General features: G+C 38.8%; 2 protein-coding genes across 3 annotated transcripts; both read left to right on the top strand.

Moving 5' to 3' along the window:
- The first annotated feature begins 17,015 nt into the window (after positions 1 to 17,015).
- Positions 17,016 to 22,524, top strand: LOC135218303 (uncharacterized). The gene is made up of 3 exons (XM_064254524.1): positions 17,016 to 17,167; positions 19,438 to 19,725; positions 21,618 to 22,524. Exons 1-3 carry the CDS (start codon positions 17,084 to 17,086, stop codon positions 22,329 to 22,331), a joined length of 1,086 nt encoding a protein of 361 aa, XP_064110594.1. The 5' UTR covers positions 17,016 to 17,083; the 3' UTR covers positions 22,332 to 22,524.
- A 2,576-nt stretch (positions 22,525 to 25,100) lies between these two features.
- LOC135218328 (uncharacterized) lies at positions 25,101 to 58,317 on the top strand. Of its 2 annotated transcripts, none has more exons than XM_064254556.1 (3): positions 25,101 to 25,255; positions 39,611 to 39,964; positions 50,724 to 58,317. In XM_064254556.1, the coding sequence occupies exons 2-3, from the start codon at positions 39,838 to 39,840 to the stop codon at positions 51,884 to 51,886; spliced, it is 1,290 nt and encodes a 429-aa protein (XP_064110626.1). In that variant the 5' UTR covers positions 25,101 to 25,255; positions 39,611 to 39,837; the 3' UTR covers positions 51,887 to 58,317. The 2 variants fall into 2 exon arrangements, with proteins under 2 accessions (XP_064110626.1, XP_064110625.1); XM_064254555.1 differs by having other exon boundaries at positions 25,105 to 25,255; positions 50,721 to 58,317.
- The last annotated feature ends 13,772 nt before the right edge of the window (positions 58,318 to 72,089 follow it).

The raw sequence follows: 72,089 nt of genomic DNA, 5'->3' as shown, positions 1-72,089 counted from the left end.
TCTAATAGAAGGCTAGGCCCACAGCCAATAGCTGTGGAAACTGCTGCCTTGCAGTCTTACTTTTTAGTAAAAGGCTAGGCTCATCACCAGTCGCTGTGGAAACTGCTGCCTTGCAGTCTTACTTTTAAGTCAAAGGCTAGGCCCACCGCCAATAACTGTGGTTGATAGAAGGAAAAGGAGAAGGTGCATCAGGCAACCGACCTCTTAATAGTGGGAAAGAAGAAGAAGACCTGAATTCTGTAACTACTTAAGGCCCTAAGCTGCAATCTATTTGTATGCCATTGTTTTATCATTGTTATATTTGTTCTTATTATTAATAAAACTTCAATATTCTAATTGTCATTACTATCGTTATCGCTACTATCTTCAGCAACCGTCTGGGTTAGCCAATTACTATTTTCATCTTTTTTATTTCGTATCCAAATTATGTATTGTATGTTCCCTGTATATGGCCCAGAGCTGAAATAAAGAATATTAGTATTATTATTAACAATAATGATAGTAGCATGAATCTTGAAATGGGGAATAAATCCAGTTATGTATGGGTAGAAATATATTTTATTATCGCATCCTTTTCGACTGTCGTCACGTAACCGGAGTTACTGTCACAGTAACGTTTGTTTCCTGGGAGTAGCACCGTAACGGAGACTTTCTTGCTTGCATTCTCTATAATGTTCCACGGGCATCTCTCCCTCGCCAGTACTTTGCTTGCTTCGCTTTTTACCAAAACAAGTGTTTATAACAAGTCATTTGCCGACTCTTATAATATCTACTGAAGTTCATTCTTACTTAATCTGTTTCATTGAACATTTTCTCCGAGTCTTTGCATGTTGCCTAATTGCAAAATCACATTATGCTTTATCATTTCGTTATTGATTAAATACCACTTGATGTGAAAGTCATACCAACCAAGGATATTCATACTCTATTACGTCATTTTTTTTTTATTGGAACGCTCTCGTCTCTGTCCCATCACGTGGTGAAGATGCGATAGCGCCTGCACTAGTGCAATTACCCCAGTAAATTGCTCTGATGTCATCTCTGCAAACTGCTATATACATACATGCAATCATACTTATACGGGCACGCAAACACATATATTTGTATATATATACGTAAATAATACATACATACGTATATTATATATATATAATATATATTGAATTTTTATCTTTATTTTTCTATTTATTTTGTTTTCTGTTTTTCAGTTGTCCTTTGAGTTGTTCCTTTTGATATTTTGAATTTGTAATCGTTGTGCAACGTTCATTTTTAAGTTCGTAGTCTTCTTGTAATTCGTATTATCTATTTTTTACAGCCCTCGAAAATGTAATGAAGACATTACGAAATGTAGAGAATATAATGACCCTTTTTAGTAAGTCTTTTTGTCCTCCTCCTCCTCATTGATATGTATTATTTTAGCTGTTATCTAAATAATTAGACTTGACTGATTATGAAATTTAGGTCTTGAATAAAAAGCCGGGTGGGGAGAGTGGCGGGTGGGGGAGGGGACAGTACAGGGCTGCCTGAGGATGATGACTCTGACATTCTTATGGAATTTGAGAAATCCTGTGACATAATTCCGGAAACTCCACGTCACAATGACTCGTACTGGTATCTGACCTCGATCACGAGTTCCAAAGGAATCAATTCAGAAAAGAAAAGAAAAGAAAAGCCAGTCTGTTGTCTTTGGCACCGTAAGAGGGTCATTGCAATGATCTACACGATTCCATCCCTGATCCTCAATGGGATGGCTGTGAATTTCGAAGGCAAGGACGAGGCTTCGTGACAGCTCGTGTCACCGAGGCGCGCAGATGGAGGCTGACATTCGCTTGTCCACCAACATTCAAATTTCGCTTTCTCTTCACCTGTGTTGCGTCCGGTGTTGAGGGAGACAGGGTCCTGGATTTGTCATGTGTAAGGATGAAAGCTTCTCTCTCTCTTCTCTCTCTCTACTCCATATATGAGAGAATATATATATATATATATATATATATATATATATATATATATATATATATATTATATATATATATATATAATCAAGTATAAAAGGCCCATTAAAACACTTTGGTTTAAATCTAAGAACTATATTTCGGTGGTATGACCACCATCCTTATCAAGCAGTGAATTACTTGGTCAGACCACCGAAATATAGTCCTTAGCTTTAAAACAAAATGTTTTAATGGGCCTTTTGTACTTGAGACGTATCATGTTTTACAAGAATAATTTATTTACATTATAAATAACATATATACGTGTGTATATGTATGTATATAAAATATATATCACAGCTTACAGTTTAGCTTTGCCTCCATTCAAATGTAGGTTAGAATTGTTTTTGCTCCAATCACTTTGTACTAGTAGCTTGTCATTTTACGTTATCATCGTTCAAAAGTCCTCTCGCGTCTCATATTAATAGGTGTTCGTTAGGTAATACTTAATCTGCAGACAAACTGAACCATCTCATCTATGAAGTCTTTACTCCGTGAACTCTTTTTGTGTCTTCCTCTTTCGTAAAACGACTTACGTAATCTCTTTAACTTGAAATCTCATTGTCAGTCATCAACGCACGATATAATTTTTCTATGACTGTTAATGCAATTCACGTTTTAGGAGAGGGTGGACAGTAAGATGGAAAGAGAATATGAACGGAGGTACTGTAAAAGTTCTTCCATTTGTTTGTTTGTATGGTGTTTTTACGTTGCATGGAACCAATGGTCATTCAGCAACGGGATCAACGGCTTTACGTGACTTCCGAACCACGTCGAGAGTGAACTTCTGTCACCAAAATACACATCTCTAACACCTAAATGGGATGCCCGAAAATCGAACTCGCGGCCAACGAGGTGGTAGGCCAACACCATACCGACCACGCCACGGAGGCGCCTTTTTCCATTTGTTTTCCACAGATGACGCTCAAATATCGACTCGTCGCTATCATCCACTCGCATTTTATTATCATAGATACTAACTACGTCTCAGTGTTCTCGGAAAGATCAAATTAGTCATAAAAACTCATATCTTGAGAATTTTTGCCATTGGTTCGCCTTTTCTGTGTAATATAATATATAGTTCTCTAGATGTTCAATACTGTTCTACCCTTTTCGTCGACGTTATACTGAGAATCTTTTTCGTACCTGAGCTGTTACTTCGGTGCTTGTGTGTTTGAGTTGACTGTTGCCTGTGGCAAAGGGGCCATAGACAACATTTTCATGTGGTACTGTTTTGGAGGCAGTCGAAGTATCTGAACCACATTCCCTGGCTCTTTTCATCCACTCTTTCAATTTCACCTTCACACAGTATGCGTTTGTTTCTTTAGTTTGTAAACTTACTAAGAACACCTTCTTAATCTCTGAGACCAAGGCACGTCCTCTCATGAGACGATACCCTTGCGTATGTGGGCAAACACTCTTCCTATTTCCATATAAGAAACAAAAAGTAATATCTTACTATAATGGGCGTTATGTCTGTCCGTCATTCAATCACTGCTAAACGGCTGGTCCGATGGGCATGAAATTTGGCAGGATTATAGTGGGGACCCCCAAGATGGTTGATAGTGGGGTCTCATCCTACCTCCCCCTGCTCCGAAGGGGGTGGGGGTGAGAAGGGATTCCCTGAAATGGAGTTGGTTCTGCCTGTGAAACTGGGCTGGCTATGCCTGTAGACTTAGTTATTTTACGAATTTATCATACATGATTTCTGTATACATATGTTTGCTAGTAGGTAAAAATAGAGTTAGAAAAATGAAAGCAAACCACTACTGACCATACTAGAAATAAATTCTAACTTGACTCGGGGGCCATTGACATACGTATATACCCGCACCAAAGGTCTATAGACCTTACCCTCGCCTACAAAGCCATGTACCACCACATACTAATTGTATTTGCTGTGGCCGGCGCTCTTTGTGTACATTTCGGCCCGCTCGCCCGGAAGCATATTCCTGAAGTGTAACCAAGTACCGAAAACCTTGCCTGAAAAAGAGCAGAACTCCATACCTTAAAAACTAACCAGAGAATCTTCTTGAAAATAATCTCATTATGTTTCCCACACCCAAATTCCGCTATACTACTGAGGAGGTTTAACCCCAATTCAACCTCCTTAACATACTGCTTTCATCTAACCTACCGGAACCTAGCCTAACAGCCTAACCTAGGGACATTGCAAAAAAACTGGGCTGGTGCACTACTATAGTAGATTCACATCAACCGTGCATCTGATGTCTAGGCCAGTCTCTTACGACGCTCCTGATTAACTGTTGATAAGCCAATCACAGGGCTGGAAATTCTCAGTCTCTCGAGATAATTCACATAGATAGGATGTATGTTCCACCTCCCCTGAGGGATATGTCTTTCAAAAGGATCCCTCAGGAGAAGTGGAACATTCATCCTACTTATGTGAGTGAACTCTCTCTCGAGACTGAGAGTTTCCAGCCCTGTGATTGGCATATCAACAGCCAATCAGGAGCGTGTTGCTGTGAATCTACTATAGTGTAGTACATCTCAGGAATCTGCCGCCCACAGCAAGATTGAAAAATTTAAATTATATGATAACAGCGTTGATATTACTGTCATTTGCATTTTTAAAGATCCCAATAGATTGACGCTTTATAAGAATCAGATAGACACAATAAGTATTTAAAACTCGAGATTCTCAAAATCCCCCATCAAACACAATAACACAAACATACAGATTATGCCTCTTTAATAAATTAATATCTTCAGCGATAGTCTATTATTCACATTCCACTAGTATCAGTTAACTTAACTTTATATGTGTGTGGAGAGAGAGAGAGAGAGAGAGAGAGAGAGAGAGAGAGAGAGAACTGGGTCTCTTTGGCGTACTCAAATCGTCATGACTATTTTCTTATATATTTACAAATTTATATTTGTATGAGAGAGAGAGAGAGAGAGAGAGAGAGAGAGAGAGAGAGAGAGAGAGAGAGAGAGAGAGAGAGAGAGAGAGAGAATTTAAATCATCATATATATTTTATTATTTAAATTTTACTACCACTAACAAACTTTGTAAATATGTGTGTTGTGTGTGTCTGCAGAGAGCGAGCGAGCGAGAGAGAGAGAGAGAGAGAGAGAGAGAGAGAGAGAATTTCACTGTAAAGTTCATCACATTCAGTGCATTATACTATTATAATGATTAGTACTACTGTTGTCTTCGTTTTTAATCAACATTAAACCAAAAGAGCTATGTTTATCAGTATCCCTTCACACATCTACTAACGGCTCTAACCTTAATCCAGTCGTCTTCTTAATTATATTATTATAATGATTAGTACTACTGTTATAATGATTAGTACTACTGTTGTCTTCGTTTTTAATCAACATTAAACCAAAAGAACTATGTTTATCAGTATCCCTTCACACATCTACTAACGGCTCTAACTTAATCCAGTCGTCTTCTTAATTATATTATTATAAGTTAGTACTATTATAAGATTAGTACTACTGTTATAATGATTAGTACTACTGTACTTACTGTTGTCTTCGTTTTTAATCAACATTAAACCAAAAGAACTATGTTTATCAGTATCCCTTCACACATCTACTAACGGCTCTAACCTTAATCCAGTCGTCTTAATTAGTACCTAAAAAAAAACCACACTCCCCGTAGAAACCTCCAATCTACGGCACACGTAGAGGGAGGTTGAAACCAAGACCCCAAAAAAAGAAGCAGCAGCAGTTTTATATTTCAAAACAAACCAGAGGACTTATGTCACGGGTGTCAGGAAGGAGATAAGACTATATTTTTCCTCGTCTTTTTACGTAATTTTTCTAGATGTCTCGGAGATAGAATTCTCTGGTCTCGTTTCAGCTTTTTTGAAACATGATACGCGTGTTCCGGAGGCCGCTTCATATTTATCTGTAGCGCGGCTGTAGGTCCAGAGAACGGAATTTATTAATTATTGTTCTGAAGAAAGTAATGGCGACAAAGGAAGATAAAGCGAGATGTCAGGCTAGTTATAAATCTTTGATAAACAAAGTTTCAGCGCTTAAGTATACCTTTACTATTCCTTGTGTTAAAAGGTATTTCACAAAATGATCCTGCTCAGTGCCAAACTAGGATCTATCAAGCACAGAAATAACTGCTAGCACTCAGAATTCGTAGTTTTGCTCGTAGCCTGTGAGGTAACTAATGATTCGGTCATACCTAAACGTTGAAAGGTAGTCGTAAAATCAGGATGTAATAATATCCTCTTCTAAAGAAAGCAGTAACATGACCAATGTATGAGATGCTTTCAAAATTTTGGAGATATGAATAAGTGGAATAGGTGCTGATCCACCGTGCAAGGTTCAATTATGGACTGACAACGGTTCGATTACTTTTTGCAGAGTTTTTGTTTCGTTTTAAAGGATTCAAATGTATATATATATTATTATATATAATTTAATATATTATTATATATATATTATAATATATAATTATATATATCATATATATATATATCTAGGGACGTGAATTTTAATCAAGTAGTTGTTATTTTTCATCCCGAATAATTTAGTTTTAGAAACCAGACAAGATGAAGGTAATCAAATTATTGTTTGCTGATCCAACATGTGGATTTTGTAGCAATTAATTTGTACACTATGGGCATTGCATACGTCAGTAAATTTATATAAGCTCACATATGATATGCAGATAATTATATAATATCTAACAATTTGGTTTTGTGGTTAATAAATGTCACACAACACCAGGATGAATTCTATCCGGAGGTGAAACATGATCTTTTATTATACGAACAGGCCACGCAGTCTACCACACTCGTGTATGAGACTTCCCCCCCCCACCCCCCTCCCCTCCCTATACTAACTGTGCGTTGTTCGCTATCTATCTGTGTTGCGGAAATGGAAAAACGTATTTTATCCACGTTTTTACACTTATTTGCCCGGAGTAATAGTGTGTGTGTGTGTGTGTGTGTAGGCCTCATGCGGTACACTGTAAGGTTCTTTGCAGCGTGCCCTCGGCCCCTAGCTGCAGCCACTTTCGTTACTTTTTCTGTACCTCCTTTCATATTCTCTTTCTTCATCTTACTTTTAACCCTCTCCTAACGCTTGATTCATAGTGCAACTGCGAGGTTACACCTTTCAAACCTTTTACTGTCAATTTCCATTTCAGCGCTGAATGACCTTATAGGTATCAGTGCTTGGCCTTTGGCCTAGATTCTATATTTAACTCAATTCAATTCAAATAACGGAAGGGTTGAATAAGATCTGGCAATCAAATGAAACTGCGCTTAAATGTAATGTAATATACATTAGTCAAATAATACGATCAGCATTGCTATATGGTCATGGCTCATGGTATGACAATGAAGCTGTATTCAAGAAATTTTATCGATTTCAGAATTAAAAGCTCTAAGAAAATATCACAGGCCATATGGAAAGATAGGTAGAGAAACGATACCACATGGGAAATTAACGATAATGATGATGGGAGACAGATGACATGAACTTCAGTTAGCACCAGCACTGGGAGAACAAGGCGTAACCTGATCTCCAGCTTACCAGAGACGTGTGCTAAATTCTACGGTCAAATAGTACGTTTTTTCGCCAACGAAAACTAAAATAAATACGCTATATTTCATCAAAAATAATTGTTCTGTATTGTTTAACATGCACATTATTTATTTTTTAAATTTTCATTCTAATAAATAAATCATAAATATCCTCTCTTAAAATTCCTGTATCTTTAACACAATGCGAAGCACCTTTTTCAGACTATTTTTAGGCTTTTCCATATAGCTTTCCTAACCCCCAATAAGAACAACAGCAAGGACAACAACAACAAAGTATTTGCAAGCTTACTCCCCGAGTAAGCGAAAAGAAGTAATGCCAGCTAGGCTCCCGTGTGCACTAGAAGAGCTGAATTGCTGGAATTTCAACAGTTCAAACATGGCGTGATTGCTCTTTTTTTTTCGTGAGCAGGCTGACATAGGACTCACTTCGCAATTCATTTGTTAGATGTTTGTTTGTTTTCAAGAGATCTTACTTGCTTTCCTTTGTGATATTTCTTTCCTAGTTCATTCTTCTCACTTTCTGGACCGGGGCTGCTTTCCCCTTTGAGGCCCCTAGGGTAGCAACATTCAGCTGTTCTGTTCCACTGAGTGTTGTGGCTTGGATGTGATAATAATGCATGCTTTTAAATGACTTTTATGGTATTCTTTCTCATAGGATCCACTTGTATTAGGGAGAATGTGCTTTCTGTAGAAGACAACACGCACACAATCACCCACCCACGAAACCTAGAAAGTGATGAATAGATGAACTGGAAAGTTACTGGAAAGGAAGAACCTCTACATCCAGGAACCGAGTATTTGCATGATATGGTGAAGGGCAAAGTATGAAGGGAGGTCTGACAAACTGCTGGTGAGCCTTCTGAGTAGGTGTATGGAGAGCCTGGTGTTGTGAAACACGCCCAACACTAAACTACTGGCACTGGATCATCTTCGTTTACCTTCTGGTCAACCTCTTTGAGCATCAACACAACATCTGGGTCTACATTCCATGACCCATCACCTGCTCGTCGCTTTACTTAGTCACAAGGTACTCATCGCCAATTGGCAGTGGGGTAGAGGCCCAAGTTAGAAACAACTCGTCTCGATATCTAATCGGAAATCTTTGGGACGACATTACCTCTTGCAAAATACCAAACATCTTTCTTGCTTCTCTTAAGACCCAAAACAGCACTTCCAGCCAAAGCCTCAGGTGGTCTAGCACTCAATCCATTTAGTTCAAGAAGGTATGTGACCAACTCAAAAGCTGGTACCTGAGTTTCGTCCAGCATAAGAACTTGTAACCTTTTATGACCTTACTCCTCCCCAAAACAGTGTTTAAAAATTCTCCCATAATTCGGGGAGCAGAATTAACCCAAATCCCAACCGTGTTAAACAGTAAGTCCACCCTTCATAATTTACAAGATGATGATACCACAGCTTCTTGGCTGCTCTAATTTACGGATATGCCAACTTCAAACCTATAATAACTATGTCACCTTGCATTCTGCGCCATTCCCTTAAGGTCTCACCACACATCAACAGCATCATCCCCAATATGACACTCTACAAACTTGTTCAGGACTTAATTTTTAATTGGTTGCTCAACAGCCATTAAGAGTAAGACCCCATCCTTAATTTGCTTGTCCCTGGGGAGCAAAATACCTTCAATCCATCTATCTACTTCCTTCTCAAACTCCCCTCTCTTCTTTTCATCCCATCCTTTAACAAAACTGTTCCTATTCATTAACTCTACTTTATTTCCCTCTTTGAAGAACCACTCTACTGGCCATTGACTCCCATAGAATCTTGTCTTTAATTGTAATAGCACTGGAATTACCAATGCATTTGCCATAGCACCACACTCCGAGTTATCACTTGTCACTGAACATCTTGCCTTACCAAACAGAACTTTGCCTTCAGCCACTGTAACACCTCCAAACTCAATGATTGCATTCATGCCCAAAATTAAATCAATTTTCAATTAGATTCTCAGCCACTAAAGCTGTTAGAGTAATTGCAATATCATCAATATTCAATTTTACATACATTTCACCTTTCTACAAGATCTTTGTCCCATCAAATGCAATTATGACCCTTCCTCCACTTACCTTATCCACTATACATATGAGCCAAGAACTGCCATAGAACAACTTGTGTCCAACAAGCCCACCACAGAATACCCATTCACCTCCAATTTAACAAATGGCACCCTCGAATGGGGCGCCCTTACACCTCTGAGGGATAACTGTTGGTGCACCATTTCCCCTTTTCTCATTTACCTAATCACATTATGCTGAAATATAATCCACCTTATTACACTGGAAGCACACAACTGGTTATCAGTCCTCCTTACAATAACGCAACATATGTGGGCCTCCACACGATAACACTGGCCCCTGAATTCAACAAAACCTCATCTACCGGACACTGGCCCCTTCAACAACCTATTGCTTTACTCTCAACAGACTTGGGCCTAGACGTAGTCACAGCAGCAACATCATTGAAAGTTGGTATTCTCGCTCTATTAATAATTTCACTCATTGCCATTACCTGTATTACTGGTAGCTGCTGCAATGATGCTCTGACTTGACTAGGCCATTCACTACTGATAGCCTTACTAGCTATGCGTTCTAAATCATCGCCCTTAAACCAAGCTACCTCTGCCAACCCTCTTAGTCCATTTGCAAAAACATCTGCCTACTCCCCCGAGCGCCTTGAATTGTAGTTTTATTTCCCAAATGCTACAAAAGCTCCACCTGAAAAGGCTTCTTTCAATAAGTCTTCAATCTTGTCACTATCACTTTGGTCATCTTTCATTTCCAAACAAAGCCAATGCATCGCCTTCCAAAAACAATGGAACAAATGAAGCCGCAGCATTCACTTTCTGAAGCCTAGCAACCAATTTTACCTTTTTAACCAAGCAATTACATTTCCTTAGCCCTTATTAAGGGTTTAATCATAGGTATCAGCTGAAATTTTACATACGTAGGTATCTTGACCAAAAGTGTCTATATACTAGGCTAGCTTGTAGTTCAAAATAACATGAAAAATGCAAACCAAAAACACTTAATGAGACAACAGTACATGGCACTAATTCCAAAACAAACTTACAGCCAGTGATGCCGTTTTTTCTTCACAACTTGGCTTTTAGCAGTGATGCCATATGCAGTTCATCTGATCTTTTAGTTATTTATGATTTACTGGTTAGAATACGGAAAATTGAGCTAATTGTTAGAATGCGTATATCCCGATGTAGAATTATTTTCCGTGACGTCCCTAGCTTAACAGAAAGTATTTTTGACAAAAAAAAATAAAGGATTTCAATAAAATTAATTTGTATAAATAAGCAGGATATGCTTTATAGCTTTACTCTCATAATAAAACATAAAAAGGTAAAGTGAAGCATTTTATTCCTCAGTGCCGTGGCGTGTGATCACAGAAAAGCCATGGAGGGTTGCCAGATGTCACCAGAAAGCCACATTAATAGACGAAATTCCTCAAAACGGCAACCCTGCTTACAACCCTACGAGAACCACCTACAAAACAGCAGACTACTATGAGATTCAGGGTCTCTGTAACACGGTTTTTTGGACTTTGCTCCTTGTCAAAGCATCGGATGTAGCTGAAAGTTGACATATGTATATTTTACAACCACACACAAATTTTGTCAGCATTATCAATAACCTAAACCCGATAGTTTTAATTTTTATAGAGCAAAAATGATCTAGCCGACGCCATGGCCAATGATTACGAGCCAAGAGTCGAAAAACATTCATTACGTAAGCAAGGTAAACACACCTTTTGACGAAATGTTGCCCCGCCCATCCATCAGACAGAAACTCCATCGGCTCTGAAACCCAAAGACTTTATGAATGGCGGAACGATACATAGATGTGGGTGGGGTATTAGTGCTAGCGTAGTAATACTACTGTAGCACTTCTTACAACTACTCGAGAAATTTGTTTTTATAGACAGATGTTAAATTTTCTAATCCAACAGTGCCCATGGTAGCCTTCAGTGTTATCCTGAATTATAACGAGGCGAAAGTGGGTGGAGTCTCATGAAGTCATCATTCAGACGATAATTATTGGTGAAGGTTTAAAGCCAAATACGGTACCGGCTATTTTTTTTTCAGTAAATAGGTAGATAGCCAATAAATAAAAATTGCTTGACATTGGATATAGCAGTTATCAAATCAAGCTTGTCTACTATGTTTTTGAAAATTACCAACTATTCCCTACATCTTGTCAATCTGATTGTGACCTATAAAGTAGACTGTAATTTCTTAGGAAACATATTTTGGGAGTTAGACTAATAATCGAAGTGTTTTTGTATTTATTAACATATTTTGTTGGTTTGTTCATTATGACAATTATCAGTGGAGAGGTTCCAGAATTCATAAAGGTGTACGTACTGCTTTGCTTGTATTTAAATTTGTATGTCATTGTTGCCAGAGGTTTAGCCTCCGTTACGTATAGCCAACATCGAGAGAGAGGGAAGATATGCTGTCACAAGTTACGTAACGAGTGCGTTCGAAACCTTTTCTCTGAGTAAGTTGGCCCGTCTTCAAAAAAGGTCACTTTTACATTATAAGTACAAAATGTATTCAACCTACGTAATGCAGAATACAGTAAAAATTTATGTGTAGATATAATATGTATTCTGAATAAGCGTTATATTTATGAAATGCATAGATAAAAAGTTATTGCCAAAAAACCGTGTTACAGAAGCCCTGAATCTCATAGTAGGACACTAAAACACTAAACACAACGCAACTACCAAAACCGACATGACTCTCCTTCCGACCACGACGTTCTTCCAGTTCAGGCTTTAGTACTTACCAACCCGGCCTTATTTATACCTTTACAAACTCCCACCTAATGTTCTAGACATCAAAATTTTAACACAGAATTTTCACAGAATTTTGAGTTCGGCGAACCGGCTAAAGCTACTTGAGGCAGTAATAGAAAACTTTAAGAAACAGGTTGATGAACTTTATCGTGTCATATTATTAATATAATAATATATAATATATATATATATAATATATCTATATATATATATATATATATATATATATATATATATATATAAACAATGAACTAAATACAACATTCATGGGGTGGGTTGATCAATATGCTCGAGCCCAATTCGTGTAATATTTAGGAAGTAGTTGTACCTTAGAGAGCTGCTGTAGAAACTGAGTGAATTTAGCAAAGTTTTGCATCATGAATTCAATAACAATGATTTTCGAGACTACGTCGAAAATGTATTACTAAATTCTAGCAACCCTGCGAAAGCCGAGGTTCCTCAAAGTATACAGAAAGCTAAAAATGTTATCAATGCTTTTGCTGTTAGTTTAGCTGAGGTAGAAAGAGGGTTTTCAAGAGTGAATGTCATGTATTCAGATAAAAGGAGTCGCCTCACAGTTGAAAATGTAGCCAGTCTTGGGATAATTAATCTGCTTGGCCTCCCGTCTAGCTCGTGGAATGCTACTCCTTCGGTCAAGAAGAAGCCCCTCTGCTGATAACAAAAGGGTGAAGAAAAAGAAAGATTATGACATTAATGACAGTCAAGTCACTATTTGGGAATATATAAAGTATACAAAATTTACGCTAAAAGATTCTAGTAAAGATTTGGTTTATTATCTTTTCTTTAATAAAAATCTGGCTCTTTATTTTGCTACATACTAAATAAACTGTGTAAGTTAGTAGACTCGTTATAAGCTTTAAGCAGCGCTAGGAAACTTTCAAAGAACGCAAGTGAATAAAAGCTGAAAATCCGCAAACGTGACAGTAAACAAAATGCTCTTGATGTAAATTGCGACAGCGTACGTCCCTTAGCACCTCGTGATTCCATTCCGTGCTTTGCCAGCGAAGAACGGGTTTACATGGATTAGCTAATAACGACTCCCCGGTCTCATAGGCGATGACGTGACATACCAGAGGTATCCATCCACTGGCACCTCTCACTCGCTCTCAAAAGAACGCTGCACATATAACGATTACGGCTTTATTTAATGGAAAGGTAAATAGATGCAATTATAAAAGTAAATGTGTTTTGTTAGTCTTGCTGTCTGTTTTTGTCTGTGACATTTCAGCTGAATTTCTTAGCTAGCTTCGCAATAAGCTGCAATCCAGTATACTTAAGAATTGAGTCGACTCACTGTTCTAGATCAGTTCTAAGTATACAAAAGATACTATAGCAAGGAAACTAATTTCTTTGCTGTATTACTGATATCAGCATTGTTCCATGAATAATTTAAATAGAAAATGAAAATAAGGATTCAGATGAAGTGAATGACATTATAATGAGGACGTAAGACCACAAGAAATAAACATACGTCTCCTTTTATAATAATTAAAGAAATAGATGCCGCAAAGTGAAACAAACACATCCTACAATATATTATCAATAATATATACATAGTGTTAGGTATGAGTCTATAATAGCTAAGTTAAAAATAAGTCTGTCTTTGAAATCAAGTATAACTCTAATCCCAAAGACACTTGGTAGCTAAATAAAGCCTAGAACGAAACTTGACACTTCACGTGTTTGTAACCAAGGAAGTTGCACGCTTTGATGAATGCGCTGCCAATAATTACACAAGAACGTACTTAAGTATGGCCGTATAATCACGCGCCTATTATGTCTATACATAATATATATCCTTAGGCAACCTTGACTTCCTGAAGAACATTACTACTGGCAACCATAATAGGGCATTTTTCTTCTTCGTGAAACAATCGTATAAGAATTTAATATTAATACTATCTATTTTCTCAATATAAGGCTACACAGTGCTTCATTCAATTATACTAAGTGAATAAGTTTTGTGTATATATATATATATACTATATATATAGATATAAATATATATATATATATATATGTGTGTGTGTGTGTGTGTGTGTGTGTGTGTGTGTGTGTTCAAACTGAATTACTCGTGTAGTCTGTACACTGGTTAGCTTTGTGTGTATCTCATTAAAATACTGTATATAGCCTACTCATCATAATTATACAAAAATATATATAATTTTTCAAGCTGATAATAAACGTTTTACAGCAAGAGTCTTTCAGGAAAACACGATGCACGCGTGTTATACAATGTTAGTCCGCTAACACGATCACACCTTCTGCCGTCTTGCCAAGACCTGAACACCAGAGTTTACACAAAGCAATCAGTCGTGTTCGTCGTAACGAAGCCAAAGCTCGGCGCCTTTGTTCGCTCCAGCAGAAAACACAAAAGCCTGTCTAATACGTTCCGAACTGACTGCTATATAATTCAGATAAATGCAAGAAAAACATGATTAATCAGTGCTAGTGTACTTATATTATGTAATATATTCTGGGCACGAATTTTCACTTAACGACGTACAAAGCTTCTCAATAGATTGCGTCATATAATTAGAGATAGGACTCGAAATAGGTCTAATGAAAACAGAAGTAGTGGGGATAAAGTATGCACAATCGGATGAAATAGGGCTCAGTGAAGAAGGGGGTTAATTATGTTGAATCTTCCACGTGCGTATTTAGGTAGTGCAATGATGTCTATCTGAGATTCTGATGAGTTGCAATTTAGATAAGACTAAAAGAAACAACTCAAGCGATGGGCAGGCTAAATAAAGATGCCAGATAAACTTTAACTGTATACGAAGGCAAGATTAATACACTGGTGTAGTACAAGCAATGTTGTTATCCAAACATTACTCGTGCTTTAATAATTAAAGGTTTAAGAAGAGTATTAAATGAGATGGTCGGTTGGTAGCAAATAATACCACAGGGGAAATGACCAAAGTTCTTTATAGCTCGGACGAGCATTTCGCGCAAACCTGGGAAGATTAGGACATGATGCCATAGTAGATTCACATCACCGGTGCATCTGGTGTCTGTCTAGGCCAGTCCCTTACGATGCTCCTAATTGGCTAATAATAAGCCATTCACGGGGCTGGAAACTCTCAGTCTCCCTCAAGAGTTCACAGAGATAGGATGTATATTCCGGAACATACATCCTCCCTATATGAACTCTCTCGAGAGACTGAGAGTTTCCAGCCCTGTCATTGGCTTATCAACAGCCAATCAGGAGCGTCGTAAGGGACTGGCCTGATGTGAATCTACTATAGTGTCAGCTGGGTTTCTGTGAACACCAGAGGAGCTGGAAAGTCCAGACCTACTGGGATTGAAAGTGCGAGAAGGGAGGGGAGGCAGGAAGGCGTGCAGTGGTTTTTCATGTTGATGACGACTTTAGAGCTTAATCAGGATGATGCGGTTTCTTCTGGAGCAATAATCATCAGTATTAACTGCACAAAAAGAAATAGCGTATTAGTACAATTATTGCCATCGTCAAGAGACTGTGAGCAATTTCGTATATATATACTGTACAACAACGCCTAGGTTACGTGCAAACGGAAAATTGGGCCGTAAGTCTATGGCAGGAATAAAACAAGTAAAAAATACGCCTATGCAACCGTGCTTTCTGTACAACGTATGATGCAGTTTCAAAACTCTCAGCCGCAGCCCATGAAACTTTCAGCCACGACCCGGTGGTGGCCTGTGTTGTTGGCACCTATAGCTGTGCCAGACACACGATCATGGCTAACTTTAACCTTAAATGAAAGAACAATTACTGAGACTAGAGGGCAGAAAATTTGGTATGTCTGATGATTGAAGGGTGGATGATCAACATACAAATTTGCAGCCCTCTAGCCTCAGTAGTTTTTAAGCTCTGAGGGCGAACAGAAAAAGTGCAGACGGACAGACAAAGCCAAAAGTGGATGCGGGAAGAACGTTGTAGTAGTACCATAGGATTTAAAAAGGATGATAGAGAGGGCACAACTTCACTTAGTGATTTATGGAAAATATGGAAAATTAGTGCAACGCACAAGATAACGAACCCAATGACTTCAATCTTATTACGTAAATACATACTGGTGAGTCCGTGTTAACGCTGATGGGGAGATGACAGCGGTATACCTATATTGTAATAATCCTCACCTCAAACAAAACAACCCCTGATAAGCAAAGACTAAACGCCTCAGCGGCGTGGTTGGTATGGTATTAGCGTTCCATCTCGGTGGTTGCGGGTTCGATTCTCGGCCATTCCATTGAGGAGTGAGAGATGTGTATTTCTGGTGATAGAAGTTCACTCTCGGCGTGGTACGGAAGTCACGTAAAGCCGTTGGTCCCGTTACTGAATAACCACTGGTTCCATGCAACGTAAAAGCACCATACAAACACAAGACACCTTTTCCTTCTGTTTTAATTTACGAAAGTAATAATGTTATATACAAACATATCCCTATATATACCTGTATCACATTTGTGGATATACTATAAGAATGACATCAATAGTAACACCTAACGCTTAGCAGCAGTTTGTTCAGCTGACTTCTCATCGACAAGCTACTACGAGGAAAGAAAATTAACATGAGCGTCGTAGCAGGAAAAATCACCCCTAAATACCCAGCCCCTGCTTGGGCCAGCAGTCAGTAGACGACGGAGCGCTAGTAATGTAATGTGGTAGAGTTATGTTAAAAGAGCGATCCATGTCTCGACCATTTAGTGCAAAAGACAATGACTTTCAGAGATCTCACGAACGCTCTCAAGGCTCTGCGTTCATCGAGAACGGCATTTGGCGCTTTCATTATCCTCGGCATGGTGAGTAACGAATAGTAGGCCTCAGGAGAGATCACACGTCATATCTTGATATAGTACTCTCACTTTGATCATTATTAAAATGACTATTTGATCGTGTCCAGTGGAGCTACGACTCGTAGAAGAAGCTAAAATTAAGTTTTTAATCTTCCTTCATTTATTCCTTATACTACCTTATGCATTATGCCTCGTTACAAATAACGTTCACGTATTCATATGACAGAATGCTCATCTGGGAAAATGAGATGACCAAGGTCAAAAGGAATGTTGTAAAATCTATGAATAAATGAATCAATTGCGGTTAAGATATACGCCATGAACATAAATAACTTTTTAATCCATGTCATATATGTTTTCCGTAAGAAATTGAATACTATTTTTTACCTCCAACTTTCCAACTTTGATAGAATCTGTCCAATACTTTGCTTTTAATCACATGAATGCGATTAGGAAATCACACGTTAAAAAGTAACAGACATGAAATCCGTGTTCTAATCAAAACTTCGTATAGTATTATTGACAGAACCGCTCGATATGTATTTCATCTTGTGCAATGAAACTTCGCATGCACACGCTCTGTACATCTATCTCGCTGTACGCTTTTGGGTAGCCAGCTGGCCAGCCACGCCACCCTAAAGGCAACCCTTGTCTTGCATCATTAGTACCAGTGTTAAGATTCTGAAAAAAAAAAATGTTCGATAGCAAACTTTGAAGTGCCCATGATGTATTCTGCATTTGTATATCATATTTTCATGTTAGTGTTTATATATATATAATATATAAATATATATATATAAATATATGTATATATATATATATATATATATATATATATATATATATATATATATGGATGACGAGCTAAGAAAATTTGCGGGTATAGACTGGCATAGAATACCATAAACAGACGGGAGTGGAAGGACATGTCTGAGGCCTTTGTCCTGCAGTGAATCAACAACAGCTGATGATGATGATGATGATGATTACATATATATATATATATATATATATATATATATATATATATATATATATATTAATTGGAGAATAAACGAAAAAAGTTAAATGAGGAACTTTTATCAAGCATGAGGCAAAGGTACGTACCAGCGGGAAGACTTCTACAGGCCAAAATATTCTAGACAGAGTCAGGGGCGTTACTTCAAAGATTTTTGTTGGGGTGGGGGGGGGGGGGTAAAGACGGTTTGGCGAGCGAAGCGAGCCTAATCAGCTGGTTTTTTCATTTAGAGCTATTTTATGTTTTTTGAAACCACATGAGCAAGGTATTTCAGCAAAAATTATATACTCCCACTACTGTTTGTTTATCTCATCGTCACTGGTAGACAGACAAGGATCAAGAAACGTAATATTTCCGAGAAATTTCATATATTTATGATTGCACATTTAAAAAGAAAACGTGCTGTTACTTCTTGGGGCTTAGGCGATGACGGGGACCAAGTTGAGGCTGGGGGGGGGAGGGAACTTGAGTCTTGGGGGGCAGTTGGCACCCTAGCCCCCACCCCTCCCCCCCAAATAACGCCTCTGTACAGAGTCAGTAAAGAAATCTATATTAAGTAGAAAAATTTCGCCTAACTGCCTCAGGTAATTTGGTCTCTGTAGATTCTACAGCTGAGAAATCGTCGTCAGAAAAGAAATCCAGATTAAATGGTCCCAGATCTGTTGTTGAAAGTATCAACAGCCTTCTTATGGGAGTTTTTAGTTGTTTCAAGTTGTTTTGCTGAATACAATTGCAAGATGAAAGAGATCTACAAACAGAAGAAAGGATAAAAAAGTAATGAAACTGGAAGAAACTCACAGTTGCACCAAGAAGTAATAGTTATAGAGCAGTGGTTCTCAACATTTATTGGCCCATGCACCCTTTCACCATATTTCAGTATGTTTCCCTAACCCCCTTTCCAAAATTGTCTGATTCGAAAGGCTACTTCCAAATGACATGCATATGATGCTAGAAATCGGTAGTGCGGACCGATGCACACGGCGTTTCGTGTGGTCCTATACAGCCAGTTTGACCCAGCCAATCTGTGGTCACAATTCTCCCTCCTGAAACTTTGAAATTCTCCCCTAGGGGGAAATTTCCAACCGCTTTTAAAGAGGTTGGGCAACAAGATGGAACAAAGGCAGCGGGAGTGTAGTAGGTGAAGCACAAGACTAAAAAAGTGGGTGCTGGTAGGGGTTGGAGGAACGCTACAAACACAATTTTAGTAGTACTTACGGGAAAACGCTTTTCCTCTTTTCACCGCCATTTCTTTCAGCAGGTAATGGTCGCTAAAAGGAGAGAAAAGCAGGATTGCACTAGTGACTCGACGATGGCACTTGATGATGAAAACGCCCCGGGGTTGTCGAAAATTGAGGCGCTTCTCAAAGGACCCCTGAACTACGACGACCCACATCTCCTGGAAATCATAAGGAAGAAGTATCTGATTCCTCCTTCGGCCAAATCCTACGATCTGATGATAGATCGAAAAGACTACAAAGCGGGTGTTTACAACTCTTACTTCGAACTGGAGCCATCTTTTGTCACTTTGCGGGACATACTTTACAAGGTAAAATGCACGAGTTAATAAACAGGCACAGATATCTACAAAACACAAAATTGCACTCTCACAAACATTATATATATATATATATATATATATATATATATATGTATATATATATACTATATATATATATATATATATATATATATATTCCATAACAAGGGTGGGGTGGTTTCAGAGGAAAAAACAACACATTTAACTGGCCTAACACATTCGATAATTTGACTCCCGCCCTAAGCATGCAGTAAAGTTTACACCACTCTATTATAGCCACTACACAGAAGGCCCATCAGCAGTTCACTGATACCCTTCACAAGCACTGGGCCATTCACCTTATCTTATTCTATGTGGGATACTAAGGTATAGTAGGGACCAATTATGACATTGATATCATCACAAATATATATATATATATATATATATATATATATATATATATATATATGTGTGTGTGTGTGTGTGTGTATATATATATATATATATATATATATATATATATATATATATATATATATATATATATATATATATACACACACAACAGCACAGGGCACCAGGAGGAGACGTCTTGCAGCATTTCATCTATTTACTAGGCAACATTTCGAAGCCAAGCCCCATCATCAGGCTGAAACATACATACATTAAATAATATAAAATTGACTCGACTAATTATTATAACAGGTCATTGATTTAAAAAGAAACTAAAAAACTAAAAGGGAAACGCTAAGTACCTTTCAAGGAATATGAGGAAAGACGAGTGACGGTCAAAAGATTCGCAGGTTAAAAGAAAGTTATGCCAAGAAGAGAGGGTTGGAAAAACTTAGTATTTCCCTTTTAGTTTTTTAGTTTCTTTTTAAATAAAGTGCCTTCCATAATAATAAGTTGCATTAATTTTATCTTACTATAATGGGCGTAATGTCTGTCCGTCCGTCTGTCATTCAATCACGGCCAAACAGCTGGTCCGATGGGCATGTAACTTGGCAGGGTTATAGTGGGGACCCCTGAGATGGTTTATAATGGGGTTCCATCCTACCTCCCCCTGCCCCTCCGAAGGGGGTGGGGTGAGAAGGGATTCCCTGAAACAGAGCAGGTTCTGCCCGTAAAACGAGGCTGGTTACGCCTGTAGACGTAGTTACTTTACGAATTTTCATACATAATTTCTATATACATATGTTTACTATTATTATTTAATGTCTGTATGTTTCAGCCTGATGATGAGGCTTGGCCTCGAATCGTTGCCCAATAAATAGATGAAATGCAGCAAGACGTTTTACTCTGATGCTCTTTGCTGTATATTCTGCCGATGGTCAGTGTTTTAGAAGTTGTATATATATATATATATATATATATATATATATATATATATAATAATATATATATAATTATATATCTATATATATATATAATTATATATATAGATATATATATATATAATATATATATATATATATTATATATCTATTACAGCTTACATATGCATGTCTACAAATTCGTTATTCAGCCATAAAACAAAAATATTTGACTTAAACACTGTCAAGAAAGACGAACTGCAGAATTCGAGTGCCAGTTCTCAAATCGCTACCGTTGGAAGATAGCTGACAAATATCACTTTCCACAGGAAATAGAGTGAATGAAAAGATTAGCACAAGGAGCCAGCGTGATGAAAATGAAATTACCCCAATTCAGGAATGTATTTTGTACGAGATATTCGTGTATGCTGATTATTACACTTACATAGTACCCGCTATCTATAGAACTTCCTTTTGATGAAAGGAGATTTTTTATGTTGTAGATATTGGGTGCAATTGTAGGCTTATCTGAAAAATTCATTAGCAACAAAAAGGCATCTTATCTTTGACCTGTGATTAAAATCTACCAATTCTTATCACACACAGATATTAAAGAACGTAAGGGACGGATTCTTCGTAGAGGCAGGAGCTGTGGATGGAGAATTCCTGTCAAATTCTCTGATGATAGAACGCCGTCTGAAGTGGAAAGGTCTTTTAGTGGAGGCTGATGGTGACATGTTCAAAAAACTGCTGAGCCGAAATCGAAAAGCGTGGGCGAGTCACTCCTGCCTAGCTCTGCACTCCTACCCTCACAGGGAAGTCTTCATCAAATACAGCGCCAAAGGAGACCTCATTCCAGGGGCGTCTATGTTTTCGAGAGGCCACGGGGTCCTTGCCCCAGTGGAGCACCTGTCTCCAATGAGGAAGGTTGGTGCAAATCCTGAGAATTCAGATCCACTCTACGATTTTGTACAGTGCCTTCCATTAGCTTCCCTTCTGTTGGCCCTGAATGTTACTCATGTCCACTTCATTTCTCTTGACGTTGAGGGGGCAGAGCCGGCCATCTTGGATTCATTGCCCTGGGATGTCATCACTGTTGATGTTTGGTTGGTGGAACACATCAGCGAACGAGAACATCCGGAGAACTATCAATACCTTCCGAAGGATATACAGAGGAGTGTAGCTTTTACTGACAACCTCGTTGAAGCTTTCATGTCTAGAGGGTACACCTTGTACCCAGTCAGTAAAGAGCGTCTAAAAGATAACTACATCTTCATCAGAAAGAACTCTGAAATTTACGAGAACCTAAATATATTATAGCTGTTTCTTGCAGGTCTAAAATTCATAAGACAACAGGAACTAGTTTTATAGATGTATTTCTTCTAAGATAAACTCGACAGTAATCAACGCACAACATAACTTGCAAAGAGTTCTTACCACATTCTATGTCATCTATTTTCTTTAGTGTAATTCCCTTGAATTGTGAAGAGAAATTATATAAAATTGCAAATATTTTTAACGTATTACTTCCCTGCCTCCAGTCAACATACATTACCAAGACCTTTTAGTTTTCTGTAAAAGAAAACTATTGCACTAGCTTTGTCTGCCAGTCCGCACTTTTCTCCGTCCGCCCTCAAATCTTAAAAAAAAAATTACTGAGGCTAGAGGGCTGCAAATTGGTATGTTGACCATCCATCCTCCAATCATCAAACATACCAAATTGCAGCCCTCTAGCCTAAGTAGTTTTATTTTATTTAAGGTTTTAAAATTAGTCATAATTGTGCTTCTGGCAACGATGTAGGAAAGCCCACCACCCGGTCGTGGTTAAAGTTTCGTGGGCCTCGGCTCATACAGGATTATACCGAGATCACCGAAAGATAGATCTATTTTCGGTGACCTTGATCATACGCTGTAGCGCCCGTACAGAAAACCCGATTGCGCATTTTTTTTTATTTGTTTTATGATTATAATGAGGTGTTTTTACTGGTTTATGTGATTTGCATGACGTTGGTCGTGCGGGACCTTTTCCACTAAATAAATTACACATTGTACACTTTATGGTAAAAAATGTTAGCTTTCGTTCTCGAGGAGTTTTGTCAGCCAGTCTAGTTCCTGTTTATTGTGTAATGTCATTTGCAAGGTAACCATTTCGCTCCCAAGAGCCCGGTACTCAGCCTCGTATAATATCTTAATTATATTATTCAGGAATTATAATAAGATTATTCAAAAGGACGCAATGTGCAATTGTAACCTGATTACAGAAACAACGATCAATGAACAACTCATTAAAAGTCTGAATTAAAACTGATAATTTACATGAATACCGAACACTACACACACCCACACACACACACACACACACATTTCCAAGAATTTGGAACTGTTTAATTAATAAACAAGGCTGTATACATACGTAACTACTCATATATATATATATATAAATATACACCACGTGTATGTGTGTGTGTGTTTATGTGTGTGTGTGTGTGTGAGAGAGAGAGAGAGAGAGAGAGAGAGAGAGAGAGAGTAATCATCATAACTTACTTTTCTCAATTAATCCTTCTTACATTAAATTGTTAACACTGACATGTAAAAGAAAATATTACTATAAAAATGGTCAAAATTACAGTCAATTCCAACTGTATTCAATTGCACGTAAATACAGTTCATTCTATTCTCTGAAATCAAGCGTTTGTAGACTTTTGTTCCCCTCCCTACAAAAGCGAAAAGAATACAGAAATTATCTTGCGATTTCATATTATTACTGAACATAATCATGAATATTATGCAGTTTCGTGTTTAAGGTTGAGTGACAATCGAACGTAAAGTTCATTTACCCGTAGATTTTCTGTTACAAGAGAGACATAAACATTGCGGTTTTTAGTATACCATCGTGAAATTATTTATGATTTTAAACTTATCCTTTAAAACAGGTTTCCCTTCTTTTGCAAAAAGAGAAATATTCCTTTCCCTTCTTCTCCTTCATTCAGCTGAACACACTCTCATCAATAATAATAATAATAATCCTAGAAACGACACACATAGTAAGAAAAGTGATGGACTCCTAAGGAGGCAGGATGCAACCCGCAACCACACTATAAATACCACCCAGTCGAATTGGAGGACTGTGATAGAGCATAATAATAATAATAATAATAACAATTAATTATTATTATTATTATTATTATTATTATTATTATTATTATATTATTATTATTATTATTATTATATTACGTATTCAGAACACTTGTCATCGCTTCACAGGTGAGGCACGACTTTTGCATCAAGAGGTCGAAATAGACCAAACCAAGAGGTTGAAATAAAACAAAGGTCTCTGAATTGTAACGCCACATATCATTTCTTAGATGATGAAGTTGGTCATTTCTGGTTCTAAGCATCACACCAGTTTGCCATTTTCTTAGCAGGGAAAATCGTTTGCTATTAAAGACGATAAAAAAGTAATTACCGCACCGCAGAGACTTTGGGTTAATAAAATCGGAACAATTAAATTACAAGGAAAAATTTTACATTTTTATTGCACACTGTCAAGATTAATCAGATAAAAACGTCATCTTCATTGACTAGAAACGGACACATCTCTCCGGGTCTTTAAACTTTCATCGCGTGATTACGTAACAATAACACGTGCAATTTAAAGCCCATTTAAATGCCCTGCCTATCGTAGTGTCAACAATCCTTTCGCTATTTCGCCCCTTACTAATTGTTCAGACCTGAAAATTTTATCTCTTCATGTTGCGTAAATACCTGAGCTTCTGTATTAGGAGTTTTTGGAGGAGTTCTCATTCCCTTATTCTGAACCAAAATTTTGTTTGGGTATTGAAAATAACCCAAAATTACACATACAACAATAATCCATTCATACAATAACAGGATACGAAATAGCGCTATTCACAGCACGCCACTGTGTGAGCGAAGCAGATCATATTAGTAGACAAAACTAAATCATGCTTTGTGTCATAACTACATGATACTAAATAATAGACGATAATAAATGCTAAATTACAACCTATACTCTATTATAAACTCTAAATTCTGCGTATTTAGGATAAATATTCTTTTACTACGAAATCATAATCATATTATGACAGAAGATTTTAGATGCGTCTGCTGAGTACTATGTGCTAGTTTATACGAAGCCACAACAACAAATGTTGTTTTCAACAGGGTACAAGAGGAAACATGCTAAGACGCAATCGGTACTGACATTGTCTTGGTGACGCTTGGTAAGTGGTTACTGTGTCATCGTCAATATGATTTGATGTGTAAAACTAATTTATCCTGATAAAAATGATTGTGTGTCTAGGGTAGCTTGTCTAACCTACGCTATTAACCTAGAGTAGGGACCATAGCAAAAGGACGCTGGTTCGTCAAAAACTTGATTGGGCTCCTTGACTGACACCACCCATCCCAGCGGCCGCGTTCATAGCTAACTCAGCTAAGCACCACTTTCCTGTGATAGTATTTGGATTTCTATGCGATAGCATTATACCAATCAAAAGATCCACAATTGCATGATTCATTTTTTGGGTGTAGTGCCGTCTGCACTTGGCACGGTGCTACAGACACCTGAGACTCGTTGCAGCGTCCCTTCGGCCCCTAGCTGCAACCCTTTCATTCCTGTTGCTGTCCATAAGTCCACATTCTTATTCTTCCATCTTACTTGAGACAGTTGACCCACAGATTCCCATTAGATGGGGGAACTGCACCAGTCTGTAGTGAAAACAACCTACTGGACTAACTGAGCCACTATCCACCGTGTTTGAAGCCACCCTCCGAAAAAGTACTTTAACACGTCCTGTCATCGGAGATGGTCATCAGCCACGAGTTGGTGGTGAGAGAACGAGCTTGAGACCGCTACTCTCCTTTTGAAGTAAGTATTTTCTCCAAAGTTAGAAATTAAGGTCATATTTTAAGATTAAACAGAGGGTAATGAAAAGTCTGGCTCTAGGGGGAAACATCACAACAGGCCAACCCTCATCACGGTAGACGGGTCTTATTCACTCGATATTTAATTGGTGAAACATGAATACAATTGCAACTCTAAGCATACCATTTAAAAGACTGAAGTTTTCGTCAACATACTTGTGATATATGAAAGCCCCATACGAACTAAAATAAGCATGTGAGCTCTTCGTAAAATATGTTTTCAAGGCAGTTTTTAAATCCAATATGGGCGGCTAACGTCTCATGGACGGTTCTCATCAGTGACGGCCACATCTTTCCCCAGCCTTCCAGCACTCATTTGAACAATGTTAGCGTATGTATGTAACGTTTATTGATCTTACTCAAGATTGCAGTTGTAATCAGCACAATAAAACAACATTTTGTTGCCTATATTAGTGAAAGTATGAAACTTTTTATTCCCGGGGTTATGGTTGGAACTGAATTCATTCTTACCTTGTAATCGGCGGTTTTTATCCTTACTGCCATCACAACTGAAACTCCACAGTGCTTATTTGATTGTTATTATACACATTTTGGTCTCAGTTCACTCCACATTGCACTTTAAACCCGTTGCTGTTCCTGGTTTCTAAGCGCGCGCGCCATAAACACAATTACAAACAGCAGACGACGACAGACGACGAAACTGCAAAGTTTTATTCCCTAAACTGTTTACTTTACTCGTTATTTAGTTTAAATTTACATTGTATTTTTTAAAAAATTTGTTTTGATTTAATTCATGTATATTATCCCTTTTTTGCAACCAAATTACCCCGAAAAATTACAGATATTTCTAACGTAGATAAAATCAAATGTTTCTAACGTTTTCGTACATCTGGCTGCCGAAAACCATAGAGGAACGAATACGGAAAAGTGCATAGAGGAACGACTACGTTTTTTTTTTTTTTTTTTTGCTTTTTTGTTTTTGTTTTTGCTAGCACTTTTCATTTGAATTTCAGTCTTTATTAGTATTTTGAATTTCTTAAATAATCGTATGCCAGAAATAAATGTAACCTTTAATGTTTGCATGCTTTAATGTTTGCATGCTAAGAATGGCAAAATCATCGTTGCCACATTAGTGGAGGCTTCACACATACGCCGTTCCATTATCCTGTTAAGCGTCCGCCCCTGATGAGCTCGCTGCTAACGTACCGTCACGCTTTTTTTGTAATCAGCGATCATAGCACTGATGATAGTTTTTCAAAGTTAATATTGATTTTTATGCTTGTTATTCATACTGTAATTAACTGTAGGAAATTCTCTCTCTCTCTCTCTCTCTCTCTCTCTCTCTCTCTCTCTCTCTCTCTCTCTCGGAGTCCAGTCACTCGGCAAAGAAAAGTCATCTTCACTCCCGCAATTGGAAGAAAAGTTTGTATCATCACTGGAGGATTCAGAACAATAGAGCTCTCATCATCAAATAGGTTATCAATATCACACTCCTCATCTAGTATTTGATTGATCTCACCTAAAGAAATATGCTCCTCTTTGGGACATTCATTGTGAAAGACGCGAAATCCAATTTGTCTCGATAAACGCCCGAAGCGTATTGAAAGAAAACCAACAGGGACAGGCAGTTTTTCTAGCATAAGCGACCACCAGGAAAGAGTTGCCAAGGCTGGAAATAAGTTTCCCATGTGCTGAGAGTGTTACTAAATGATGTTCCTACACTTTCTATACGAGTAAACGTATTATTACGGGGCTGACGGCTTGACAAGCACAGTTAAAGTCTTGAACGTAATATCCCGTTGAAGGCGCTACCGAGTAGATCGCGGTAAACGTATTATTACGTTGGTGACGCTTAACAGGTTATAAACTGTTTCCATGAATTCTAGTTGTCATAGTAATGCAATAATGATAAAATTGCTTTAATATTTATGTATATATACTTCCAATACATAGCCTAATTTCACCAATTTCAACGTTTTGTGGTGTAGTCTTATACCCAGTTTGGAGGGTCAACACATACCGAATGGCAACAGAGAGAGAGAGAGAGAGAGAGAGAGAGAGAGAGAGAGAGAGAGAGAGAAAGGAAGGCGGAGAACGAAGAAGAAAAGGGATGGCGGTGGAAGGGGGGGGGGGGGGGGTTGGGGAGAGGGTAGGTGGAGCTTTATACGCGTGTTCGTATCCATTTCTGCATAATGGAGTTTTTTGTCTCTTGGTACAAGGACAAGTGTCGTTATTCTTTACGATTAGTGATTCACGATACCCTTATAAATTACGGCACTGGGTGTAATGCACTATAGCAAAATCTCGTTCTGTTAAGAGTGTTCGTTACAGAAATAGGTATTGCCCAAAAACCTGCTTCGCACTGTCTCTGAAACCCATAGTAGACATGCTGCTTAGTTGTCAATCAAGTTTTTATAAACCAAGTATTTTTTACAAGCTAGCTATTGAATAAATTTGTATTTTTCTCAGTCAAAACATATGCCCCTCAATGCTAACTTTCCTCTTTTAACGACTTTCTGGTCATTGCAAATTCGGCCCCATAATTTCTTATGGTGCGAAAACAGACAAGAGGCCCATGGACCGAAAACGATTGCGTCACACTACGGCGATAATCCAGCAGTAAAACATCTTCATATATCCAAAAAGTAAAACAATAAAGATATATATGCGCATTACGATTATAACAATTACATGTATAGCTGATAACAATCTGCATGAATAACTGGTAAACTGTTCTGCAATGACAGTTGAGTATAGCAATTATTTACAATAGGTACGAAAGTCAAGATGTCGTGACGTCATAATACAGAACTTGAAAGAACGTTCTAATTCAGAAAAATAATTACTTAAATTTGAGTCAGAGTCGAGTTACTTTTTCAATAACGAATATTTTCAAATTAATCATCATAAATATGTAAAATATTGATGTTTTACTACTTATTTAAAAATTAGCCAAGAGCACGCTTCTCGTCATCTTCTACCCCAACAGCTGTTTACGCCTGGCTTGTTGTTGATGAGAAATCGTGTTTCGATTGTTGTGATAAAAGTGCTCCAGCGTCTGTGGGTACAAGTGGTGTGCGGATTTATCACAGGAAATGGTTAGTTTATTGACACAAGCTACTCCGTAAACATCGAGATGGCGTCAATCTTCTAAATACCTCGAGTTGTAAGTAAAAATTGTTGAACGTTTTGGTGAGATTTGCACTACGTTTGAGACCGTTTTCAGTACCCTCTGTTTAAATCTTAAAATTTGGCCTTAATTTCTAACTTTGGAGAAAATACTTACTTCGAAAGGAGAGTAGAGGTCTTTAGCTCCGTTTCTCACCAACAAGAAGTCGCGACTGATGCCCATCTCGGGTGTCAGGACGCGTTATAATGTACTTTTTCGGAGGGTGGCTTGCATTGATGGTAGGTGGCCTGCTTGGCCTGCTGTGATGATCTACCCTATGCAGTGCACACTACCTCCATGACGCTTTCAAAATTTTTACTTACAACTTCGAATATATAGAAGATTGACGCCATCTCGATGTTTGCGGAGTCGCTTGTGGCAATAAACTTCCCATTCCATGTGCTAAATCCGCACACCACTTGTATCCATGGACGCTGGGGGCACTTTCTTCAGAAAAATCGTAAACAATGACTTCCCACCACTACTTTTCCAAGGGAACTACAATTTTTGGTAGAAGAAGAACAAGTGTGCACATGATAATTATTTAAATAAATAGTTAAATGGCAGTATAAGGTCATGAATTGCATACATTTTTTTACATAGGTATTCATGATTATTAATTTGAAAATATTCTTTGTTGAAAAAGTAACTAGATTCCTGACTCAAACATCAACAATTTTGCTTGTGGATGGTACCTACGGCATTCTTTGCACTCTTCAATTGTTTAACAGTGTTGCCAATTGGTATGTGTTTACCTTCCAAACTGGGTATAAGACTTACACAAAACCGGGGAAATAAGTGAAATTATGGTATCTATTTGTAGTATCTATATCTATATATATATATATATATTATATATATTATTATATATATATATATATAATATATATATATATATATATATACTATATATATATATATATATAAATATATATATATATATATCTATATACACATATATATATATATATATATACATATATATATATATATATATATATATATATATATATATATATATATATATATATATATATATATATATATATATATATATATAATATATATATTAGAGCAATTTTATCATTATTGCATTACTATGACAACTAGAATTCATGGAAACAGTTTGTAAATGCATCGGCTTATGTCTGGAGCTCCACTAGATTGGCAACGATGAGTCATTTTGCTGTCGTCTGCTCGTATGTACTTCAGAAATATCTGTAATTTTTCGGGGTTAATTTGGTTGCAAAAACGGGATAAAAGACATGAATTAAATAAACATTTTGAAGTAACAAAGTAAAGTTAAACTAAATATTTAATGAGTAAAGTAAACAGTTAAGGGAATATGGCTTTGCACCTCATAAACCGTGTACTCCGTGTGTTGCCCGTAACTGTTTGTGGAGCGAGCGCTTAGGAACCAGGAACAGCTACGTAGTTCAAGTGCAATTTTGGAGTGAATTAAGACCAAAACATGTATTATATGTAATTACAATCAAGTAAGCACTGTGGAATTTCAGTTGTGATGGCAGCAAGGATAAAACCACCGATTACAAGGTAAAGATGAATTTCAGTTTAAACCATGACCCTGGGAATAAGAAGTTTCATACTTTCACTAATATAGGCAACAAAATGTTGTTTTATTGTGCTGATTACAACTGCAATCTTGAGTAAGATCAATAAACCTTATATATATAAGCTAACATTGTTCAAATGAGTGCAGGGAAGGCTGGGAAAGATGGTGGCTTCGCTGTGCTTATGAACGACACGTGGTTGCCGCCATATTGGATTTCAAAACTGCCTTGAAAATATATTTTACGAAGAGCTCACATGCTTATTTTAGTTTGTATGGCACTTTCACATATCACATTTTGTTGACGAAACTTCAATCTTTTGAATGATATGCTTAAAGATGTAATTGTATTCTTGTTTCACAAATTAAATATCGAGTGAATAAGGCTGAGCCACGTGATGACAATGGATCCACTGCAGTGTTTCCCCCTATACAGCGCCTCATTGGCGTGGTTGGTATGGTCGTTACTTGCCACCTTGGTGGCTGTGAGTTCAATTCTCGACCATTCCATTGAGGTGTCAGAGATGTGTATTTCTGGTGATAGAAATTCACTCTCGACGTGGTTCGGAAGTAACGTAAAGCCCTTGGTCCCATTGGTGAATAACCACTGGTTCCATGCAGTGTAAAAATACCATACAAACAAACCAGTCTGTATACAGTGTGACTCTCTTACTGTGGGAGACATGTTACATTTTAGGGTAAAAAATCGAATGGACTTCCTTGGGCCATCTCACCCGCTTGTTGACTCACCTCCCAGAAAAAGTACCTTAATGCATCCTGAAACTGGGATAGACTGCAGTCACAAGCCATCATCTGTGGAAGCAACACCTCAGGACTAATACTTTCCTCTCGAAGTAGGGTAAAACATCGCTGTGCAGCCATTTGATTGAAAAAATGAGCCACTTTTTTACTCAATATTTAATTGGTGAAACAACAAAATAATTCAATATTTAAGCATACCATTCAAAATATTAAATTTTTTTAACAATATGAAACTGCCATACAAAGTAAAATTAGCATGTGAAGTCTTTGTAAAATATGTGTTCAAGGCAGTTTTTTTAATCCAATATGGTGTGGTATGGTTGTGAGTGCCAGTTGGTTTTACAGTGGTGGACCTGTCCTTCCCATCTTCATTTGTTTAAGCCTATATTACTATTTTGACTTTTTAAAATATTTTTATAATTGTATGGCCGAAATAATTTTTTTTAATTTTTAATAATTGTACAGCTGAAGCAAATGTAACCTTTAATGTGTGCTAGGAATTGCAAGTGATCATTGCCAATTTAGTGGAACTTGATACATACGCCGATGCCTTTACAAACTGTTTCTATGAATTCTAGATGTCATAGCAATGCAGTAATGATAAAATTGCTATAATATTTGTATATATATTACAAATAGATACACTAAATTCACTTATGTATTTCTATGGTTTTGTGGAAGCCTTATCCCAAGTTTGGAGAGTAAACATAAACCAATTGGCAGCAGTGATAAAAATTGTTCGCAGCAAAACTGATGAATGTGTCAGGAATCTGGTTACTTTTGCAACAACGAATATTTTAAAATGAATTATAAAGAATATGTATTAAATTAATGCAGTTCATAACCTTATTGTGGTGTTTTAACTAATTATTTAAATGTTATGTAGTGCTCTCTTCTTCCTCTTCCCAAACAATTGCCACGTTTACCTGGCCGCAAGCGTATACACCATCGTCATTTAAGATTGTTGTGAAGAAAGTATCCCAGCGTCTTTCGGTATGAGTGGTGTGTGGATTTACCACAGAAAATGGGAAGTTTGTTTACACAAGTGACTCCGCAAACATCGAAACGGGATCAATCTTCTATATGTTAGGTGTTTTAAGTAAAAATTTTGAAAGTAGTATAATGGAGGTAAGTTAACACTTCGCAAGGCTAGACTTTCATTAACTTCTGTATTGCAATACACCCCCTGAACACCTGAATAAGCCCTGGTCACTTACCAGCCCGAACCATCATTTATTAAAAATTTACCAAATCTTTGGTTAAAATAAACGATCAGTGTTGCCAATCTCCTGGCAAACACCCTCGTTACCTAGTTACCAGCCCACCGCTGATAGCCCTGCCTCACGGGCCGGTCACACCTGCCCTCTCACGTCAATCATAACTCAATAACTCTGTATGAGAGGGGAGGAGGGTGGGAATCATTCAGGTGTTCAGGTAGGTATTACAATATTAGTTTTACAATAAAAACTTCATTTATTAGGAAATTATGGGCTTAATTTTGTACTTGAGAGAAAACACTTCAAGAGTAAAGTAGAGGTCTCGAGGATATTAGAAGGGCTAAAGTTATTTTTGGGGAAAATGCTTGCGCTGCCATACAGGTGGCCGCCTGGCCGCGCAGCGATGTTTTACCCTAAGTGTTTTCTCCCAAATTACAAATTTAGGCCATAATTTCTTATTAAACAGAAGTTAATGAAAGTTTAGCCATGCACAATGCTAACTTACCTCTGTGACACTTTTGAAATTTTTGCTTGAAACACCTTACATGTGGGAGATTGATGCCACCTTGATGTTTGCTGAGTACTTGTGTAAACAAACTTCCCATTTCCTGTGCTAAATCCGCACACCATTTGTACCCACAGACGCTGGTATACTTTCTTTACAACAATCTTAAACGATGACGACGTTCACAGTCGAGTCCAAGGACACTCGCAATTTTTCGGGAGGAAGAAGAAGAAGAGGAGTGCGCTAGATAATGATTTAAATAAGTAGTTAAACATCAGAATAAGTATATGAATTGCATAAATTTGTTATGTATTCAGGATTATTAATTTGAAAATATTTGTTGTTGAAAAAGTACAGTAGTACCTCGAAATACGAAAGGCTCAACTTACGAAAAATCCAAGTTACAAAAGCCAATACGAAAAATTTAACGGCTCTACATACGAAAAGTTTTCAAGATACGAAAGGTTTCTGAAAGTCCGAGATTCGCCCGGATAACAATTTTGAAAATCGCGCCGTGCGCCGCCATTTTAGTACTAGTAGACTCGCCACCATCCTCCTGCTCTCCCATTGGTTCCTGATGTTATTCGCGGCCATGAAATCCTTCTCTCCTATTGGCCAGCGTCCCTCCCGTCATGCATCTACTATGTATACGTGGTGGCGTGCTTTGGCCACTTGGTACCAGCATTGTTATACTACGCACGCGGTATTCGTTTTCGGGATCGTCAATGTGTATGTTATTTAAAAAAAAAGTGACCAAGATCTCTCACATGGGATAAGTGATCAAGGTCTCTTTTATGGGATAACTGGAAACTTTGCAAGGTTGGTAGAATATCCACTCCCTGCTGAACAGAGGGTGTAGACCAATCATTTACAACATGCATACCAGTATGTATAATCAAGGCACTTCAGTTTATGTTGAGGGTCAGCAGCCGAACATTCAGTACCCCAATCAGTTGCAGAGAGAGCATTTGGTTGAACAGGGTTTTGATGGACACCAGGGCCAACAGAGTCATGAGGTGCAAAGAAAGAACAGAAAGTTGAAATTCTGTAAGAAAAAAAAAGAAAAAAAAAGAAAAAAAAGAAAAAAAAAAAAAAAAGAAAAAAAAAAAAATCTACGTAAAGTAAAAAAAAAAAGTTAAAAATCAAAAAAAGAAAAAAAAAAACGGCAGAAATTAAAGACGCTTTTCAATAAAAGTGCAATCATTTGTAGAAGATCCCCCGAAAAGGCTCACACAGGAATTGTGTACGTAGTACGTACGTACATATGTACAAAAGAAAAAAAAAAACGGCAGAAATTAAAGCCGCTTTTCATAAAGTGCAATCATTTGTAGAAGACACCCCCCGAAAAGGCTCACACAGGAACATTGTGAAAAGTAGGCAGAAGCAATCTTCCTTGGATAGTTACGTATGTACGTAGCCTCACTCGAAAGGTAAGCTTCCACATTTTACGTACAGTATATTTCTTGTTACCATGTACTCTAATATACACTTTATTTACAGGTTATATTTTGCATTTTTTTTTTTATTAATTTAGGTATTGAATGGTCCAAATTGTTGTAGTATTTCATTGTTTATAGGTCAATTTAGCTTTAGTATGAAATTTACTGGGGTGTTTTTGGAGGGCTTGGAACGGATTAGCCATTTTACATGTAAAATGTGGTCCAAGATACGAAAACCTCATGATACGAAAGGCGCCTCGGAACGGATTAATTTTGTATCTCGAGGTACTACTGTAACTAGATTCCTGACACAAATTTCATAGGTTTTGCTGGCAACATTAGCTATGATGTGTTGTTCGTGCTTTCCTATTTTGTTTGCCCCTCCAAACTGGGTATAAGACTTACACAAAACTGTGGAAATAAGTGAAATTAGTGTATCTATATATACATAAATATTAGAGGAATTTTATCAGTATTGCATCACTATGACAACTAGAATTCATGGAGGCAGTTTGTAAATGCATTGGCGTATGTGTGAATCTCCACTAAATTGGCAACAATGAAATTTTGACATTCCTAGCATACAAACATTAAAAGTTACATTTATTTCAGGCATATCATTATTAAAAATAAAAAAAAAAGTCAAAATATAGTAATATAGACTTAAATCAATGAAAAGTGCTAGCAAAAAATGTACAAAATTTTTGTCACAAACAATTCACTAATCTGTTGTCTGCTCAACAATGTTTTTGACAGCTAGATGTACAAGGCTGAAAATTTTTTCTCGCCATGGCATCATTGTAAACAAACTCTCATGTATTTCAAGTGGAATTTGGAGTGAAGTAAGAACAAAATGTGTAATTACATTCAAATAAGCACTGTTGTGATGCCAGTAAGGATAAAACTACCGATTACAAGGTAAAAATGCACTTCAGTTCAAAACATGACCCCTGGGAATATGACTTCTCATACTTTCACTAATACATGTATAGCTAGGCAACAAAATGTTGTTTTATTGTGCTGATTACAACTAGTACAATCTTGAGTAATATCAATAAACATTACATATATGCGCAAATATTGTTCAAATGAGTGCTGGGAAGGCTGGGAAGGACGTTGTCCCAATTCTGGAGCGAAAGGGACAGGATGTGAAGAGATGCCAAAATACATTTAAAAACTGCCTTGAACACATATTTTACGAAGATCTCACATGCTTATTATAGCTCGTATGGTGTTTTGATATACAGTATGGTCCTGAAATATGCGTGATTGAATTGTGCGATTCCCTTTATGTGGTTGCTAGTTCCCAAAATAGATTTTCTGTATATCTGCAAAGCCATTCAAAGTCTGCAAGTCATGCAGCACAAAATGTATCAAATCTATTGTCTTTGCAAGTATTATGAGGGGGAGGGGGGAAGGTTTGCTGATCAGAATTTATTCGGATCTTCACATCCAGAAACAGAACAAACTGAGACAGGCGCTCATAACCAAGTTTGTTAGGCTTAACAGGAGTGAAGACATGCATGATCCGCCGGTCTCCAAAACCTCAAATGCTTCACAAAGCCTTCCTTCTGCAGAAGAACTCTTCATGGAGGATGAGATAGAGGAGTTTGAAGGATTGTTGGCAGAGGATGGGTAAAGGAAATCCTACCCAAAAAGGTTTTTTTAAAGATTTTTACAGCAGGAAATGACTGCATTATACAGTACACTCACACCCAATGGTGGCAGTGTTTGCGTGTGGGAGCTTTCACCATCCTGGGTGTAATTTTAAACTTTTTCAAGTTATTAAAATTTTAAAACCTTTTCAATATTCTATCTATCCATAAGAACAATTTCATATTAGAAAAAAAATACAGTATAGTACATAGGAAGTATTGAAAATGGGTAGTAAAAAAGGACTGGGCAAGTTGCCGTTTGCCTTGGCCCTAATGGAATTATTCCCATAGGGTATGTGTATCAAAATCTTCAATTTTCCAGTTCTGTTAAGCTGTGGCACAACCAAATTTTCGCATAACTGGGGACTGTTCTGTATCTCATTTTTTTTATATGAAACTTCAGTCTTTTGAATGGTATGCTTAAAGATGTAATTGTATTGATGTTTCACCAATTAAATATCATGTGAAAAAGGGTGGCCCTTTCGAGTGAAATAGTCTCGGTTTGATTGTTTACCCTAGCTATTGCCGTAGGTATGCTGCAGCACAGCAAAGAAATGGGTTATTGGGCTGGGATATAAGGTAAACAACTGGGCGGCGACATAGCAGCCACCTCTCCCGGAACATGGCCACCTTCCCAAAAAAGTCCTTTAATCCTCTGCCTTGACCTCCCATGAGAATCAGGCAACACCCCAGGACCTCTACATCTTCTTCCTGGGAAGTCTCAATTGTTGTTCAGGAGTTTCGAACAATCCTGGTTACCAAGAGAACTCAAACCTCTGACGTGGGATCTTACTCTGATCCTGAATAGTCTCACTCGACCTCCATTCGAGCCTCTGTGTCGATCATCAGACAGGAACCTGACTCTCAAGACGGTTTTCTTGTTGGTCTCGGCTTCCTCAAAAAGAGTTGGAGAGCTTCATGGCCTGAGTTATGACATGAAACACAGACCTGTAGCCATTGAATTTGTCCCAGAATTTGTGGCTAAGACTCAGAATCCCTCGGTGCATGATGACAGATTTGCCTCGTTTTCTATTCCTTTATTTAATAAATTTGTGGATAGCGATCCACAGGAGTTGTTGCTTTGTCCCATCAGAGCTCTGCATTGCTATCTGAAAAGGACTTGTCACCTAAGGCCTAGGTGTTGTAGACTTTTTGTTAGCACAGGCCAGTCCAGAAAGGAAGTGTCAAAGAACACAATTTCATTCTGGCTACATGAGGTGCTTAATCAGGCATATTCCTTGCCTGCTAGTTCTGTCACTGAGTATATGCATGCTAGAGTACATGACATCAGAGGTATAAGTTCCTCACTGGCATTTAAGAAGAACTTGTCTGCTCATAGGATTTTCAATGCTGGTTCTTGGCTCAGGCAAACCACATTCACTTCCTTTTACCTAAAGGACATTGCCCACAGGTCCTTGTACACTTTTTCCTTGGGTCCAGTGGAGGCTGCCCAACAAGTTGTGTAGCTCATTTAGTACCCCTGGTGGGACAGTTTGTATCTTACCTAAGATGGTTGTGTGGAAGAGAGGAGGAGTGAGTTTGCTGGCCTCCTTCTTTCTCTTTTTTTCCTTTTCTTCTTCCTACGGGTGGGTCGAAGAATAGACACATCATATGCTGGAATTGGTCTGATACAGGTGAGTGTGTTAGCCATACTGGTTGTAGTTATTTGTTTTGTTCCTATACAATAGACAAATCTGCTTCTCAGTAGCACGTACTCCTCTCTCTGGCAAGGGGAGGGAGGAGTGGTGACAAACCCCTGTGGCCTACATGGTATGTTACTTGAACAGGCAGTTCTCTTTTCCTTCCATGAATGCAGTTAATCTGGTCATATCTCAATCTGTTAAACCCAGCAGGCTGGGTTTTTAGAGATTTTCTTCTTTATTCCCTCACAGTCTTGGAACCCCTTCTTTAGAACTCAGTTTTCTAGGAAAGGTCGTCAGGTAAGCTGAACCCCCAACCGATTCAGGGTACTTGCACCTCCCACCAAGTATAAGTCTATCCTATTGTTAAGGCTGAAGGTTTGTTCCGCGTATGAACAAATGACAAATTTTTAATCAGTTTGTATTTCTCATAGCTAACAAACCTGAGGTCTTAAAGCTTACTGCCCACCTCCAGCTGCCCCTCTCATATTCTGGGTTGGAAGAAAGACTGATGAGTCGTGGTACCAAGCCTGGTCAGTGACCAGCTTCCACCTCGTATACGCATGAGTTGCCAGATGCCACAGATTCCTTGCTTTGCAATCTTTAATTGTTTTAACCGGTTTCCAGCTGGCGCCAGAAGATTATCCTATTGTTAAGACCTCAGGTTGTTAGCTATGAAAAATACCAATTGATTAAAAATTAGTCATTTCTAGCTTCCATACTAGTTAGAAACTTTAGCTATATGTAATTCCTTGGTAACTGTATATATAAAACATTATTTTATTATAATAATGTAATTTTTTGTGGGAGTTATAGATACTTTTTGAGTGATATCCATCGTTTTTAATAATTTTCTTAATGAACATCCACATGGAAGAGCATAGTTTAGATTTAGTTCAGATTACAAGGAAACATTGTGGCGGGATCACAAGCTTAGAAAAAACAAGTAAACTCCCCACAGTTACGTTAATCGTACCAGCTAACAAAATTTCCCACACTCACACTTTCCCCTTTACGTTACCTTTAACTGCAGGACAATTGGTTCAATGACATACCAAACACACAAAACGCAAACAGGTACTCACCTCTGGCTTCTGATACTCAGGGCTAGGCTGTGCTGTCCGCCGGATATAGGCTAGCCGACACACAACCACCGCCGACAACCAAACACAACCCAACCACCTGAGACCCACAACCCCACAACAACTCAATAACCCGACAAATCACTGCAGACGAACACCAACAGCCCGAAAGAACACGACAACCACACGACTTACAGAAGCACAACAACCCGCCAAAACCAACACTGCCCCAACCACCACTCACAGACACCGAAAATGCACCACCAACCTCTTCAACCTCACCATAACCAGACAGAAACACGCACAACAACTTCACAACCCCAAAATCTATCAAATAACACCAAAACAACTAACCACCAAAGGATAACTGCTGTCAAAACCAACTCTGACTTCACCAGACGCCTCACTGCTTACGACTCTCCTAACAGACTTCCACTGACATACTACAGAGCGCCACAACAGACATGCTTCCGACCGCCATTTAACCACTTCCATTCATTCTTCCACCAATCTCTCTCTCTCTCTCTCTCTCTCTCTCTCTCTCTCTCTCTCTCTCTCTCTCTCTCTCTCTCACACAACCTTTGGAGACATTGTCAAATATAAACTATCATTACTCCTCCATAACATTAATGTTTTTTTTTCTGGATTTCAGGTTTCGTATGTATTCCATCATGAAGACTTAAAAATACATACAACTTTTTAATCGTTTATTTCTGATTTTAATGGGCTAGTTTAAATTAATTTTAAACATATGTAACTTTTAACTTTGTGTCCAGTAATTCTGGAAAATTGTCTATTAATTCTGGTCAAATGCTAAAAAAATCTAATTAAAAGGAAGATTTTAGAGTAAACATAAAACAAACTGTTCATGAAGAAAAAATGGATCCAATTCCTCAAAGTACCATAGTGAAAACCAGCACTGAAAACTCTGCTGTCAGACAGGAGCCCGAATGCTCTACAGCTAAAGAAACCTGTACAAGCCATCATGTTCAGCGAATTGACACTGGTGAGTGTATTTAAAGTATTGAGTAGGTATAATATGATAATACTGCAGACTTTTTTTTTTATACGTATATTCAAGTTTGTTTGTTTACATGCAATAATGGGTAAAACAATTCAAGTATTATAATACAGCTCCATTTGAGCTCCATAAAGAAGCTCATTATCAATTGATGGTCTGTATTAAGCATCTGATAAATATATAAAGAAAGTCCTTCATTCCTATGTTATGCAAATCCTTTTATGTTTTATGTCAGAATTGTTCAATCCTTGATGCAATTCAGTGAGTGGTATTGATGATTTAATAAATTATCGTGACAATGGTGTGCATGTGATTGGTGCGCTTGCTTTTTTTTAAGTGTGGAATTTTATATTATGTCAATAAAAAAACTAGAAAAGTTTAAAAAATTTGATAGTATAATTTCCTAACTTTCATATTGCTAAAGTAAAATCTTACTCTTTGGAGACAAATGCTTGCTGCCAATTTATTTATTTTGTTATTCAGACTGGCACCTATCAGCTTTTGAGTTTTTTATTTACAGTGATGATATAATCATTGATTTATGTTGGGAGGTGATGGGTGACAATTACACTAGTGATCACTTCCCAGTTGTTGTTGGTAGTATTAATAGCTCACCAAGTCCCGCCTGTCCAGAGACTACCAAATTGAATTTAGAAATAAAAACTGGCATATGTACTGTATTTAAAAAAGCACCATCGATGCTTTTGTTGAAGATTTCCAGAACAATTTGTGATGTTGTTAAATACCTCATTTAGAATTAATCTTATCTAGTGTTAAAGTTATCTTCGTGCTGTTAGGTGCTATTGGCATTCAGAAAAAAACAAAACAAAATACTATGCATGGCTGACTTAGTTAGACTGTCTATAATCACCTGTTTCCCCGTCAGGTGCAGTTAGAATGTGTGTTCTTGTCAGAATTCTTCTTGCTGCATCCTTGTCTACATTGTGTAATTCCACATATGTACAGTAATAATTTTGGAGATTTTTGGCTTTATATCTCCTGTACATTACAGGCAGTCCCCGGTTCTCAGCGATCCGGTTTTACGGTGCTTGTCTAGTGACAAAAATTGGCACCAATATCTGCCTTGCCTTGCTAGAGCTATTTCAGATGCTTCAGTAGATTTTTCACATACATATGTTTACTAATTCAGTTGTAAAGAAACAAGAACAATTCTGTTGATATTTGTCTTGTAAAGTAGCGCTAGCTGAACGATCAATAGATGTTTTCAATGCAACTCTTAAGCGTCTACTTAACCTTGAAGTATTTAAGGCCATTGTTGAATATTTAACCTTGAAATATTGAAGGCTATTGTTGAAGATGTTTTGAATCAGGAGAGTAGAGAATTCTTAGCTCAATCTTTAAAGTCCTCATTCGAGGAAGTTTCTGTGCTTTTTTCAGAGGAAGGGTCTTCCAATTTAAGGCTTTGTAATTTGGTTGGAGCACTCACCCGCGGGTTGGCTCAGTCAGCGGGATAGTGTCATCTGCTTGGAATCCGGGAGTGCTCCTATACTTGGATGAATGGTTAGTTCTTGCCAACTTGTTTCAGGCGATCTTGAGTCATCCATCCCAGTCGATTGTTTATCAAGAGATGAAGATCTTTTCGGGCTATTGTGACAGAGATTCAACAAAAGAAAAGCTTCCAGCCAAGAATGGTAGTCTCTTTTGGGCCATATGGCCTCTTTAGAGAAGTTCGTCAACATGGCCCACCTGGGGAGCCATTCTGGGACATCGAAATGTCAGGGAGTTGGACAGTAGAGGGAAGCAAGATCCATATCAACAACCTATACCTTTTGGCGATATGGAAAGGCCTTATGCAAGTGGAACATCTAGTCAGAGACAAGATGATTGCAGTCTACTCTGACAGTTCAACCTGCCTCTGTTTTTATAGAAGAAGGGAAGGGGGGTTACAAAATTAAGAGATTTGTTCAGGCTGGCAGAGAACCTTCTCCTTTGAGCAGAATCCCGGAACATCTTTCTTTTGCCACAGTGTTTCCCAAGGAGAAACAATGTTATCGCAGATTAACTCAGCAGTGGCCTCTTCATAATCTGTCAGAGGATGTGGAGCCTTTGGGGAGCCCAAACATTGATCTGTTCACAACTGCCCAGAATACAAAACTCGGTTTACTGCTCTCCATGCCAGGATCCTCAGGCATGAACAGTTTATGCTTTTCTTCAAGAGTGGCCCAATCTAGACCGTTATGCTTTTCCCCCATTTGCAGTTTTGAGGAAGGTAATGAACAAGTTGCGCTCTTCAGAGAATGCTAGACTGATGTTGATAGCTCCTTGGTGGCCCTGAAGAGAATAGTTTCCCAAGCTGCTTCTCCTTGCAGTAGATGTTTCTTCGTCTTCTACCATTCAGGAAAGGTCTTCTCAGACAGTCTTATTTGAAAAGATACCATCAAAAGCTCCAAGTGCTTTGTTTGACCGCTTGGAGAATTGGCTGTCTCTTACGAGTTGGAGGCTTTTTAAGAGCGGCTAGGGAATCAATCCATAAAACTAGGTGTTCCACTGTTAAACTGTATGAAAAAAAGTGGTCAATTTATTGATCTTGGTGCTTGCCTGGATGGATATCCACCATCTGTTCCTCTATAGATAACCTGATTGAGTTCTTCCAGTTTTTCAGGTACACTAGCAACTTTCTGTTCCTTCGTTTCAAGGATATCGCTCTATGTTGTCTTTGGTTTTGTGACATGCAAACTTGAATATTACTCACGATTTAGATTTGAAAGAGGTGTTCCTATCTTTCAAGCCAGAATCCCCAAAGACTTCACATCGTGGTTTAGGATGGATTTTGAATGTAGTCCTCAAATATTTAATGTTGCCTCAATTTGGGCCTTTGGCTGAAACTTATGAAAACTTGACTGTGGAGACAGTATTTATCTTAGCTCCTGCTATAGCTAAGCATATAACTAGGGCTTCAAGCCCTTTCTTGTAATTTGGGCTTCATCTCTCTTCAAATGTTAAGGGTTAAAAATGACCTAAAAGCGAAAGCCTTTCCCAAAGACTTCATACCGTGGTTTAGGATGAATTTTGGATGCAGTCCTCAAATATTTGATGTTGCCTCAATTTGAGCCTTTGGCTGAAACTAATGAGAACTTAACTTTGAATATGCTTTGTCTCTTAGCCCTTGATACAGCTAAGCATATAACTAGTGAGCCTCAAGCCCTTTCTTGTAATTTGGGCTTCATTTGGCCTTCCTCTTTTCTTCAATTGTTTAGGGCAAAAAATGATGTCAAAACAAAAGCCCTTCCCAGAGTTGTGAAAATGCCTAATTTGGTCTAGTTGGTAATGAAAGGGAGCCTCTGTTGTGTCTAGTTAGAGCTCTTAGGGTTTACCTGGACAAACTCTAACTTTCAAGAGGGGGGCATTAGTAATTTAATCTGTGGTGTTTGGAGGCCTGATACTTATATATCCAAGAATGTTATGGTTTTTTTTCCCCATTGTTAAAAGTAGCCTTATGATATCTGTGCAGTAAGCACATCTTTTAATTTCCTTGAAAACCTTTCGCTAGAAAAGGTGGTGAATGCCACTTGGTGGAGTTAACTTGGTTTTTGCCTTGCATTATTTGTGAGATGTTGGAATTTCTTATGAGAATTGTAAAGCCCCTAGTCTTATTGATACAGTGGGAACAATTTTCTTTTAAGACCTCAGGTTTGTTAGCCATGAAAAATACAAATTGATTAAAAATTTGTCATTTTACTTCTTCTTTGGGAAAAGTGTCTCATGTTTACTTGATATTGAAGACTGTTTCTTCTGGTTCTGATTCTACAAACCCATAACATAAAAATTTTCCTTACAAACCCATTAATAATTTAGTGAGTGTCCTCACTACCCTCAAGCTTGCTTCTTTTTGATTTCATGGGGAAAATGAGGAAGGACAGAGCATGTACAAGGGAATTGTTTTGGATCTTGACCAATATAAGCTTGATGAGGCTGGGACTACCTTCAATTGACTACCACACTATTGAAATTAAATATATATGGGTAATGGTTTTATATTAAAAAAATGTATTTTTGATTAAAGATTAGTATATATTTTCCAGTGTTTTATATTTGGCTTTATTATGTTATGCTCAAAGGTATATATTTTCAAGTCTTTTATATTCTTTTTATTAAGGTATGCTTTAATTAAAGGTAATAGGTTCTAACAATTAATCTAGATTATGTGGGTAAATATATACAGAAGCTCCTTTACTTATGAATGAGTTACATTCTGAACGGCGGTTTGTATCTTGAATTTTTTTGTAAGTCAACATGTTACTATTTGCAAAGTCAATACTTACAGTACTACTTATGTTTTTTTCATACTAAAACACAATACAAGTACATACTGTACTGTACAGTTCCCGGTTTAGCGCTGTCTCATTTTACAGCATTCCAGCTTTACTATTTTTGGATCACGGCATTGTTAACCTGATTTTTCGGTGCCATAAATGGTTTTATGATGCTGTTACCCCCTTTACACTGCCGTAACTGGTTTTACGCCACTATTTATTCCCATTCATTGCTGAATTACCTCACAGGTCTCAGTGCTTGTCCTATGGCCTAGATTCTATATTCTACATATCTGTTTATTCCCGTTATAATTGATGTTCCAGCTTCTGGTGATTTTCAGCTTATGCTGGGAATGGAACCCCTGCGGGAAACCAGGGACTGCCTATTCTGTATTTTATTAATATGAATGATATATAAAACCTAAATACAATAATTACTGTACTAAGTTGTGATGATAATAGTACAATTTATAGAACACTTTACTAATGTGAATGGTATACGTATGCAGTACAGGCAGTCCCCACCCACCAGCGATATTGGTTAATGGCGATCCAGTTTTACAGCGCTTGTCTAGTGGTGCCATTGGCTTTTTCTCATGTTTCATGTACTGGTGTAATTAAGGACTTTTCCCCTCTGTCCGGTAAAACCTTAAAATATATGACAAAATGTGTGGTGTGTGTCTAGACTAATATTCTCTTGAAGAGATGTGATTCTCTCCTGTTGATAGCTCAGAAGCATATATCTTCAGATAACTGGTCAGCTGTGAGGAATAGCCCTTTATCGAATATTTCAGGATATTGTCGCCCAGTCTTAGTCAACCAGGCAATCTCGGACAGGAGAGAGGATGCTAAATATTTTGCCCTACCTCATTTAATAGACCATCCTTAAGAAAGCAGTCCATCTCTTACAACAGAGGGAAACCATCTAGAACTGCTGCTCAAGCCTTTCGTCAAGGCTTTCATCAGGCTTCCCAGTCCAGGGGTAGGCAAAGAGAAGAAGATTGCCAACAATACCATTCCTCAGCTCTGTCATGGTTTGAAAAACAAAGCCCAGGACCTTCAAAGGGGTCCACCAGATGTAGGCTGCCTCTCCCATCTCCTTCCTCAAACCAAGGGTAGTAGGGGCTGTCTCAAGTACAAATGGAGAGTGGCAGATTGCCAGGGCAGAAGTTTGGACGTGCTAACCTTGAAGAAATGGTACATTCTACCCTTCCAACCAAAACCTTTTCTGTCACCCTATCCTCTCAAATGTCACTCTTACTGTTGAAACTCTCAAAAGCAGAAGGCCCTACAACAAGAGATGCAAAATATGTTGGACAAGGGGCATGTGGAAATAGTAAAGACACCGTCACCAGGTTTCTACAGCTGCCTTTATCTAGTACAGAAAACATCAGGGGATTGGAGGCCAGAGATAGACCTGTCATAACTGAACAAGTTCAAGATGAAGACACCAAAGTCAGTTCTGGCAGCGATCAGGGAGGGAGACTTCATGAGTTCTCCAAGTCTTCACCAGAATTTTTTAACTCAATTTTGCATGGGCCCACAAGAGGTATCCATTCTGTAGATATCTAGACGATTGGCTCATCTGTCCTTCGGCAGCCCAGGCCAAGACGGACAGAGACCTGATAATTGCAGATGTGCAAGATGCTAGGGATTCTCATAAATTTCAAGAAGTCAGATTTAGTTCCGACTTGGAAAATCAAATACTATGTGGGAATGATGATCGATACCCAAATTTTGAAGGCTTTTCTGTCACAACAAAGGTTGGAGAAGTTCCTAGAAGTTTTGAGAAGTTTCCTCTCTCGGTTCAGGCAACTGATAAAGAATTAGCAGATTCTAATTGGACACCTAGTATCTGTGGAAAAACTGGTTCCAAAAGGCAAAGCTTGGATATGTTACTTACAGTGAAAGTTGAAGGAAAACAGCCAGACTCACGAGCTTGCTGGAAAACTGATTGCAGTAACTAAGGACAACAAGAGAGACTTGCAATGGTGGAGAAATCCACAAAAATTATCTCCAAGGAATGAATTTGGGCCAGGCAGCTGTAGAGATGCTAGTGTATTTGGATGCGTTTCAATGACTTGGAACATGACGGAACAGCAAGAACACATAAATGTTCTGGAGATGAAGGCAGAAGGCAGCCTGATTAGCTCTTCATTTCTTCGAAAAGGACCTGAAAGGAAAGACAATTGTCTGATCGACAACACATCAGTTGCCTCCTATTTGAACAAAAGGGGGGGACGATTTCCTGTTCCTTAAATAAACTAGCAATCAAGATCCACGGGTGGTCGGAACTCAAGGGATTGACACTGACTGCCAGATACATTCCAGGGAGGAAGAACATCATGGCAGACACCTTGAGCAGATCAGGATAGGTGGTGGGAACAGAGTGGTCCTTGCTCCCTTTCCTCAGTTTGTGGCCAGGACCCACAATGGCTGTGTTCGGGACTTCAAGGAACCACAAGTTACCCCTTTACTGCTCTCCAGTTCTAGACAAGAACGCTGTTATACAGGACGCCTTTCAACACCAGTGGAACAACCTAGACGTTTATGTATTTCCTCCATTCAGCCACATAAGGAGAGTGATCAACAGTTACTTCATTTCTCAAGATCTCCAGATGATGATAGGCATCCCAAGATGTCATCCTGTAGCATTGGATCTACTGAAACAAGAACACAGCAGAAGGATACGTACATCGATCAGTAGAATCACTTCAACAGACTATTGAGCAACTCCTCAGAAAGAAAGGATTTTCTAGAAAGGTTGCAAAAGTTATTGCTAGCTCAGTTAAAGAGTCCCCCCTCAAACTTTACGAAGGAAAATGGTGTCTTCCTGGATTGATGCAGTAAGAGGGATGGAAGAGATATTGAATTGTCATCATCTTGGGAGATTTTGGATATGATAAAACATTTTGAGAAAAGTTGTTCTTGAAATTTGAAACCTGTTTGGGATATATCAAAATTCTTACCAAGTCTCTTCTTTAGACAGGGACTTAACCTTGAAAACAGTGTTTCCTTTGGCTTTAGCGTCAGCTAAGAGTTGGTGAAATTCACGCACTCAGAGTGCTATAATGTTACACACTCCTGTCGATGGACGGAAATGGCATTCAGTTTTCTGTCTGACTTTATAGTGAAAATACAGAATCCTTCGCCATGTCCCTAGATTTGATGGCTTCTCAATACCCTCTCTTAAGGACTGCATGGATGATGATCAGGAAGAGATACTGCTTTGCTCTGTATATGCTGTGAGAGCCTATCTAAAGCTATGGCCAACCTCAGACCAAAGCAGCATAGGCTTTTTGTTAGTATGGGTTTTATTAGGAAGGAGATTTCAAGAAACATGATCTCCTTTTGGTTGAAGGAGGTCCAAGAAGAGCTTATACCCTGGACCAGAATGTATCTACCATCCCAACACACATTAAGGCCCATGACATCGGGAGTATTGGCCCTTCGGTTGCTTTCAAGAAGAACTATGCCGTGGGACAAAATCTCCGACCTTGGGTTTGGAACAGACAAACCACTTTCACGTCTTTTTATTTGAAAGATGTCACACATATTCACTGGTCAATTTCTCCTTTGGTCCAGTGGTTGCGACTCAGATTATGTTGTGTAGTCCCTCTCCGTTGCACGACCTGGGTCTGGCAGGCAAGGTTCCTGGGTAGGACCATCTGACTCCATTTAAACGCTGAGTGCCAGTGTTCCATCACTTCACTTTAGGGAGTGAGTATTATCCTTATAAGTGTTATTTTGTTTTTGGTGGTTTCAGTTTCTGGAGAGATCATCCTCCCACCTCTTATGAGCCTTCTATCACATGATGTTGTGGGGTTTTGTAGCAGTGTCAGAACAAATGAAAAATTCGGTACTGTAGTAATTTGTATTTTTCCTAACATACAAACCCACATCATGTAGTTTTAATTTCCCTCCTCATGCTTCCCCTCTTTTACAATCTCTGGCTATTCACAAATTGGAGGATTCTGGTCCTGCAGGCACCTTTTATAGCCAATGGTACTCTCTTAAAGCAAGTCTACCATAGCCGTCTGTGCATGCTTGCCTAAGATACTCCCATCACATGATCTGATATTGTGGGTTTGAAAGTTAGGAAAAATACATATTGCTATTGAATTTGTCATATCTTCACAGTTTCTTACTTCTCTGTACGTCCGTACCTGCACAGTACATAATTTTAAATCGATTGAATTTTACTACTTGTGTCCATTATGAACATTACGTAGTACATTTTTTCTTTATTTTATCGAATTGTTCCTTCTTTATGATTGTGACTTATGGAGTTTACCTAGTGACATAAACAAAACGTCTTTTACTCTGTTTATGTCAACCATTTAATTTCTTTTTTAAGGGTAATACGTATATTACGCTAACTTTTAAATGCCATTACAGTAACTTTAAATGTTACCTTAATACTTTGGGAGCATGATTAGGTCATATTTAGCGTTTAAACTTTAGAAATAAGCATTTATTAAAAATTTTAATGACCGTACCAAACTTTCACGAATCCTCGCCTTATACAAGGGGTTCTAAAGCCTAACCTCAGCTAAGTGCGAGATATTACTGTGGCAGAGTCTGGTTATTGGCGATTCAGTTTTATAGCACCTGTCTGGTGCTGAAAATTGTGGTTTTTGGCGCCGAAATGCGCCAATTTCCACTTATCAATGCTGATAAGAGTATTGGTGCCAACACATACCTAACAGTGGCGCCATTTGGTTATTGGTGCCTAAATCCGGTTAGTGGTGCCAAAATTTGGTTATTGGCTGCATAATCACAGAAATGCACTGATTTTCAGTTATTGGTGATTTTTGCTTATCATCCAAGCCATTGGAACTGAACCCCCACTGCTAACCAGGATCTGCCTGTATATGTAAAACCTAAATATGTACAGTACTTGTATACATAAGTACTACTAAGTTGTGATGTGATGATAATAGTACAATTTATAGATCACTTGACTAATACAAATGATAATAAAAACTTACTATGAGATTCAGGGTCTCTGTAACATGGTTTTTTGGACTTTGCTCCTTGTCAAAGCATCGGATGTAGCTGAAAGTTGACATATGTATATTTTACAGCCACACACAAATTTTGTCAGCATTATCAATAACCTAAACCCGATAGTTTTAATTTTTATGGAGTAAAAATGATCTAGCCGACGCCATGGCCAATGATTACGAGCCAAGTGTTGAAAAACGTTCATTACGTAAGCAAGGTAAACACCTTTTTACATAATGTTGCCCCGCCCATCCACCAGACAGAAACTCCATCAGCTCTTAAACCCAAAGACTTTATGAATGGCGGAACGATACATAGATGTGGGTGGGGTATCAGTACTAGCGTAGTAATACTACTGTAGCAGTAGTGCCATAACAGTATAGCAGTAATATACATGAATTAAACGTTTAGGCCAACTGCTGGGATCCTTGAGGCTCATTTAGCACTTCTTACAACTACTCGAGAGATGAGTTTTTATAGCCAGAAGTTAAATTTTCTAATCCAACAATTCCCATGATAGCCTTCAGTGTTATCCTGAATTATAACGAGGCGAAAGTGGTTGGAGCCTCATGAAGTCATCATTCTGACGATAATTATTGGTGAAGGTTTAAAGCCAATATACGGTACCGGCTATTTTTTTTCAGTAAATAGGTAGATAGCCAATAAATAAAAATTGCTTGACATTGGATATAGCAGTTATCAAATCAAGCTTGTCTACTATGTTTTTGAAAATGACCAACCATTCCCTACATCTTGTCAATCTGATTGTGACCTATAAAGTAGACTGTAATTTCTTAGGAAACCTATTTTGGGAGTTAGACTAATAATCGACGTGTTTTTGTATTTATTAACATATTTTGTTGGTTTGTTCATTATGACAATTATCAGTGGAGAGGTTCCAGAGTTCATAAAGGTGTACTGCTTTGCTTGTATTTAAATTTGTATGTCGTTGTTGCCAGAGGTTTAGCCTTCGTTACGTATAACCAATCATCCATCGAGAAAGAGGGAAGAAATGCTGTCACAAGTTACGTAACGAGTGTGTTCGAAACCTTTTCTCTGAGTAAGTTGGCCCGTCTTCAAAAAAAGTCACTTTTACATTATAAGTACCAAGTTTATTCAACCTACGTAATGCAGAATACAGTCAAACTTTATTTGTAGATATAATATGTATTCTGAATGAGCGTTATATTTATGAAATGCATAGATAAAAAGTTATTTTGCGAAAAAACCGTGTTACAGAGCCCCTGAATCTCATAGTAGTACATTAAGGAAATTATGATAATTATGTAGTAGCACATATAACCAAGTAGTACAGGTGTTTTAATTTATGATCAGAGTTCTTTGTATATCTGTAAGTTTGTAAGTAGAGGAGCATCTGTATTGTAAAAGGCATTGTATTTAACTTTAATAATGTGTAAAGACACAGAAAGACTTTTCCTACTGATTTACCTTTTTCTCAGAAGAAAACAGTACCAGCACAACAACACCCAACCATGAGCTCAGCAAGATACAGACCTTTGTTTTCTTTGACTTGGAAACAACAGGTGCTGTTGGAATGGACTGCAGAATACTGGAACTTACTATGATTGCAGTCTCACGGGAGGACCTCCTTACTATGAAGGTAAACAACGGTATTATGGTTGACAATACACCATCATCAAAAAAGAATATTGAAAGTGTGTCGCCAGTACCTAAGCTTCCTCGTGTCATCCACAAATACACACGATTGTACTATCCAAGAAAGTTAATACTCCCTGTCATTGAAGAATTAACTGGACTTAACAATGAATTGCTCCATCGCTTACCAGGTTTTAGTTTTGCAAGTGCAGAAGCACTGAACCTATTCTTGGATCTTCCCAAACCAGTAGCACTTGTAGCTCATAATGGGAATCGTTATGATTATCCTTTATTAATGGCAGAAATGAATAATGTTCTTGATAATATATATACCTTGAAGAGTGTCTGTACACTTCTCTGTGTTGATTCCTTGTTAGCATTTAGAGCCATTGATTCTGATTTAAAAATAGAAGAGGAAGTTAAGGAAATTTCAGAAATAACATCGCTAGCTGCATCCTTTTCATTTGATGACATGAATAGCGATGATGAGGATGGGGAGTTGGATTTTGAACCTGAAAGAAAAAAGGTTCGATGTAAAGGCAATGGGGATGATTCCCGAAGAGCAATTACCCCACCTTCTCCTATGGATGAAGGTCAACTGGAAATTTCAGCAGAATTACCTGTAACCCCTCTGAAAGACCAGTGCATTATAGTCAATGCTCCTAAAACCCCTTTGAAAGCAAAGATTATGCCTAAACCTCCTGTCACTCCAGAAGCTAGTGCACATGTAAGTAAGGTGAATGGGACTAGTAGTGTCCGTCGTAGCTTAACATATGGAGTCAGGAAACGAAAGTGGGATGGAACACAACCTTACAAACAAGTTAATATTTACAAACGCTTGTTTGGAAGTCAGTATGATGCTCATAGATCAGAAGCAGATTGTATTGCACTCCTTGAGATATGTGGTTTTTACAGTGACAGGTTTGTTAATTGGGCAGATAGTAATAATTCTAAATTCACAATGGTAAAACCCATGTGGGAAAAAAGAAAAACCTTCAAAATTATGTGATACTTTTGCAGCTGATAGGATCCATAAAGATTTTGTTTATTCTCTTTAATAATCTTTTAAATATTTTACCATGTTCACAAATGTTTTGATTGATATCCAGTAAGTCTGACTGGTGCTTAATTTTATCACTGAAGAAATTTTATATAATTTAGGATAGATGGCAATTGCCATAGTTTTTGCCAAGGGAAGTTATTGAATGGAAAGATTTAGAATTAAGTGGCAATTTTACAGTTGTCAAGAGGCCATACTATTTATTATTTGAATGCATGTTGATGCTGTTAAAAGAAAATTGAGTGGTTTTTAACCTTGTTGTGCCTGCATTTGGGGACAGTAATGCAAAATATACCTTTCATGTTTTAAAGAAAATTGAGTGGTTTTTAATCTTGATGTGCCTGTATTTGGGACAGTAATACAAAATATACATTTCATGTTTTGTAATTAAAAATCTAGTTTTTTATAGTAAAATTGTAACTAATTAATTTATCATTGAAGTTTGGTAACAGTGATTTACAAAGAAATGTTCTATTTCTATGTCTTGATATACATAGTTGATTTATACTGTGCCATTTCAGACAAGTACTCATTTACCAAACTGTCAGTTTATAAAATAAACCTTTATAGCTCTAGTTTCTTTGTTTGATGTTAATTGACATGAAGTCATCCTTGTATTTTTCAGGAATTATAAGGTTCTTATGTTATTTATGAATCAAATTGATGATGTATTTCATTGTAGTGAATTTAGAATTTTTATCTATTTTCTGTGTGAATCATGTTTTATGTACATTAATGTAACTGTTCTTCATACATTAGGTATTTGTGAAGTCACTATAGTATTTAGTATGATAAGATGTGCAGTATCGAAATTTAGTGTAAGTAGATAGAGTTCAGTTGATTATATGGTTATATCCTATAGTATTTCGAAGTTGAAAAAGGGACTAATTTGGAATTACATAACTGTTATTAGTGACTCCTAATAGAGAAGTGAAAAAAATATGTTCTGCCTTAGTTAAACATTTTATAGCTAAAAATCAAGGTCACAAATATGGTTAGTCCCAAAACTGAATTCCACTGGCACTGAAAACTACAAGGGGAAATAGATTGTCAGCCATCCATCACTGCTAAGGAATGTACATAAAGAGTATTTCTCTGTATTATATCTTATTTAAATTGTAATAGTTTTTAATTTTATTATTTGAATTGCAATAGATATTAATTTTGTTATATACTGCATAGCAGCTAGATTGTATTAAAGTTCAGTGATATGCAATTTTGATTTTATTTAAGAAATACTGTAAACATTTGTAGTTATGAACTTTTTGTTCACGTAATGTTATTCATTATTCCTTTAGGATGAATTTAAGAGATTCAGGTTTCAAGATAGTGTATATCAGGAGAATTGGTTATAGTTTAATCATTTGCGCCTTTCAAATTTTTTTGCTCAATTTGTAAGGATGAGAATATGAGGATTTTTAATACAGTACAAAATTTATTATGCTGTTACCAAACTTTTTAGTCATATAACTTATACAATGCCATTATTAAATTCTGGTTGGTAATCATAATTATTATACAGTTAACCTCCTACCTCTGCAAAGTCATTTTTGCAAGAATGGGAAAGTATGAAATAGAAGGGAATAAATATATTTGAAGAACAAACCATTGACTTATTGCTGACTTCTTAACGAAGACCAAGCCAGTCAGTTTGAAAAGTTTGAGCTCTCTCCAGTGGGGATTGCATTGTAAAATTTTTGCTGTAATAGTCTGACACTTGCAGTTCATTGTAACTTAGTTGAAGGCCTGTGTTTTTTGCATCAGTCTTATTTTTCCAGAGCATATTATCAACTCTCCTAGTGAAATTGAACAAAAATTTAAAAAATAATAGATTTGAAACTGCTTTATTTCAAATCATAAAATAATGTGGCAGATGAACTGTTTTTTTACCGTAAAGTGTGAATTAAAAAAAATTGTGTAATGCATTGAATACTATTGAATATAGTGCTCGTGTGATTTAAAATACTGAAATAGATTTTGAGTGCCTTAGTTTAAGTTAAAACTTTGTATAGTGTCCAGAGATAGGTATGTTTCAACACAAAGTACTCTACAAACTTCTGAATTTTTTTCTCTCTCTCTTTTTTGCTGTTTTATGCCATACTGTGAGGAACAGCGTGTTGTGAGCTGAGATAGTCGTCAAAAGGGTGAAAGAAGTCTAAAGCCTTACACTCAGGTGAATACCCTGCATTACTTGTCCACCTTTTCTGCCTTCATATGTCTTCTTAAATTACTATGACAAATAGCAAAGGGATCAGTGCTGTTTCTTGTTTGACATCAACATTTATCTCAGATTTTTGGGTACACCTGCTATTGTTTTTTATCAAGATGTAGTGTTACAGTGGAGTAAGATCACCGGCTAATTGAGTCTATCTGGTGTTCTCTGTTTTTGCAATACCCGTTTGGTAATGTAACAGATATTACTGGCCTTCATTTTCTAAGAACAGACACATTGGCACACCCTTTATGTGCTAATATTTTTAGGTTAGCATTTGAATTTTTTGTTGTAACCAACTAACTAGGAGCATGAAGATCACGAATTATGGGAACATGTTGCAAATTGTTTGAGGCACTGCAATTACCAGTGTCCTAAGCAAGCTTGTTGTGTTATATGAGTAGTTCTTAAGTTGACAGGTGAGCAGGCATCTTAATAGTATGGAATCCACGGGCACTGTGCACCAAGGAAAGTAGCTGAAGAAGGGGAAAAGCAATGGAGGTTGCATTTAAGGGCCCAAAGCCATTTGAGATATTTGATTCTCTTCCTAAGCTATTTTTATCATAGCAATTCGTGCAGTGTACAAGGATTTCTAGACAAAATGAACTGTATCTGATTACGAGCTGTTTGGGAAAAATATTTTAAAAATTTGCTTCTTCTTTGTCATTCTCTTTCCTTTGTCTGGAATGAATCTTGAACCCCTTTCTCCATAACCATAGCTATGTGAATCCTTGAATGGTGTAGCAGAAAGTTATGGAATCTTGTGACCCTGAGGAGGAAATCTATGAGGTTGGTAATGAAGAATCTTTTGGGTGGACGAGTTGATATATGAAAATATGGCAATAAAGCCAAGAACTAGAGCACTTTTAGGTCTACCAGATCACTTGTATCCTGTGGCAGGGCTGGCTCTCAACTGCTTAATATCCCTATGGTTTTGTGAGATTTTAATGTTGGGTATTTTATTTTATTAAATATTTAATGATATAGTAAATTGTATATGGCTCATTTGCAAAATGATAGATGAGGTCCTGTGGATAGTACTTGGAATTTTACAATCTTATGGATCCAGTAGGTCCTGAAGGCTTCAAATAATCAGTTACCTTAGTGTACAAATATTGTATATGATAACAAGTTTATTGCACTTTCTCTGTTCATTAAATCTAAAATGACATATTATTTATTGTATGTCCTAAGCAATTTCTATGTGAGTTTATAACACTGTTGCAAATGTTTCTGTATGTTTTATATATTAGTAGTACATATATGTAATTCGTAGTTTGTTATTTGGTATTTGTATATTCACTTAATTGCACGCAGTTGTGCAAGGGAATACTATTGCAGATTATTTTTGGGGAATCACTTTTCATTTTACTTATGTTGGGAACATATCTGCAGTGGGCTCCCAAAATCAAGGCAAATTCAGTTCCTCAAAACAGTTTGACCAAATTTGTCTTTCTCCAAATTCTTCTTCCCCTGATCATTCTTCGTTATTTCCACAGACTGGCTAACACTAACCCTTATCCAATCTATTGCCTGCACACATCCTATAGTCCAGGAAATTCAAGATTAGCTTTTCTCACTTCAATGCAGAAAAAGCTGGTCTGCTTCTGCTGGACCCTGAACCATGTGGACATCCTTGGCAATGAGTAATTGGACTTGTTAGTCCACTCTGCAGCTTTGTTGGGATGCCTGGATTTCAAAACCATCCCATATTCAGACTATATTTCCCATGTTGCTGTAACTACCTACTAAGTTGCTGGCAGTCTTTCTGAACTAGTATCTCAAATAACAAGCCCTGTGCAGTTAAACCTACCATACTACCATCATTGAACTCATGTCAAAGAAAAGATGATGCGAAACAGCACTTGACCGACTACATATCGGTCAGTAATGCACTTCTACTTGCTGAACGAATCCCCTTCAACACTGTGTCCAACTTGTTATACCCCTCTTTCAGTATCTCACATAATGCTTTCCGGCCCATAGCAGTTGCACGCAACAGAGCATTTCCCAGCCTAACCTCTCCATGTAGCCTTCAATGTATTCCCACCGAAGCAAAACACTTCTTCATAGAAAGTGTAATCTACTTCCTTCAACAAATAAACATTCATCAAATATGGCTTATCAGTCACTAACTTTGACCATACATTATTCTTCTGTTATTTTTTATGAAAATGTAATTGATCCTTTCATTTTAATCAATATATTGTGTTAGATAGCAATAGACTCATATTACAAAGAATCAAAAGTCTAATTTCTGACATGATATTAAAACGGGATGTATTTAGATACTGAAATTTATTTTCTTATTTATCGAAGCTTTATGATGTAAAGTAGCATTTGATCAGTGACCATGTTCTTACCTCATCCCTAGAGCCTCTCTCACAAGTGCTAGTCACTGTTCTGTTTTACTTATGATGAAAATTTCTCCTTCTGCCAACTGCCACTTGTCTACAATGGAAAATGTTATTTCATATATTGGTTCTTTGAATTTCTTTACTTTCCTGTAAAGCTTTGGTATTCTGTTCTTACTTGCTTCCCGTCTTTGTTTTCTGCCATTGAAGACTGTAGCCATGACGTCGGAGGTCACGTGATCACCTGGCCCTTGGCCACATCAAAGAAATACATGGAGCTCAAATTAAATAGGTCATAAAATCCTATTAGTATTACAAAGCTTTACATTCATTTAACAAATAATGATATTTTTCACGCTCAAGAACACATTCTAGTACTATTTAGAAACCGACAGTGTATTATTACTGAAATAATTGCACTTATACCTGGCGTACAGACAGTGCAGACGACAGTGCTGTCAAGATTGACAATAAACCTCAATAAGCATGTCATCCTCCATTGCAAGTTATAACTCACAACAAATATACAACGTAAATTTAAGTAATAGATCAAAGGTTGATAAAAAAAACCATTATTAACCAAAGTTCAGATGTTTGTTTATCTTTTGGCACCAGATTACTGAAACAAAATTGAATCACAGTCTGATTTTAACCTGTATAGATATTTTCAAGTGTTCTAACATAAGATTCATCTATTCCTTGCTTTTGAAGGGGTTTCATTACTGCTGAAGTTCTGACAGAATCAAAAGCTTTCTCATTGTCTATAAATGCCATACATAGTGGTTTGTCAAACTCAGTTGATTTTTCCTTTAGCTGGTTAATTATACGGATATGGTCAGTTGTTGAATACCTGATTCTAAAACCTGCCTGCTCTCTTGGTTGATTAAAGTGTAGCTGTCTTTCTATTCGGCCCAATATGATCTTTGTAAATATTTTATATATTACCGAGAGTAAACTTATTGGGCGGTAATTTTTCAGGTCTTTATGTCTTCCTTTTTGTGAATTAATATAATCATAAAGTTTTTCCAAGATGTAGGCATAGAGCATTCTTACAAACATTTTGTGTAAAGTTCAGCGAGTTTTACTATAATGATATCTCCTCCATCTATTATTAAATCAATTGTCAGGCCATCCATTACCCGAGTCTAAATTGGTAACCTTAGGCTTATACATTTATATTCCTCTCGTCTATTTCTGGCCCATGCATTTCTTATGGGGAAAAATTATGTGGCCCAAGGACTACAGGTTCAGAAGTAGCGACGTCACGCTACGGTACTCAAATGTGATTAACCTCTTCACTTCAGTCAATTTTCACTGTCTTGTTTTCCTGAGGCTTGTATAGAGAAGGTTTCCTCTCTCATTAACCATTAAATTACAGAATCTAATCGTTAATCCTAATTTCTCTGCTGGTTCCATTTTCCCATTTTCTTGTTTAGGAGGATTGCAAGAGAATTTCTGTATATCGTATATCAGTTGGTTTACACAGATTGTATTTTCGTGATCATTGGGTTTAATAGTTATTAGTGGCTAATGTCGTGAGATATTAATGAGGGCTATTCTCCTGAAAGGAAGACTTGAGACTCTTTCATTTGTTGACAATGTCCTTTAAGGCTGGAGGCAGTCTAGCCTACGCAAAAGAAGTTTGTATGTTTTTTATATAGGAATACATAATTTAAAATGTTTTACTTTGAGAGTTTACAGTACAGTACATTGATTTGTATTTGGGTATAATAACTGTTACAATAAGGTTTACAGTATATATTTTTATAGGTAACTTTAATGCCTTTTTATTTGATAAATAAAGTACATTAATATCCTGTCTTTGCTTACTAACCCATATCGGGCATTTTTATTTTTATTTGGTATATCTTCAAACTCCTGGCATGGAGATATGGGTAGATAGTTCATAGATTAAGCCATAATATTTTCCCTTGAACAAAGGTAAGTCTTTTATTATACTGTGCTGTCTCAGGGTCAGGTCCTTGGGACAGAATGGTCATTTCTCAGGAGGTTATGGAAAGGCTATTCCATCTATGGGGAAGGTCATCAGATCTTTTTGCAACAAGGCTCAACAGAAAACTGGAGGTTTTTCGTTTGGTTGTTCCAGATCCCTGAACCATGGCAGAGGATGCCCTATAACATTCCTGGGATAACCTGGAAGATTACACCTTTCCCACCTTTTGCCTAATCTGTCAAGTGATCAACAGAATGATGACCTCCCCGTATCTCAGGATGACCCTAGAGGCTCCCTTTTGGTCACACACACAATGGTTCCTCGATCATCTAACCTTGTCTGATGCTCCGAGGGAGATTCCCCCATGGCACAACTTTCTTTGCCAACCACACTGTGATGCTTCATTGATCGATAGTGTCCCTACCTCTTCGTGGTTGGAGACTATCAAGTATCTCTTGCGAACATAAGGCTTTTCTCGCAGGACAGCAACAAGAGATGTCGGGATATCTCGGATCATCTACAGCCATGCATCAAGGAAAATGAGCAGTCTACTGTGACTGGTGTCATCAGTGGAGTGTCTTTCCTGTCGGAATTTTTATTCAACAAGTAGGAAACTTCCTCATCTTTCTCTGTAGGGAGAAACTACTTCGTTTGTCATCAAGGGCTATAGAACTGCTCTAGAATTGGTTCTGTGTTTAAAGGATGTGGATTTCTCTTCGTTGGGGGAAGTTTCTGTGCCTCTCAAGATGTTCCTCCAAAAGATCTGAAAACTCCTAATTGGGACCTGACCATGATGCTTAGCAGTCTCTCTCCCTCTGCATGAACCTTTATGGGGCTCAACAGACAGAAATTTAACCTAAAAACAGTTTTCTTACTGGCTTTGGTTTCATCAAAGAGAGTTGGTGAATTAATGTTAAAGGGGTTGGGGTTCTGAAGCCTTCGAATTTATTTTGGAGTTCTTAGCCAAGACTCAAAATCCCTCTATTCATAATGACAGATTCAAGTCTTTCTTGATCCCCTCTCTTGGGGATTTTGTTGGTGATGACTCAGACAAAATACTGTTATACCCAGTCAGGGCAATGCATAGCTTTCTAAAAAGGACTTAGCATCTGAGACCTGAAGACTTTTTGTTAGCACAGGATGGAACAAGAAAGAAATGTCCAAGAATATCATCTCCTTTTTGGCTACTTGAACAAGAAAGAAGTGTCCAAGAATACTATCTCCTTTTTGGTTACTTGAAGTGATTAGGCAAGCTTACACTTCTTCACATTCAGATGCCAATGCATTGCATGCAAGAGCACATGATGTTTGGAGTCTAGGCCCTATTATCGCTTGCAAGAACTTGTTGGTTCACAGGATATTGAAGGTGGGTACCTGACTTCGCCAAACTACCTTCACACCCTTCTATCTGCGGGACATTGCCTACAGGTCTTGGCCATTTTTTTCCTTGGGTTCGGTGGTGGCTGCTTAGCAAGTTGTGTAGCTCCTAACAAGTTGTGTAGCTTATCCAGTTCTTCAGCTGTTGGATATGAAAGTGAGAGTGAATGAGGTGACTGGTCTTCCTTTCTCTCCCTCCATTCCCACCCACCAGCAGCAGGCAGTACAGAGAATAATTCCATTATATGCTGGAACTGGTTAGATACAGGTGAGTGAGCTTCCATTCTATATACCATTAGATGTTTGTTCCTACACAATACAGATTTTATATAGAGGCAGGTCCCTATCTTCTCACTTAAATTGTTGGAGAAGCTTGGCTCCTGCAAAACTTTTAAGTTTTAAGCATAAAAAATATACGTGTTCTCTGGATTTGTGGACTCGCGCATTTGTGGATTGCTCCCTGGAACATATCCACCCATTATTTGCTGGAAATTTGCATATTCGTGGTATTTTTGTATGAGAAATATCCACAATTTTTTTTTTTTATCAATTTCATCATAAAATGCACTTTTTGTGATAAAACTATTTAAAAAAACCAGGTACAGGCAGTTCCCGGGTTACGAAGGGAGTTCCGTTCTTGAGACACATCATAAGCCATAAATGGTTGTAAGCCGGAACATCATAAAAAATCCTAAGATTGAAAATTATGTAAACTGCATTCTTATTGCATTTTTCATCAAAAAAACCTTCAAATATTGATTATTTTGCATTTTTGGTGTCATATTTCATCTGCTAGATACGGTTGTAGGCGTCGTAACCCTGGAAATAGTGTCTGATGAATATAATTGAGAAGCGCCCTAACCTCGGAATGTTGTAACCCGAACCCGTCGTAACCCTGGGACTGCCTGTATAAACATTTTTAGTGGGCTTTTCTTGAGTTTTAACTATCAAAATAGTCCATTTAAGGATTTTTATAGGGGTTCCAACTATTTGCGGGTTCTAACTATTCTGGGGGAGAGGGTGGTTCTGGTACACATCCCCCGCAAATATGGCTGACCACTGTAATGGTTTTCTAAAGTAATGTTCTTCCTTTGTTGCAGAAGCTGTCCATCTTCAACAAAATAAAGTTTAATGGAAGATGCAAGACATCAGTATTGATGATGGGAGTAGTATTTACCTCCAATGATCAGTGCATCCCCACCTTATTAGAGAGAGCACTTCCCTAGTATATATAATAACTGGTCCCCAAACAGCTTAGGGATGTCTTAATCCCCTCCGAGAATAGGTTGATTGGTCTTGGCTTGCTTTGTAACTTCCTTTCAATACCCGTGGATTCGCTAATGATGACTTTAACAGCTCTGATATGGATATCTTAGTACAGGCAACTTGGGTTCTAACATAGTAGTATTATAATCTTACTCATTTCCCTATTTCATTGTATCTGAGAAATCCCAGACATGGAACACAACAACATCAACAAAATCTTTTTCACAATGTCAAAGACCCTCTTATAGGAAAAAGAAAAGCAACACTTGGAATGCCTATCAAGGGCAAAAGCAGAGGAAGAGGCAGATACCAATAGGAATGGTATGGTTGGGGGCTGACTTCAATGACACCACAGGCAATGGAAGCCTTCCCCTTGGGGACACAGCATTATTTTTAAATGGGCTGGGTTGGAACCTGTCTCATCCCACCCCTTTCCTGTAAAGGGGTTCTTACAAAAATCAGACCCCTCTGTGGAAAGTTGTGTGCTCAAAGGCCCCGTTAATGGGAGCCATAGAGAAACGTGTATATTCAGCACCAAGCACGTTCCTTCAACTGTCCCCCAAAAAAGGATTCCTCTGAATGAAGAGTGATCCTAGACCTATTAACATTGAACAAGCACATTGTTTGTCAAATATTCCAGATAACTATCGTTGCCCTAGTACGTTCAATCGTTCCAAAAGGGACTTAGACAGCTATAGATCTGAGAGATGCATACTGGCATGTCCCTGTTGCAGTTCCCTTCCGCCCCTTCCTAAGGTCTGTACAAGTGACAATACACACAGAAGCCTAGTTGAAAGATTAGGAGGATCGTCAGGTGGCAGGGAGGTGTTCAGCTACTCTGGGGGAATTGTCATATCAATTTCCTGGGGCTGATGGCTGTCTTTTTGTCTCAAAAAACTCAAAAACCTCCAGAAGAGACATTTGGTTGGGTGTAGACATGGCTGCAATGTTCTACATCAGGAGGTCAGGATCACGCTCACCTCTCAATATGATAATGCTAGCCATACTTCGATGGCCCAAGCAATGAAATGGCACTTGTCTGCAATTCACTTCAAGGGGTCTGTCAATGTAATATTAGACTCCCTAAGGAAAATGACAGCCTTAACAGAGTGGATGTTAGACAACTACTCTCTTCAGACAATAGCCAAGATGCTTCCACAACTGGAAATGGACCTGTTCGCCAGGCAGAGATGCCTTCCTACAAGACTGGAATATCTTTTCCCTCCACTGTCGCAGATTTTGAAGGTGTTGAGAAACTGAGGAAACTCCTAACCTTCAAAGGCACAGCTTACTTAATAGCCCCAAATTGGTCAAACAGGCATTGGTTCCTATTACTTTGACAACTGGCGTGCAAAGATATACAGTGGTCCCCCCGTATTTGTGGGGGTTGCGTACCAGACCCCCCCGTGAATTGTTAGAACCCGCGAATGTTTGGAACCCCTATAAAAACGCTAAACACAGCCTATTTTGTAAAATTCAAGAAAAACCACAACAAATTTTCATACTTGGCTTTTTTAACCCTTAAACGCCGACTGGACGTATTTTACGTCGACATTTTTTGTCTCTCGGGTGCCGACTGGACGTATTTTACGTCGACATACAAAATTTGTTTATAAAATTCGCAGAAAAATACTTTTAGGCCTACCAGCAAAAACTCTTGAATCACGCGCCTTGGGGGATGCTGGGAGTTCACGGATCAAGGTGTTGTTTTGTTTACAATCGTTACGCAGGCGCGCAAGCGCGAATTTCTTTCTTGTCGCACTAAAAAGTATCTGTGACACATTTCGGAAATTATTTAGTCACTTTGACATAATTTTTGTACCATTTTAAATTAGCCGTTACATGGAGTATTATATATGAAAATGTGCACATTTTTATGTAGAATACAAAAAAAAAAAATACTCATGATTGTAGCTTTTATCAGTTTTGAGATATTTTCATATAAATAACGATGTGCCAAAATTTCAACCTTCGGTCAACTTTGACTCTACCGAAATGGTCGAAAAACGCAATTGTAAGCTAAAACTCTTATATTTTAGTAATATTCAATCATTTACCTTAATTTTGCAACTAATTGGAAGTCTCTAGCACAATATTTTGATTTATGGTGAATTTATGAAAAAACTTTTTCCTTACATCCGCACGGTAACTCTTCCGATTTATATATGGAAATGTGCGCAATTTCATGCACAATACAACTAAAAACAACCCATAATTGTAGCTTTTATCAATTTTGAAATATTTTCATATAAAAAATGATAAGTGACAAATTTTCAACCTTCGGTCAACTTTGACTCTACCGAAATGGTCAAAAAACGCAATTGTAAGCTAAAACGCTTATATTCTAGTAATATTCAAGCATTTACCTTCATTTTGCAACAAATTGGAAGTCTCTAGCACAATATTTCGATTTATGGTGAATTTATGAAAAAAATAACATTTTCTTTACGTCCGCGCGGTAACTCTTCCGAAAAAATCATACGTGCGATTGTGATAATGTTTGCACCATTTTAAATTAGCCGTTACATAAATTTTTATATATGAAAATATGTGCAATTTCCTGTAGAATACAACAAAAAATAATTGAAGGCTGTAGCTTTTCTCATTTTTGAAATATTTGCATATAAATATGGATAAATAGAAAAAAAACCACGTTCGGTCAACTTTGACTCTACCGAAATGGTAGAAAAACGCAATTGTAAGCTAAAACTCTTACAGTCTAGTAATATTCAGTCATTTATCTTCATCTTGAAACAAATTCGAAGTCTCTAGCACAATATTTAGATTTATGGTGAATTTAAAAAAAAAACTTTTCTTCCCTCTGTCACAAATCTCCGAAATGCGTACGTCCCATTCTCGGAATATTTGCTCTGTTTCATATTAGGCATTTCATAGAGTTTTATATATGAAAATGTGCACAATTTCATGTAGAACAAAACAAAAAATATTTGAAGGTTGTAGCTTTTCTTATTTCCGAAATAATTGCATATAAAAAATATATATAAATTTTCGACATTCGGTCAACTTTAACTCGTCAGATATGGTCAAAAAATGTATTTGTAAGCTAATACTCTTACAGTATAGTAATATTCTATCATTTGTCTTCATTTTGAAAGAAATTGGAAGTCTCTAGGACAATATTTAGATTTATGGTAAATTTTTGAAAAAAATATGTTTACGTCCGCGCGTTACAAATTCATGCATTATTTTGTGATAATATTTTCTCTGTGTTGCTTTTATCGTTTTACAATGTGTTATATACCAAAATGATCGCAATTTAGTGTACATTACAACGAAAAAAAAGTAACTTGTTACCTTTAAACGTTTTGCGCACAACGCGATTTGAATATAATTATATATGAAATTTCGTTTTTGCGCTATCATATATCGCATTATTTATATATGATAATGATAATTTTTTTCATTTCTGATAGTTGTATACTAAACTTCAGTCAATGACAAAAAAAGGAGCCAAAAATGAACTCTTAATATTGAAAACAAAGCGCGCTGTGATTTTTTGAAAAAAAAAATTTTTCCGCTTCCGTGCTCACTCTGAAACACCTCCGGCACACGGGAGACATTTTTCTTTTTTACCGCTTCGGCATTTAAGGGTTAATAGTTTTATCACAATAAGTGCATTTTATGATGAAATTAATAAAAAAAACCAGGAATTTGTGGATATTTCTCATAGAAAAATACCGAAATGCACGAATTTTCTGCGAATAATGCGGGGGAAACGTTCCCGAGAGAAATCCGCGAATCCGGAGAACGCGAATACAGGGGGCCCACTGTAAATTCCACTACTATCCACTATTTAATCTTGGTCAGTCGGAGGAAAAGTCGTTTACATTCCTCCTTTCTTAGCCGAGACTTTCACGGGTGAATTTTTAAAATATGTACTACTGTGAAAATTACTTGCCCAACATTGGTAGGTACCTAGTGCAAAAACTACAGACTTCATATATTTGGCAATATACCAGCATGTGTGGAAGACATGGTTAGATTATATCCATACTGAGGGTCCAGTCAGGATTTCTAGGGAAAATCTTATATTTTCTTATCCCTTTTGAAGACAAACTCCTTGCAGTTACAACAAGCATGGGATACAAAACAGCATTAACAGAAACATTGCTTTATGGTTCGGGATTGACTCTAGCATAGAAGTTGTCACTTCCCTTCTTTGGTTTTTTGCCCTGAAAAGACCTGGTCTCAAAAGGTTTCAGTTGCTTGGTCCCTGAACAAGGTACTTAAGACTTCGATCAGCCTCCTCAGTTCAGCAGGCCCGGTACAACCACAGCTCAAGCTACAATAGGTGATCTTTTTAATTGCATTAGCATCAGGAGTTCATATTAGCAGACTGGGCTCTCTTAGACAGGGACGATTCATCATGCAAATGGCCAACTATCAATTATTATCTTCCTCTGGCCTGTCATTCCTGGCCAAGAATGAGATTCTTTAAGAGGGATATCTGCTTTTCTAAGTAAACTAGATTTAACAGACAAAACATTTTGCCCAGTTGAAGCACTAAGGTTTACCTAGAGGTCACGGCAAATATACCAGATGGTCAGTTTTTTTTTCTATACTCTAGCAACACTATTGCCATGAGCTCAAACAAATGCGACTACTACACTGTGTATCAGTAGGTGGCGTGGATATTCCTAACCCATAGGCAATACAGTTGCAAACCAAGGGTATTCCTAGCGGGTATGCTAACTATCGCTGGGGAAGGTTTGACACTACTGTAGCCATACCCAGCATGCCTAGGGATCACCACAGAACTTTACTCTTAAAATGTAAGTTTGCACCTAGTTTCTTATTCTTTACTACCAAACGTAAAAGTATTTGGATTAAAGAATGGGGACTTGAAACTTGTGGCTTGACCCTAGACCAGAAATGTTTTTGGGTTGTTGGGATTAAAATTTGCAAGCTTTTCGTCACCTGTAAATTTCTTTGTAAAGCTCCTTGAGGACGAGGCAGTGACTACACTATAGGAAAACCAGTTTTGACGTTGGAAAAACCTATTATTGGAAGTCCTCAAAACCTTCCCACTCTCCTGACGAAAAGACATGGGATTTAGATAAGGGATCATTCTGCATTGACCAACAGAAAGTAATGGACCAACAGAAAGTAATGGCTTCTTGGTCCGTTTTTGGTCGTATGTTAACAATATGACAGCACATATGTGCATAGCCACTTCTTGCGGGTGTTTTGACGTAGGTAAACTGGGTTTAGCATTCGCTGAGAATAAGAGAAAGTGCCCTCTTATCCTGAGTCCATTTATACTTTTATCACGTTATAATGTTTATCATTATGACAATACTCGGCCACAAGATCAGCTAAAAGAGAATTCTTTGACATTAGTCTGGTCACTATGGAGCTCTGGATTGACCATGGAAAGGGTAACTCCTTGAGGACTCAACAGTGAACACCAAAAATAGGTTTTTCCTGCATCAAAACCTGTTTTTTTTAATCATAACTTTTACACTTAAGTATTGATTTACAGCAAAGGAGGAGTTCCTCGGGGCAGTGTTTCAAGCAAACATTATTTTCACTAGCTACCAATAGTACTGGTAGTAGTATTGTAATACCACAATAGGAAGACTCACTTCTTGGTGGGAGGAATCTGAGTCTTTTGTGAACAGACTGGTGTTCGCCCAACCTTGGAATGCCTCCCTGGTCGTAAGAGCGAGGGAGGGATCCAAGCCTCTGTCCGATTGATCGGGGTGTGCACCGCAGGATCAATGGTCAGACCTCTGGACCAAGTACTAAGAGAGAGGCAAGCGTATCTCTTCGTACCAGCAAGCAAGAACAAGTTCCTATTTGCAAGAGGCAACATAAAGTTATGGTTTGTCTCTTGTTGGCATCCACTTCCCCCCCCTTGTAGGAGGGAAGTGGTGGAATATTTGCTCCCATCCCTAGTGAAAGGGATAGGATGGGGCTCTGTCGAGTAGCTCACCTGCATCTCGTCCTTATCCAGCAAGGTGATGACTGTATCCCTCTACCCACAGGTAGAGGGGGAGAAAAAGATAGGAAGAGAAGCCAGTCACTCTCTCATTCACTTATCTATTCTTACAGTCACACCAGGACTCGATGCTGTTCAGCCTGCTAGGGTCTGGGTTAGCTACACAACGTGTTGAGCAGCCACCACGGGTCCCAAGGAAAACGATCCAAGGACCTGTGGGCAATATCCAAAAGGTAGAAGGAGGTGCCAGTGGTTTGTTGGTTACCAGACCCCTGCCTTCAGTACCTGCGCCACGGAGAAGTTCTTGTGTAACTCGAGGGAGTGTACTTCTAGGTCATCTTGGTGCTGACGAAGAGTCTTCAACACTCAGCCTGGGATGTCGAGTTTCTTCAGAAAGCGCGGTCGCGCTTTCACAGGACAAAGCAGCATCCTCCTTCGCATTGAAGGCGGTGAAGTCCATTAGGGAGGGGATTGTGAAGGACTCTAACCGATCGTCAGGAACCGAAGGGTTCTGAGTCTTCGCTACGAAGTTCGGTACGGAATCGAGCGTCACGAATCCCCAACCCCTGGATGCTTGACTTCGCAGGAAAAGTCATGCAATTACCTCAGAGGAAAAGAAGGGAATGGTCGCATGACCTATCCCTCTTCTCTACTTCGGTGATGTCCTGTACCCATACTGGTCTATCCGTCTGCAGCGAAGTGTCTCGGTAGTGGATAGGACACCGACACTCAATGGTGGGTGTCGATGGTATGGGTACTGTGACAAGCCGTTAGGACGAAGAAAAGACTGTTATGGAACAACCGAACTAAGTCCACAGCGAAGTTCGTAACTGACTTGGGCGCTCTGACAGCTGCCGACTGACTGCGTTCGGTAGGAGGCAAGTTGTCCAAGCACCCGAGTAAGTCACGTGACCTTCGCCTTAAAAGGGTTATGCCAAGAGACTAAACAAATAATTTGTTCGTCACCGATGCCAGACGGCGAGGTGATGATTCTCTTAAGGCATGTGCCCAACAGGCGAAAGTCAATTGCCTTCTAGAGACCGAGGTCCCTGATGGCAAGATATCTCATAGATATGGTTTGACTTTCAGCTAAGGAGAAACAACACTATGTGTCGTTGAAGACGAAGGTGTACAGCCTACGTCTTCACAGCTGAATCGAGAGAAGGATTCTCAAGATTCTGAACCTGTGCTACAAAGAATGAGAACGCTGTTATTCATTGCTGTCCGGTGAGGATCGTAGTTGCAATGAAAGTGGAGCGCTTTTCAGTAATGAAGACACAGGGAAATACTGCCTGAAGAACTGTTCTCTCATGGGCTGAACATTTGGAAGTAGAGCTGTCAGGTCGGAGAGTAGGGGGCGATGTCTTCTGACACATCGTGTAATCGGGGCGAACAATGCATAATTGCACACCTGCGAATACGAGATATTTTGAAGACAAACTCAGATGTCTGCAAAAATCATTCGCATTATCGCGGTGCGATGCAGCGGGAGACTAGTACAGACTTCTGTTACCGTGCGGTAAACAGAAAGATGAAAGAGTCCAAGAGATATCTCTGTTGAAAATTCTCGCAATGTCGAAGGCGATGAAATCGAGCATCACAGCAGTAGATGGTCCTTCATTATTGCGAGAATCCCCATTAATCAGAGACCTAAGTCCATGATTGTTGGGTAGAGATACGGTTCGGTAGTCAATCAAACCAGGGGAGAGAGAGACGTAACCGACCGTGCATCTCGGAGACCTAGCTGGTACTGAGCTGCTATCAGGCAGTTCAATACGCAGTAGCTCTCGGTGACTCGTCATCCTGAGTTGCCAGGTAATCCCTTCCACGAAGAAATGCGTTCGGCTAGAACCATCGAGCATAAAGAATACGCTCGAGCAATTATATTTAAACGAAACGGATTTCGGTAAATACAAAAGCTGATTTGGTGTTGTCGTGACAATACCAAGTATCTAAAATCGAAACTGATAACTGCTGGGAGGTTGCAGGCAACCCCGAGTTGCAGTTCAATTAAGATACAATTCGTCTCGGTCACAAAACGTAGAGTTAACTACGGTATGCGCCTACCCCCCGGACAATTCAACTGTTAAAAGAATTATGTCGCGAGGGTAATATACGTAGTATATTTGTAGGTTCTGTACAACGACCTCCATCCTAAATTCTTTTCCCCTCGAGGAATGAGAATAAGGATTGGAGATCGACCGCCTTCGTTCTCTAGTCAAGAGAGTGAAGGAGAAGTCTTTCCCAAAGGAAAGCTTCAATGGTGAACAGAATACCGAAGACGATAGTTCAAGCCAAACTGGAAGTTCCCGTCCGTTCTTCTCTATTCCAGGTTAATCGCCTACTGTGAGATACTCTTCTTGCAGCAGCAGTCTTCTTCCAAATGCTAGAAATTACAGGAATTCGAGCATAAGCGAGGTTCCCGATTATCGTGTAACAATTATCGGGGATTCTCGCTCACTTTGGACCGTGGTCTCGCCTAAGTGTTTGGAGATCGTAAAAAACTCGAAAACACAGAGTGCGCTAGAAATTCCGTAGAATTCTAAGCACTCTGCGAAACCCCCACCGAATTCGTCAAACGATATCGGCTGGTGGTCCTCTCGATTCCCGTAGAAATCGAGAAAGGGGCAGGATCCCTCCTCAACGACCGGGGCTTACGTCAGGTAGGACCCGAAGGTCCCTCCGGTAGCGCAGTCCCTAACGTGGAATCTTACAGAGAAATCTCTGTAGGATCCCTCCCCTTTCCCTCATAGCCGTAAGGAGAGAGGGAATGGGGGAGGAATTGGATACTGGCTCGCCTTCCCAGCGGAACTAGCAGTTGGAGAAGAAAAGGAGCAGCCATCGCCTTCCGGCAATGGCCTCTTAGAGCCTGGGAAAACGTATCGTCAGGAGAAAATGTTTTCCCGAGGAGGGTTACGAACTCATACTGTAGGTAAGGGTCTGCCGCCACTGTGAACGTCGTCTGGGTGGGGCTGATCGACACCTGACAGGAGAGAGCCGATACCGTCCTCCGACTCATTCCAGTCCTCGTCGAGGTCGAAACCTCTCAGGAGGACCGAAGGGGTATTCAAATATGGTGTCCGAAGACACGTAGAAACGCCTCTGTCGCAGTAGAGGATGTGGAAATAGCTTGTTCGACCGGCCAGAACTGAGAGAGCCTTCTTGTCCGGAGACGAGAGACTACCTGGTTCAACACAGTCGGCAAGCTCCGATCACGGCAGACCCACCGTCGATTTGGGTTCCCTCTCGGGCCCCAAAACGACTCGAGCCGAGACGTGGCTCTGCTGGTGGGAGCGGCGATCATTCCCCGAGGTCGTTGTGCTGACGAATCAGCGCCATAACCTCGGCAAAGTTCCTCTGGATCTCGGATGTCACAGCATCTTGCAGAGTAGGACCGTTAAGCCCTTCGAACAAGAGCATATTCCGAGAACCTTCCTTCTAAGAAGGGGGAACAGCGACAGCCCTCTCGGTCTCCTCCAGCCAATTGCGCATACGTCCTGGCCGGTCCAAGAACCGTGCCTGGCATGTAGGGCGTCGTGGTGGGATCATGAGGGGCGCACCCCTCACGATCACTCCTCAATACCTCGCTCCTCCCGGTGTAACCCGAGGAGGTTGAAGGTACGGGAGAGGCAGACCTGACGCTCCCTCCTCGCTCGCTGGCAGAACCAGCAGGCTTGGAGGGCTGCAGGCGATCGTCAACCCGCGGTGGCGATCGAGCTGCAGGCTTGGTCGAACCGTTTCGCTGTGGAGAACGGCTGGACTGAGCACAGCGGCCCCGATCTCGAGTGTCAGAAGAGCTGGTGCTGGTTGCCGTACCCGATCGCTCTCTGTGAGAGCGACGGTCAGGCGACCTGCAGGCTCCACTGTCACGGTGAGACCGGTGCTTGTCCTCACGGCACGTCACGTCGCTGGTTCCAGCCGTGGCTGGCACCGGCGAACGGGGGGACCTCTTCCTAGCCTCAGCCCGTGGCCAGTCGTGGACCGTCACGTCAGCCCGGGTAGCCAGCTGGTCGCCGCGAGAGCGAGAGCTGGTCTGGTGAGAGTCGCGTGAGCGGCTGTCACCAGTCTTCCGCTCCGTGCTGTGAACCTGACGCTGAGCGGGCTCAGAGGTCTGGTTCCTGGCTGCACGGTCGCTGGTAGGCGACCGTACACTCGGTACCTCCCGCGAACGAGAGGCCAAGACGGACCCTGATGCAGTGGCAGAACCACTGACACCAGGCGAGGAAGTACTGGTGTTAGCCGGTACCCCTCTGGTCCCCGTAGTCTTCTTCCTTGCGGAAGAAGAGACGGGCCCCCGCTCCCGAAGGAGCAGGAGGACCAGCGGAAGGAACCCCTCCCGTCCCACCGAGGTGAGACGGTCCAAGAAGCTCCCGAGGGAGACTTCTTAGGAGGGAGGAGGCAACCCTCTTCTTCCTCGGCTGTGAAGCCTTAGGAGTCGAAGGGGAAGAGGCGGCAGCCGACGACGATGAAGAAGATGAAGACGACGACGACGACGACACTTTCCTCCTCTTCTTCGTCAGCTTCCTCAGGACAGACGTAAGATCTGCCATCCAGAGCGGAGCCGGGGCTGCTGTAGTCGAAGCCACAGGGCCCGGACGCACCTGTACAGACAGACCAAAGTCTGGGGTAGTACCACCACGAACAGGGACGACGTCAGCAGGTATGGGCATCTCAGGAACAGCAGGCACAGCCAGCACAGCATCGGCAGGGACAGCCAGCGCAGCAACGGCAGGGACAGCCAGCGCAGCAACGGCAGGGACAGCCAGCGCAGCAACTGCATGGACAGTCAGCACAGAATCAGCAGGTACGGCAGGCAGCACGGAACACAGGAGGTGGAGCAGCAGCCAGCAACATCCTGGTACCGGCAGCAGGTCCAGCGGGGCGAGCTCTAGGGCAGCGGAAGTGTGGTCGCGGCAGCGCGGCAACCACGAGCGGCGCGGCAACGCCCCCCATCTCGGTACGGCGAACGGCAATTCACAGCGGCTGTAGGCAAGACTGTTACCACGTGAAGCGAGTCACACCAGGTG

The sequence above is a fragment of the Macrobrachium nipponense genome, chromosome 9 (genome assembly GCF_015104395.2).
Source record: "Macrobrachium nipponense isolate FS-2020 chromosome 9, ASM1510439v2, whole genome shotgun sequence".
NCBI classification, from domain to species: domain Eukaryota; kingdom Metazoa; phylum Arthropoda; class Malacostraca; order Decapoda; family Palaemonidae; genus Macrobrachium; species Macrobrachium nipponense.
The sequence above is the reverse complement of the archived record's forward strand: the minus strand, read 5'-3'. Positions and strand labels throughout refer to the sequence as shown.

What these genes read in the sequence shown, in the direction of transcription:
- LOC135218303 (XM_064254524.1), top strand. Translation starts at nt 17,084, where the DNA reads ATGACTTTCAGAGATCTCACGAACGCTCTCAAGGCTCTGCGTTCATCG. An exon ending in CTTTCATTATCCTCGGCATG is followed by an intron (nt 17,168 to 19,437) that starts GTGAGTAACGAA and finishes TTCTTTCAGCAG; the next exon opens with GTAATGGTCGCTAAAAGGAG. An exon ending in TGCGGGACATACTTTACAAG is followed by an intron (nt 19,726 to 21,617) that starts GTAAAATGCACG and finishes TATCACACACAG; the next exon opens with ATATTAAAGAACGTAAGGGA.
- LOC135218328 (XM_064254555.1), top strand. Translation starts at nt 39,838, where the DNA reads ATGGATCCAATTCCTCAAAGTACCATAGTGAAAACCAGCACTGAAAAC. An exon ending in TGTTCAGCGAATTGACACTG is followed by an intron (nt 39,965 to 50,720) that starts GTGAGTGTATTT and finishes CCTTTTTCTCAG; the next exon opens with AAGAAAACAGTACCAGCACA.